At 41.7% G+C, this 52,975-nt stretch overlaps 1 long non-coding RNA gene across 1 annotated transcript; it reads right to left on the bottom strand.

Annotated features, from left to right (window-relative positions):
* Positions 1 to 9,209: 9,209 nt before the first annotated feature.
* LOC143964214 (uncharacterized) lies at positions 9,210 to 38,402 on the bottom strand. Its single transcript, XR_013271097.1, has 4 exons — positions 38,269 to 38,402; positions 27,590 to 27,713; positions 10,091 to 10,226; positions 9,210 to 10,010 (listed from the first exon to the last, which is right to left on the bottom strand). It is a non-coding gene; the product is annotated as an uncharacterized LOC143964214 (long non-coding RNA).
* Between the last annotated feature and the right edge of the window lie 14,573 nt (positions 38,403 to 52,975).

Genomic DNA, 52,975 nt, shown 5'->3' with positions numbered 1-52,975 from the left:
TGTAGTACCAACGCATTAATACTTTATAATTTAGTTCCTGTATCTTAACACATCTAGATGATTTCAAAGTCAAGTGTATTATTTTCTGACGTTGAGTCGGGGTGAAGGTTTGTCCGAGATCTCTTTCCCATTTATCCAAACTCACTATATCATTATCCTCCAAAGGAGAAATTAACAATGCATATATTTTGGAGATGATATGGGAGAGGGACTCCTTCTTCTCGCAGTACTTTTCAAACTTAGTAAGTGGCCGGTCAAAATCCTTAGTCGGTCCTAAAGTGTCCAAAAAATGTTTAACCTGTAACGCCTGCCAGAGGGGTAGTTCATATTCTCCTCCTGATTGCATTAACGTTTCTATTGATGGCCATTTTTTAGATCTCAAAAAATGTAGTGCCTGGAAACAACCCTACTCTCTTAAATTTCTAAATATACCTGGTTCCATGCCAGGCAGGAATTGTGTATTCCCTAGAATGGGAAATAGAGGAGATTTTACTGTTGAGATTCTGGGATTCTGCACCGCTCTAGTTCCCACCTGGAGCGTAGGTCCTATTAAGGGATGAGTTCTTAATATGGGAGGTATAGCTGTGCCGCACAGGGGATAATTTATAACGGTAAAGGAGGCACGAGATAGGCAACACGTAATGAAATTACACAAAGAAGGGTGGATTGGAATATTGAAAAACATATTGAGTAAAAACACTAAAAATAATAGAACACGGTAAGTGCATAGTAAGAAACAAATTTAAATCTGCAGCAAAGCTTCTTACCTGGAGATCCTGCCAGTAACGACACTTGTTGTTGAAGGTTGATATCGCTACGCTACTGCCTAACAATTAGCAGCGCCATTGTCAGAAAGTTGTCCATGCTCCTTCCGTTGACTTTAGGCTGCCTGTCAGTTCTGCAGGAGGTATGTGCGACCTAATAGACAGCTCAATTCAATTTTCATATGAACTACAAATGACCTGCTTCCATAACTGTATCACTATATTAGCTACCATAGAAAACTATATGAGACCAATTAAAATGTCCTAATGTCATTTAAAGTGAATTTATCATGACAGAATTATAACAGCTGCCATTGTTATTCCTCTTTTAAAATAATAGCTTTCTAGCTGTGCTTGGCAATAATAGTTTGCTAACTCAGAACAAACATTGAGCTTACAAAATCAGAGAAAGCTCAGATCTTTTTGTCTGTATACTTGTTGCAAGCCAGTGACTCGGTAAGTATAAAGCCAAAGTGTTGGCATGACAGCTAGGCAACAATCATTTAAAAAAAAGGACAGATCAGGCAGCCTACAAATGTTTCTCGTGTTTTCGCGTTAAAGTAGAAATTATTATTATTATTATTATTATACAGGATTTATATAGTGCCAACAGTTTGTGCAGCACTTTAATAAAAAATAAACCCTAAATAGAAATAAACCCTAGCTAAATGGCATCCAGTTTGCTAGAGCACTGTGTATCATAAATAACTCATTTTATTTTTATAAATAATTTTTACTTTTTTTTTCCATCTTAGTGCTGCAGTGCTGATCTCCTGCTGTCCTGACAGCCACATGCCATTTCTCAGGTTGGGTTTTACTGATACCACAAAAAAAGAGAAAGAGGGTGCACCGACCTTGTACATTATCCTAAAACCATACCTTTATTATTGTATTAAGTGGTTAGTATACAGTACATAATATATATGGGTTTTATTGATGGTAAGAGTAGACCAAACCACGAAACAGCTGGTTGTAGTTTCTATAGAAAAAGTGACAGGGTGACAACATAGGGGCACAATTGGGAGACAGTGACAGAACATTTATTTTTATTTATTTCAGGTACTTGTATAGCGCCATCAATTTACACAGCACTTTACATGTACATACACATCAGGCCCTGCCCTCAAGGAGCTTACAACCAAAGGTCCCTAACACACATTCATACATACATATACTAGGGCCAATTTAGACAGGATCTGATTAACCTACCAGAATGTCTTTAGAGTGTGGGAGGAAAACAAAGTACCTGGAGAAAATCCACGCAGGTACAGGGAGAACATGCAAACTCCAGGCAGATGGTGTCATGGTTGGGATTTGAACCAAAGACCCTTTTTGCTGCTAGGCGAAAGTGCTATCCACTACACCACTGTGCTGCCCCAGTTTTGTCACTCTATAACAAGAAGTGCCTAAAAAAGGACCTTCATAGCAGAACCACCAGGTACTATTTTAATGAGAGCTGCAGATTTAAAACGATTGAAACTGACTTTTAAGATCACATTAACATGCTAAAGCTTATAAAAGATTTTAATGATTTAAGTCAACTTTAGATCTATTAAAAAAAAAAAAAACAGATTCAAAAGAGTGGTGATATTGACCAGAGAAGGAAACTCTACAAATGAGAATATGCCTGTAACATTGTTTTGAAGGGTAAACATCAGCAGAATTATTGAGAACAATTTAATGGGACAGAAAGGGACAAAAAAAAGCACGCGCTAAATATACTTATGGGGGTGTTACATTATAGGGCTGAATGGAACAGCAGCATCAAATTCAAAGAGTGACTAAGCCTGGCCCTTTTTATTTCAAAGAAAATGTTTCAGCAGGAATACCAATGAATCATTCACTTGTGGAATAATTGCTGCTTGTCAAATGAAAGAGGGGAACAAACTTTTGGCAGCATATTAATAAATATGAAATTATAGTTTCCCAGGATGTAGTACAAAGGAGGTTATGGACAATAATAGGACAAGCTGTAACTATAAGAAGCCATATTGTCCATGTTGTTTGTGCACATTGTTGAATTTATTGTACATGTTGAAGAGTGTATTCACTATAGGCAACCATTCCCAGTGGGCCACATAATAGTTTTGTTTTCTGAAATATGCCTTGTGTTAAAATGTGTGTAAAATGTCTGTGTGCTAAACTGCATGTGTTCCATTATTTTAAACAGCACCCCGATGTTGTCACAGTAGTGGGGTATGCATTTGCACTGCAGTGCACCACAGTACACATACCACACTTTGTTTGCTGCATTAAAAAAAGTAATGTCCAATTTTTAGTGTTTTAAGGTATGCTGTCAAAATGAATGAGTTGTGGGCAGAAGGCACAGGTGTCCCACAGCCTGTCAAACACTATGAAAAGCTGACTATAGCCAAGCGTCTGTGGCTGGATGGTGCACCTATGGGTATGAATGATTAGGGCAGTATGCGCCTAGGAACAAACACCCAAAATGCAGACTTCTTGTGTTCTGGGCATTCGTCTCTGGGAATATACTGCCCTAAATATTCATAACACTAGGTGCACCTTCTAGCCCCAGCAGCTGACAGCTTCTCATAGAGTTTGATATGCTAAAGCAGGGGTAGGCAACCTGGAGCCCTCCAGCTGTTGCATAACTACAAGTCCCATCATGCCTCTGGGAGTAATTGTAACTGCCAGCCTTGCAATGCCTTGTGGGAAATGTAGTTCTACAACAGCTGGAGGGCCCCAGGTTGCTTACCCCTGTGCTAAGGGATACCTGTGCCCTCTGATAACAGCTAAGACCACAGCCCCATGCAGCAGAGCTAAATGCCCCATGTGCATGGGGTCTTAATATATAGTACTGAGACATAGCATGTCACTACTGAAATGAATAAGAATAGCAAACAAGAACCCTCTAGCAGGACTTTAAAGATGTGATAACTCCAAAAATGCGTATGCAAGCAAGAAATATATAAAATGTATAAGTTTAATGGTACAAATGTCTAAAAGAAGAATCAATATATAGAGAGTTTATATCTCAATTTTACAAGTACAATATAGTATAGCCACATAAAATCATAAAGAACCACTTCGTTTATATCACTCTTGTGCAGGTGTACAGAGTGAAACTCTACACGTTTTGAGATTATGCAGGTGGTAAGGAAATTTGTGATATCTACATTTCAAAAAATACCAATAAGTACAGAATATATGCATATATGCATCTACACGCAGACACTTTATTTTATAGATTTAAGAATAAAGATTAAAGATTAAAAACCATATCTACTGACCAGTTATGTAGAAACTGATATCTTGGGTATGAAGTAAAGGATAAAAGACAAAACACAACAAGAAGAAAGCTGCACTGAGCTCCATGGTGTCCTAAAATAGTGTTTCTCAACTCCAGTCCTCAAGGCAACCCAACAGGTCATGTTTTCAGAATTTCCCTCAGATGAAATGGCTGTGGTAATTACTAAGGCAGTGAAACTGATCAAATCACCTGTGCAAATCAATAAAAATCCTGAAAACATGACCTGTTGGGCCGCCTTGAGGACTGGAGTTGAGAAACACTGTCCTAGAAGATAGGAGCATGACCCACCAGATAGCAATGGAGATCAAAATGGAGGAATCAATAGTGAGGGGAAGAGGTCCGACCTAAAGCCAAAACATACGTGGCTAGGCTGTAGATGGTCCAAATCTATTAGTCATATAAATACATAGGGTGAAAGAGCAAAGCTCAATATTTAGGGAAAATATGTCAAAAGGAACATAATATATTCCGAGAAATTGGATTGGATTGATTAATAATATCCAAACCTAGCTTACTTTGACATAAATGTTGTGCAGAGGTGGTATAGTGGCTAATTAAGTGATCTACAAAAAATAAATATTATTTGCAGCTTTTGACACTTGCCCAAACTGGAAAGCATAACCATTTGAGAAATATGTATAATATAGTGGATTAAAAGTATATGCTTACTTGCAAATTGTTATCTCAAAGCAGCGGCATCCAATTGAATAGCTACCAAAGAAGGAGGGATCACCTAAATGGGTAAATGTATCGATCCTAGAGATGAGGGCATAAACCCATGGCAATAAAATGGAGAATCATTTTATCAATCTAAAAAATAGATATCAGTATACAAGCCATAAAATGGCTAGAGGGAAATTCAGGAGTTGGGTGATCCTTACTGCTCTTCCATCAACCTAGAAGTATACATCAGAAACATAGGCTGACCAAGTATCTTGCCAAGGTGAGTGACAACCATCGATACAGAGCCAAGGTCCCAACGTTTTGAAGAAAGCAGCATGAATGAAGCAGCACATGGACTGACTTTTATATACCTACCATGGGGAGGGATGAGTCAGAAAAGTGGGAGGGAGGGGGTGGATGGAAGGGGGGAACGAAAAACTCCCACATCATTGAGCCAGATGGAGGAAGACATCGCAATCCATATATAACGAACAACAAACATATTTTTTATATTCCTTTTTCTATCAAAATACATTTGATACCCTTACCGGTATTTCTTCCTCCTTTTTACTTACAGTGGGTTATATATGGTGAAGTTACAACTTTACAGTGCTATTCGACTTTTTCTTAGCAGCGTATATGTAAGTACTAATTGAGGCTATGTTAGCCCATCATATTGGACTGTGTTATGTCCAGTAATGTACATCACTCTTATTTCTTTCTCCTTAATTTCAATATAGACTTGCCCCTGTGTGGTCGCACAAACGAAACCTCCCTTTGCTGTGATTGTTGAGCTGCCCAGTTCTGTGCCCTATTGAGGGGGGGGTCCCTTTGGTAAGTTGGGTGGGATTTGTGCGGTGGGAGGGTCTATGAGCCATGATACTTGTTTTGTGCTTTTTTTTTTTTTTTCTCATACTATATGCATAATATTATTTCCATTGTTTGATTTTGTGATATTGATTATGTATTTATTATTGTCAGAGCCCTTGTTGAACACTGGTGACTACATAATCTACATAATCCCCTAAAGAAGCCATTGTTTGGCTAAACATGAAGGGACTTGATATGCAACAGTGACCATCCCATGTATATGAATATTTTGGTGAGTACCACTGTTTGTATATTACTCTGCTTATGTTTTATGCACCCTATGCTTGACGTTCGCTGTATATTTATGTAATAAAATTAATTTTTTAAGTAAAAACTGTAGCTTTTATATATTGTAGTGCTAGTGTCAAAATACCATGTGCTTATGGCACAAACTAACAGTGACCATCAACCTAAGTACACTGATCAGTGATTAAATACAAATAAAATGAAAATATAAAATATAAATGAGTCCATAAAGTGTCCGTCCAGATACTTGATGGATCCACCACAAAGCCGACTGCTTTAAAGAGGAAAAAGGCCAGCAGTTGAGTAAACCTCTAAAGATGATGACATCGGTAAAACAATATAGATGGATACTCTTACCAGAGCTGATGGACCTGCGTGTCAGCAACACCAGATCATAAAAGCATGTAAAGCCACGATCATGCAGAGACGATATGCCGGGTCATGAATGATCCTTCATCAATACGAGCCAGTCTGTGATGTCATCAGGAGACCTTTGCACAATGGAATCCAAGAACTGGAAGGAATGCCGGCAAAAAGTATGCCACCCAAAGGTGATCAACAAACTCTTGGAGCAGGTGATATGTAAAACATAAAAAACACACGCTCCCAATAGTGTAGATCAAAAAGCAAAATGGCTGTTTATTTTTATAAAAACCAGCAAAAAAGTATACAAAACAAAATAAAACGGTGCCCACGAAATTAAAAAGCAAAAGGGGAGCAAAGAAACTGGGCCCTACATGTTTCGTCCAAAGCGGACTTCTACTGGGGCATTTTATACATTGGGCACCGCTATAATCCCTATACACCCTCTTTCTTTGTATTTACCAATATAAGGGATGAGGTGCGGGATCTTATGAGGTCACTCAACCCGCAACCTTTCCAGCTTGATTAAAAGTACAGTTGCTCTTGTGGAAGTAGCGCTACATAAGTAAATTACCAGTATTTTGTCATAAAAAAAGCTTTTTCCTAAAAATGTGTATATACACTCTGAACACTGTTCCAAAACATACATATATTTTCCAATACTCCATAGATCATTCAGCCTCTGATACATAGTTCCAGGGCTTTTTTTCTCAGAGAATAGGTACAGGTACTCCATGCTTCCAAGTTACCCCTTGGCTCCACCCCTCATCCACCTCCAAACGTTCCTTGGTCCCACCCCCTACCCACCTTCCAGTGCCGCTCCTTTTAGAGAATTTAGAACCAAGTACCATTTTGTAGTGTAAGTTGTTTGTAATTAATTAATTAATTATAAGCCAGTGAAATAGATCCCATGCAGCCAGCAACAATAGATCTCCTCAGGAACAATTGTTCCCATCAGCAACAATAGACCCCTTACAAAAATATTACCAAGCCAGCAACAATATATATTCAAGCAGCCAGCACCAGTAGACTCCTCCAACAGTAGATCCCTCCCAGGAACAATTGACCCCACTGGAACATAAGGTCCCTCACAGCAACAATAGGTCCCCACTATCAACAATAGCAACCCTTGCATACATTGTGTGCTGGAGGTGCTCAAAACTGGGTTCCCCCATAGTCCGATGCAAAAGTTCTGCATAGTTCTAACCATTTAGCTTTGCTCATAGCAATATCACAATATAATATGTATTATATCAACCCCTATCACTTGGTTAATGGAAGAACTTCTCACAACGCTTTTCTTGGGCAACAAGCTCACTTCTTCAGGAGGAATACAAAGTTTCAGAATACGATTTGTAATATTAAATCATCTTATACATTTATATTGCGTATTCACATATAACTAACTTAGAACTGCAAAATAGCAAGAATCTCTTTAAATCTTTAAAATAGCATTTGAATCTGCAAATGCAACTTTATCCACCAATGGATACCCAAAGAGGGGTTAAAGGAGGAAGACAAGGATGGAAAATTGTAACAGGAACACAGAAAGCATTTCAAACCAGACAAAAGTTTGTACCCTTCCCTGGCTTTCTTCCAAACTAACAAGAAAATGTTACAAGCATTAAACTCTGGATTATAGAGACATACATTTGCTGTGGATCAGCCATAGGTATCTACAGACCATGTCCAAAAAAGTATTTCATATAAGCTGTTTCTGCAGACCAGACCCTTATGCCGTTTACTCCTTTTTTTTAATTTAGAACCCTCCCCCACCCCCTAAAATATGTCCAAATGTAATGTGTGTCCTTAAATTAATTTAGAATCCTCCCCCACCCCCTAAAATCTGTCCAAATGTAATGTGTGTCCTTAAATTCAGGCAGAGTGCCTGAAGCTTTTTTTGGGGGGGCTCTCAAAGTCACCTCAAACCCTCCCCCCCATTCAGTTTTATCAATGGGCCATCAGAGGGGGTGAGGAATCTGATAAGTGAGCCTTATATTGTTGTCTTTTTAAATACTCCTTCAAAAAACGTTATACTGATGTTGTGCAAGAATGTTTTTGTGTAATCTGCTTGCAATCTTATGTGCAAAATTACTTATTTTTTTTCTTGTTTGACTCCACAGTTTCCTTCAACGCCACAGGAATGGCAGACTGTGGCCTCCCATTTTGCTGATCGTTGGGACTTTCCCAACTGTGGAGGGGCGATAGATAGGAAGCATGTCCACATTGTGTCACCACCCCATTCAGGGTCTTACTATTATAACTATAAGGGGTTTAATAGTGTAGTGTTAATGGCAGTGGTGTCGGCACACTGAGTTTCTCTATGTGGCTGGATGTCGGAGTCTTCGCCCAGACTGAGTTTTACCAACATCTCCAGACTGGTGGCCTGGCATTGCCTCCTGATGCGGACAATGTGGAAGGACTCCCCTTTGTCTTCATACCTGATGAAGCATTCGGTCTGGGCAAGCACCTGATGAGGCCATTCCCCCAAAGGACCGTCACCCCAGAGAGGAGGGTTTTTAACTAACGGCTGGCCAGAGCGAGAAGAGTCATTGAGAATACCTGTTTCTGACAGCAATCCATATGGCGGACTACAAAATCAACCACATCATCCTGTGCTGTTGCATCCTACATAATTATTTAAGGAAACATTCTCATGATTATCTAGTCTCAGTTGGGTCTGAGGCCGGACATATTCCAGAAAATTTCCTGACAGACCTGGATACTATCTTGGCAATGCAAAGCCCCCGTCAAGTTCGGGAGAGATATGTGAATTATTTTATGGGTAGGGGGGCCATTGCAATGCCAGACAATGTCTAAAATTTATATTAAACATTTTCTGATAAAATATAGAATTTTCTTTATAGCTTGCTTTTCATTTTGGCCTTCTCCTAGGTTCTCCTAGTGCACTTGTAGTGCCAAGTGGATTTTCCTTTAGTAAATAAGCCCCATTGTTACTGTAAACACAAAATTACTTACAAAACTGATATTGAAAGAAGAAGCCACACATTGTTGTATTTCAAAGGGTTTACTATGTGCACATTCACACATGTGCATTTCTAAAATGTGTTAAAACTTTTTTGGGTTTTTCTCTATATTTGTTTTGGTATTATATTTTTTCAACAACATTTTATTTTTTTGTTTTCACAATCTTTATTTTATTTTTTTGTTTTTTGTTTCATCAATATATATATATATTTTTTTTACAAACAGGAATGTTTTAAAACATTACATACACAACTCTGGAACTTAAAAAGGTCAACGTATAAAACTTGAAGGCAATATCAGACATTATAGTGTCAAAAATGTCTTGATATTGCCTTCATCAGATAAGGTGACGTCACCCCTGTAAAAGCCACATTTTGAAGATGCACACAAATTGGGAGTCCAAATGTCAACATGTGCTATCTCCCATCATGGGGGATCAATGGACGTGTTTTGTGGGTGCAATCCCTACCTCTCACCTACTAGCGTTATGAAGAAGGGGTTGCACCCACAAAATGCGTACATTGAGATCCCCTGATGGCAGATAGCACATGTTGGCACACCGTGTACATCTTCTAAATTGGCTTTTCAAATTTTAAGAACTTAAAATTAGAATGTGGTAATCTAAAAAGGAAATGAAGAACATCGATCAATTTCATTTTAGGCAAAAAGGGATTAGATTCTCCCCAAAACATCAATCATGTTCTTCATTTTCTGCTGCATGATGTCCAGGCGATTGCATATTGTGTCAATCTCCCCATTCCAGGCAATGATCTTGGTAATGAGGGTTTGGGCGCTGGTGCTAGTAAATGGTTCCGCTGCTTCCCCTTCCACAACCAGATCATCACCTAAAATTGATGAAAAAACATGTATTTAGAAATATGTAGGCATACATAGATTACCTGAAGCTGGGGTGTCAGACACTCACCTGGTGGGTTGCCCATGTTGCCCACTTCCTCCACCTCTCCTTCCTCCACATCCTCGGGGGGGGCTGGGGCTAACTTGCCATTAAGGCTGGTGAGGTCGGGGGTCCCTGGGATCCTGTTGTCTACGTATTTTCTCCCCTTTGAGAATGAAACAAAAGGTATACTTAGCACACCGATATTTTAGTGCTTAACATTGCTTAGAAGTGGTGTACAATTGTCTGTTTGGGAAGGGATCCAAGTTGAAGACATGATTCAAATTCCCTTTTAACCAAACTGCAATACTTACCTTTTTTGGCCAAGTTTCACAGATGGAGACACCCCAAGTATCCCCCCTGGAGCCCCTGTGTAGTTTACCCTAAAAAATGTTCTCTGGTGTCCCACACTAGTGCTCCTGAGTCCAGATGTGTAAACAGCTGCCGAAGTGGATGTGCCCATCTGGAGCTAGGTATATTCGTTTTTAAACATATTTATTGTCCTAATATTAATGATGTTAACTAGATGTTATAATTATTACAAATCAATGATTTTAGACCAAAAATTATGTATAGATATCACTAGACAGTAGTGGCCAAAAATGTTGATGACCAGCTTGAAAAATGCTGGGGTCAGAATGATAGTCTTTTCCATTTATTAACACTCAATTTGCAAGTCATGAGCTGAAATTTTTTTGTGATTGATGAAGCAAATACAATTATGTCCCTTTTTTATACACAGGATGACCTCAGCCAGGAGGAGGGTCTGGAACATGTCAGCCAGGAGGAGGCTGTGCCCAGTGGCAGCCAGGAGGTGGCTGGGCCCAGTAGGAGCCTCACCCAATTCCAGGTGCCTCCCCTCTGCCTTACTGCCAAAAAGTGGACATGTCACCGCTGACATCCGACGCACAATAGAGCTCTATGGAGCATCCGTTCAGGTCCACCTGAAAAACTGACAGGTGGACCTGAACGGATCGTCCATGAGAAAAGGGCCTTAAGGTTAAGAAAAAATACAGGATAATAATGTTGTTGTGGTAACTTGAAACTCAAAAAAATGTAATTATATGGAGATCACTAGCTGCCCTGGGCCCTGTCATTGTTGTGGGGCCCAAAGTAGCTGCCTCATACTTGCCAACTATCCTGGTTTAAATCCCCTCGTCCCTTGAGGTTTTAGTCCTGTGCTGTGTCCCGATAGTGTGAAGTGCTGCTACTAATGCTGCTCAGCTCTGCCCTATTGTTGTGTACAGATGACTCACCTGCAGACCCGGTGTTTACATGTAAATTACTGGCATTCATATGTAAATAGCGGTGTCATTCATATGTAAATAGAGGAGTACGGCGGCATTGATATGTATATCATGCCCCCGAGGTCATATTCACAGTAATCTCTAACAACCAATCAACAAGCAGGAATCATGTGCTGTAACCTCTAGCAAATAATCAGTGAGCAGTAATGTGTGCTGTAACCTCTTGTAACCAGTCAGTGAGCAGTAATGATACACTGTAACCTCTATGTTGTGCATTTGTTTTAAAAATTGCCATTCAAGTCTAACTGGTGTGTTTGTATGTTTTTCCAAGAAGTCATTTAGATTACCAGCAATATGAGTCACAGGACTCCAATTTCCTCTTGTTACTGCTTCATGACTTTGCTTCATATTCTGCACTTGACTTTTCTCTGTGAACTGTCATTTTAAAAGGCTGACCCATACAGGCTCTATGGACAAAACCATTACTTACATTTCTGTTACCATGTATATTGGAAAAAAACAAGGATAGGAATAATGTATTGTGGACTGATCCTCTTCACAATGGGCTGCTTGGCTTAGGTATTTGAGCTATCATTGGATATTCAGTCACATATATGTAGTGTGGTACTAAACTGGCACGAGAGGAGCAGCTGCAGTCTCATGGTGCTGTTGCTACTCTCTGTGTAAATCCATACTAGACTTCTACACAGACACAGGTGGTGTTATTTCTATAGGGTGCCCAGAAGAACATGGAATACAAGACAGCTGCTGAGAAAAATTGTGAAGGATTGTTGGAAATGTAGTTTACAAGAGAGACTGATCTATTACCAAAGGTTTGCTGGAAAACTACAGTTCCCAGAGAGAGATATTAAAAAGGGAGAGACAGCAGTCTTTTTCCCAGGTGGAAAGAGGAAGAAGGGTCTCTTCCTGGGGAAGACCATTGCTGGTACAGACCATAACCCACCTGAGTACAGTGAGAGCAGTAAGTGGGACATCTTTATCTGAAAACCAATGTACTCTGATGGGGATACAAATACTTCAAATGACAAACCCAACAAAAATATATAATAAAAAAATCAATGCTAGTAGCTGCTTCCCACTAGTGATGAATTACCTAATAGACCATGAACCATATATCTCCTAGATACTGTACAAGGGATGATGGTGCTTTCAAAATTAATAAACAGTGAACCAAATGTGGTAAAATATGGAATGCACAAACCAAAGTTCGTAATATAAAATAATCCACATGTGTATGTTTTCAATGTCCATAACATTAAAGTCTCCTTCCTGTGGAAAAAATAGTGTGAAAAACTCCCAAGCTGGATGGATCCAAGCAGAGCAAACATCCTAAAGATAGAAGTAAAATGCTGCACTCACCAGATCATATTGATCCCTCGTTTCCCCAAGCGAGTCAACAGCAGCTCTTTATACTTCTCTGTAACTCTCCTCCTGTTTAAATAGTTTCCCTAATTTCCACACTGGTAGTATGTGACCCGACCATATTCTCAACAAGTGGCATGAATTAGGGAAGAAAAGAGGGCTCCATATAGTGAAAGCACCATTTATTAAACCATAAAAATGTATAAAAGTTTCACTTTCACAATAAACAATATCAATGGCCTAGGTCAGAGTCAGCTCCTGAGGACATCACATTTTTATGACAAAATATGTTGGGCTGTAACTTTGGGTTGACCTAACCAGTTTCTGTTGGCCATCTTGGTGGAGGCATGACAAGTGTACAAGGCTTTGGATACTGTATATTGTGTAAGTACAACTTTTATATGGGATCAGCTGTGATCGGCTCTCCACTATGGTAACCCAGAAGTGATGACCTGTTGCCATTTGCAGTTCACCTGGATGTCAACGGCTCAATTTTTGAAGAAAACAAAAGCATTCAAAAACACCAATCTTGGAATGCTTTTAAAAGGCAGAGGAGGGATTATAGATAGATAGATCTCTCCAAAAAGAGTACCTGTCACATGCCTATTGCTGTCACATGTTTACATTCGTTGTGACAACAATAAAAGTGGTCAAAAAAATTAAAGCAAAATTGTAAAAATAAAATAAAAACAAATTAATTAAAAAAAAAAGTAAGGTGCCCCCCCCCCCCCGAGCGCTCGCACGCAAAGGCAAACATGTGCATCAGTCAAGCGCGCAGCTAAACAACAATCGTCCCACACGTGAGGTATCGCCATGAATGTCAGATCATGGGCAGTGATTCTAGAACTAGAGCTCTTCTCTAAATCTAAAGTGGCAACCTGTAAAGGCTTTTAAATCGTCGCCTATGGATAGTAAAATTTACGTTGTTTGTGGCCTTTGCACGGATGTGTGCAATTTTAAAGTGTGACATGTTTGGTATCCTTTTATTCAGTGTTACAAAAAAATGGGTTATAGATTTTGTTTATTTTAAATTAAATTTAAAAAATGTTCCCCCCCCCAAAAAAATGTGTTTTAAAAAAAACTCTGCGCAAATACCAAGTGGCATAAAAAATTGCAGCGCCCACCAATTTATTCTCTAGGGCCTCTGCTTTAAAAAACAGAATGTTTGGGGGTTCTAATTAATTTTCTAGCAGAAAATACAGATTTTTACATGTAAATAAAAGTGCCAGAAAAGGCCTGGAGCTGAAGTGGTGTCCAGGTAATTGAATTGTATTTTTATTGCACTGTTTTCTAATATGTTGATACTGAACTACTGATCAGCTGTGTGGCATTTTCTTTGGTCTGCCAATACAATCTGCCTATTTTCTAATGGTCAGTGTGTGCCATCTTTGTGTGACTGCTGGGAGTTCCCAGCCAAGGTATTTTGGTGGTGTTACCGTTCTGCCTAGGGCCAGAGAAAGAGCAGAGGACCTAATATTAACAGTGGCTCCTGCGGGGGTAATGCTACAGGTATCTAGTTTTAGCAGGTACCTGCTCCCATGTCTGCTCTGACCGCCTAGGTGACCAGAGTGGAAGTCCTGCCTGTGGTCCCTGCTAGTCATGTTAGCTAGGCAGGCAGGACCCATGGCACATTACCCATCAAGACAGCCTTTGCCCTCCTGGTGGGTATACCCCTAGGGAGTCTTCAGTGGCAGGCTCCCACCAATGGGTGCAGCACAGCCCTGGACCTGTAAGGCACTTTGTAGCTGACTCAGCAAGTTGCGCCTAGGTACCCTAGGTAAACACCTAATGTAATATCAATATCAAAAGACACATTACAGGCTGGACCCACTTTTTCTTTTCAGCAGACTTTGTGCATGGTTTCTGTAGCAGTACCAATGATCAGTCAATCTAAAAAAGCTGCAAAATGAGCCCCTTCAGGCTCTTCAGCAACTGAAAAACTTTCTAGATGAAAAACATATCTTAATAAAAACGAAGAAAAGGGTTTTCTTCTTTTAGAGGAAAGATGTCCTTTCTTTTGGGACACTAGCAAAAAGCTGTGCTTACATGGCAATGGCATAACCAGATATACCTGAATTACTTCATCCTGTGCCCCTGCAAATCAAGAAGTTATATTTCTGAGGTAGTTCAGTACATGCCACTATTGTATTGTTGTTTGTATCACAGCAATACAAAGATACATTATGATGTCAGTACATTACAAAATATCTTTTATGACCATAAGGTATGTTACATCTTTTTTTTAACACGTTTATAGGTTATTTGGTTCAGCTTTGCAGTAACTGAAAAATGTAGCTTTTTGGAAAATAAAGGTGAGACTCTATGCAGATAATAATTATGTATTTAGAGTCAGGGGATAGAATAAGGTAGACTGAAGGGCTCTCATTTTTATCCTAGCATTCATATTTTGCAGCTGGCTGCCCTGCCAGCGCAACCCATATCATTTTCATTGTCCTCTCTTGAACAACTCCATGTCTACATTTCCAAAATTCAGGCCCAACTGATATATGGTTCCAACAATTACATTTTCTGTCTACCTTCAATACACTAGAATAATAAAGGGAGTATTCACAGCATAAAATCCTGATAGATTAGGTGAAATTAATTAACTTTAAAGAGGAAGTAAACCCTGATGGGTTTACTTCCTCTTTCATTCCCTGCAAAGGCAAAGTATAATGGACTACTATGCATCGCATAGTAGTCCATTATGTGTCACTTACCTGACACAGGAGCCAGCGAAGTCGCTGCTGTCCCCTGTAGTCCACCGCATCCATCTTCTTGGTGGGGTCTCGCAGCTCCGCCGCTGTCATTCGGCGAAGCCGCGATGACGTCACTCCCGCGCATGTGCACGGGAGCCGACACGCGCGGCAGCTCCATCGTTGAGAATGCCGCGCTCAGTGCGCCTGCGCGCCGCTGTCTACGGCGCATGCGCCGTAGACAGCGGTGCCTGTTTTCGGGCAAATATCTCCTAAACCATATAGGTTTAGGAGATATTTCTTGGACCTACAGGTAAGCCTTAATCTAGGCTTACCTGTAGGTCAAAGTGGTTTGTAAGGGTTTACAACCACTTTAAGCCATTATGAGGGACTATCCTTCTATCTGTTGAACTTTTTTCAGTGCAAAAGAATGTATAAGGACATGCAAAGGTAGGGAAGAATACCCTAAATTCCCAGCAGTGGAACAGAATTGGGCATTATTACAGAGGGAGCTCTCTCTTGGAATATCTAAGACATACAGTTCTTTGAAAAAGTATTCATACCCCTTGAAATTTGCCACATTTTGTCACATTACACCCAAAAACTTAAATGCATTTTATTGGGATTTTATGTGATAGACCAACAGAAAGTGGTACATACTGTAATTGTGAAGTTGAAGGGAAATGATAAATGGTTTTCAAATTTTTTTGCAAGTAAATATGTGAAAAGTGTTGTGTGCATTTGTATTCAGCCCCCCTGAGTCAATACTTTGTAGAACCACCTTTCGCTGCAATTATAGTTGCAAGTCTTTTTGGGGATGTCTCTACCAGCTTTGCAAGTCTAGAGAGTGATATTTTTGCCCATTATTCCATACAAAATAGCTCACGCTCTGTCAGATTGGATGGAGACTGTCTGAACAGCAATTTTCAAGTCTTGCCACAGATTCTCAATTGGATTTAGGTCTGGATTTTGACTGGGCCAACAAATGAATAGTTTTTGATCTAAACCATTCCATTGTAGCTCTGGCTGTCTGTTTAGAGTTGTTCTGCTGGAAGGCGAACCCCTGCCCCAATCTCAAGCCTTTCACGGACTCTAGCAGGTTTTCTGCTAAGATTGCCCCGTATTTGGCTCCATCCATCTTCCCATCAACTGACAAGCTTCCCTGTCCCTGCTGAAGAAAAGTATCCCCACAACATGATGCTGCCACCACCATGTTTCACGGTGGGGATGGTGTGTTCAGGGTGATGTACAGTGTTAGTTTTCTGCCACACATAGCATTTTGGTCTCATCTGACCAGAGCACCTTCTTCCACATTTGCTGTGTCCCCCACATGGCTTCTTGCAAACTGCAAATGTGACTTCTTATGGCTTTCTTTCAACAATGGATTTCTTCTTGCTACGCTTCCATAAAGGCCGTATTTGTGGAGTGCAAAACTAATAGTTGTCCTGTGGACAGATTCTCCCACCTGAGCTGTGGATCTATGCAACTCCTCCAGAGTTACCACGGGCCTCCTGGCTTCTTCTCTGTTTAATGCTCTCTTTGCCCGACCTGTCAGTTTAGGTGGGCGGCCATGTCTTGGTAGGTTTGCAGTTGTGCCATATTCTTTCCATTTTCAGATAATGGATTGAACAGTGCTTCATGAGATGTTCAAAGCTTGTAATCTTTTTTATAACTTAACTTAATCCATGACCTGTCTGGTGTGTTTCTTGGCCTTCATGATGCTGTTTGCTCACCCAGATTCTCTAAAAAAACATCTGAGAGCTTCACAGAACAGCTGTATTTAAACAGATATTTAATTACACACAAGTAGAATCTATTTACTAATTATGTGACATCTAATGGCAATTGGTTCCATTAGATTTTAGTTAGGGGTATTAGAGTAAAGGGGTCTGAATACAAATGCACGCCACACTTTTCACATATTTATTTGTAAAAGATTTTGAAAACCATTTATCATTTTCCTTCCACTTCACAATTATGTGCCACTTTGTATTGGTCTACCACGGTGATGGTGACCCTTGGCACCCTAGATGTTTTAGAACTACATTTCCCATGATGCTCAATTGCACTGCAGAGTGCATGAGCATAATGGGAAATGTAGCTTCAAAACACCTGGGGTGCCAAGGGTCACCATCACTGGTCTAGCACATAAAATCCCGATAAAATACATTTAAGTTTTTGGTTGCAACATGACAAAATGTGGAAAATTTCAAGGGGTATGAATACTTTTTCAAGGCACTGTATAAAAAGACACCGACTCAGCTTACTGGGTTATCTAACAACTAAGACATCACCCTTGGGGGAAGCTACTCTTAAAAAAAAAAAAAACTGTAGCTGCAACTGTGAAAGTACAACATATTTTAACCCCTGTTATTGATACTTTCCATTTAGCTTGGTTTGAAAGTAAATGTGGAGAAAAATATACCGGTTTGTGAACAAAAGCAATGGCTCTACTAAATAAGATCAATATATGTATTAACCCCAAAAATTGATCAGAACACAATATTTTAGGTGAGCGTGCATCCACAGAAGTTAGTCTTTACTCCAAAGAAGTTACCACTACATGTGAGGTATCGCCACAATACTAGCATATCAGGCTGTCCTTCAACCATAATTCTTCTGCACAAGGTCCTTTTCACTGTTAAATGAACCCAGAAACGATGAACATTCCTTTGATGCAACAGATACTTAGTGAATTGTTTAGAGAAGTCAGCTTGTTAGTACAGTATGCAGAGTGGCAGGATGAAAATCAGAAATGTTTTACAAAGAGAAATCAATACATCTTACAAGGTATGATGTGCTAGTAAAAACTCAAAAATAACCCATAACAGGAAGTACACCTAAACTAACTATATATAGTGTAGTTGATAGTTGGTACTGCCCTGTGCAGAGAAGAAATTGGTAGTCATGAAATTAAATACAGTAGTTTCCTCTTTTACACAGTTTTCTTCATCTACATTATAGAGAACTAATAGATGCAGTTAATGATTAGTGGTTGGAGTTTGCACTCGGGGTTCAATAAACTTACAATTCCTGTCACTCAGCAAGAATCTAGGGATTTTGGTGTGTCTATTGTGGAGGCTATTAAAACCATGATAGCATAAACCACACAAGGTGGTTCAAATAATTGTAATCACTATAAAATTCCACAGATCCTTTCTCCCTTTTTTTCCAAAAGCGCATGTAACTGATCGTATGATCCTCTAACACAGTGATTCTCAACCAGGGTTCCTCCAGAGGTTGCTAGGGGTTCCTTCAGCATTGGGCATTTTCTGCCTCTCAGATAAGTTCCCACAGTTCCCAAGATCCCATTGATCTTTGAGCTATCTGTAAGGAGGTAATTCTTCCCAATGACCACAAGCGTAAGGACCATTCTTCCCACTGACCATCACACTAATGTATCATGAACTGTAGATTTCTAATTTTTTGCAGGGGTCCCCCAAGACCGGAGAACTATTTCAAGGGTTCCTCTGTGTTGAAAAGGTTGAGAAAGGCTGCTCTAACATATTAAACATTGTGCAGCTCTTGGAAAGAGAAATTTCTTGCGTAATTGAGCATTGACATTTTAGTTTCGATGCCACTGATAGAACAGAGTATTTGGATAGATCAATCCAACATGCAATGGAATATAAGGTAGATACTGTGTTGGGCTAGAACAATTATAGTACTCACACATGCACAATTGAGTAATGTCCACTTATCATTGTCATTGGCATGTATCAGTGCACTACAGGCTTGGTACTGTAATCTCCTGTCCATTAATCTCCCCCCACTCCAGGCAGAAGTGCCAGTTCTCAACTCCCACTCTAGTGGACATTATTCCAATGCAATCCCCATGAATCCAGACATTCATGCGTTACAATGCTTCTTTCACCTACCCAGTCAAAGCGATCTTCCTCCTATCAATAGCCTTTTTTACCCATTTAGCACAAGGACACAATCCCTCAGTTCTCACACTCTACTATGCTATTCCTATTTTTATAATATGACCCCATACTACCTAATGACCACTAATGGGTTTGTCTAATTAATTTGTGTTTTATCTCTTATATCCAATTTGAATCTACCAGGTCATTCTCCATCCCATACAGTTTTTCCTACAGTGACCCCCAAACCACCCTACACCAATCTGGAATGATAGAGCATGCTGTAGATATCCCTAGAATTACTGCCATATAACAAAATAAATGTGAGCTTTTAAAACAAATCACACCTACAAGTGTTCTTCAGTGCTTCCAAAATTCAAGTTAATTTTGCATTGCCAATACATTGTATTCACAATTTATTTTTCAGTTTAAGAAGGATATAACACAGTAAAGCAATTCCTAAAATCTGACATGACTGTGGTGTTGTTTTGCTAAGTTGACAATATGTAAATAAAATTACCATATGCCCTTGCATGGCATTCTTCACTAAAAAACATGATTTCAAATTGTTTAAATTAAAACTTTGCTTTGGTATTAAACCGACACATGGATCCCATAGTCCTATTATCGTCCCAGAAAAAGTAGGTTTGCCAATTAAACACAGATGGCCTTGTGGTTATTGTTCTGTTATAGCATCTGTTCTTGCTATACTCACGAGTATAATTCCCCTTCCAGATATCCCAATTATATTTGGTAAAAAAGTATGAAAAGTCACGTGATCCCACACAGTAGATATTTGTGTTTTAAACGTGATTTCCTGTTCTTCACTTACCCACTGATTCATTAAATCCTTTCCCCTCATCAGTTTTGCATATAATAATTTTATTTATATGGGTTTTATCACAAACCTGGAGGATAATTTCTCTCTCTCTCTTATTAAAAATGCTGGCATGTCCTCAAAAGGGTAAGTCTGGGTTTTTTTAAGGGAAGAAAGATCCACCATGGAAAGGGACCTTTTCTTGAAAAAAGCCTCCTTAATATGGTATTGTAGGGCAATATGTTTGGGAGGGGAAAATAACTTGTCAATAGACCACCGGTCACCATATAAAACCAGTTGTAGTAATGCCTGTACTGGGAAGGTTTTGACATTAGGCACTTCAAAGGGAGCCCAGAGAAGTAACCTTAAGCCGTGTACACACGTAGCCGTCTGTCCGACGAACTTAGTCTGGCGGACTTCCCGCCAGACTGTCCGTCGGACTTTCCGAACGGGCTACTTGCCCACACACGGCACTTTTTCAGTGGACTAATACGGCGTACTAAGTCCGCCGTACTATCCGCCCTGCTTTTGAAATGAACGGACTCTACCCACACGCAGAGGAAAGTCCGCTCTGCTCGGACAAGGGTCTGATGTGGACCTGGGGGGACCCCCACGCCGGTTTTTTTCGGCGTTGGGGTTCCCCTTTAAGTCCATACCAGGCAGCGGGGCCAGCGACGTCTCCTTCGCGGGCCCCGCCTACCTGGAGACCCGCTCAAAATGAGCGGATTTTTCTCCGGGCGGGAAAAGTCCGCTCATTTCAAAAGTACGGCGGACTGGCATACACACGGCCGGATTGTCCGCCGAAATGCGAGTCCAGCGGGAAGATTGAAGTGTAAAACTACTTTCTAAGTCCACCGTACCTACACACAGGGGGATTGTCTGGCGGACTTCAGTTTGCCAGGCTTTTCCACCCGCTTGTTTGATCGTGTGTACGCGGCATTAGAGTATGCAGACGCAAATCACTCCAATTCTAAACATGTACACACCGCATCAATACGGACTGAGATGGTAACTTTAACCCTAAGAGTTCTGTCAGCAGGCTGTAACTCCTTAGGCACTAGATCATACAAAAGGAATAGATAAGACTCCTTGTCATCCTGTGCAGTGTGTGCAAAAGCAGCTGCAGGCATGTTAGAGAAAGGCTCTGGAAAAGGTGGTTTAGAAATACGCTAGCAGCCCCTGCATCCTGAATCAGCAATCATGGCACTGATCTTTTTGCATTAATTCTGACAAAGTAATGGAAAATCCTCCCTGGATAACGCAGAGGAGGGAGCCCCTACACTTACCACAATGGCAGTTCTAAAAGCGACAGTCATGGTCCAGACAGTCTTTGTGCTTACAGTGGACACACTCCAAAAGGTTCTTTCATCGACAGACTTACACCGGTTGGTGTATCATGTCCCTGAACCTGTAAAGCACCCTGTGGCTAATAAAGATCTCCAGCTATGTTACATTGGGAGCTGTGTCCCATCAGCCACTGCACCCCATATGATAGCAATGGGATTGACTGTCACCCCATATGACAGCAATGGGATTGACTGCATATGGGTGCACAGAACACCTATATACAGTATTTCAGAAAAGTGAGTACACCCCTCACATTTTTCTAAATATTTTAATATCTCTTTTCACGTGACAACACTGAAGAAATGACACTGCTACAATGTAAAGTAGTGAGCATACAGCTTGTATAACAGTGTAAATTTGCTGTCCCCTCAAAATAACTCAACACACAGCCATTATTGTTTAAACCACCAATCTCCATGCAGGGTGCCAGACGCATAGAGTTCTACTGTTTTTTTTTGTGAAGCACATGATTAGAGCCGGAGGCTCTAATTTGCTTAAAAAGGGTTGGCACTGCACCCTGAGCCCACCCACTTGTGACAATACCGAATCAGCTTTTCCTCTCAGGCAATCAGGACAGGAAGCACGTCCTGAGACCGGATTGGCCAGGAGGAGAAGCAACCAGATTGACCAGGAGGAGAAACCGGGGAAGCTGCTTGTGACCTGGATGGTGTAAGTGCAAGGCTGGTGCGCTTGCGAGCGAGTGGGGTGCGGCGCTTGTTTGCCACCCCCTAAAAAAGGGAGAATCGGCCGTCACTGTGTCCTCCACTTCTTGTCATCACCCAGCCGAGAGAGGTGCTGTTTGGTGTCTCAGCCATCTTGCTATTTCTGGAAGCTGATGATACTTATTTTCCTGCCCTTCCATCGAGAACTTTGCTTGCTTCAACCACATGTCTGCTGAGCTCTGCAGCCCCACTGTGATCCTATGGAGGTCTACATGAATCTATGACAAACCTTGATCTACCTTTATCTAGTGAGTGCATTTTTATTGTCTTTTATGCTTTTTTAATAAATTGCTACATAAAGATGGAGACGCCCTCTTGTGTTTGTTTTTTATATGTGCATTAGGATCTCAAGACCTGTATCCATTTTATCTGGTGTATCCTATCACTCTCCTGGCCCTCTTATGTGCCTCATTTAATGACAGTTGGGTTCCAGTCAGCACAATAGCTTATTCTTTTCATACAAAATCTCAAAGCTGCTGTGTTAAACACAATCTTGTATTACTCTATTATTATTATTATACATGGTGGGTACATAGCACCAAAAGCTTACGCAGCACTTTACAATATAAAAGGGAGACAATACAGTTATAATAAAATAAAATACAAGAGGATTAAGAGGGCCCTGCTCAGAAGAGCTTACAATCTAATAGGGTGGGGCAGGTGGCATAAAAGTTTGTAACTGTGGGGAATGAGCTGATGGAAGTGGTAAAAATATTAGTTGGAGACGTGATAGGCTTTCCTGAAGAGATGAGCTTTCAGGGATTGCTTGAAGGTAGCGCGTGTAGGGGATAGCTGGACAGGTTGAGGTAGTGAGTTCCAGAGGATGGGAGAGGCTCTGGAGAAATCCCGGAGATGAGCATGGGAGGAGGAGATGAGAGAGCTTGAGAGCAGAAGGTCTTGAGAAGAGCGGAGAGGATGATTAGGGTGATATTTGGAGACAAGATTGGTGAATAGCTTTGTATGCTGTGGTTAGTATTTTGATTCGTTGGGTGATTGGGAGCCAGTGTAGGGATTGGAGGAGAGGGTTGGCAGACACTGAGTGGTTGGTAAGGTGGGAGAACAGAAACCTCAGGTGGAGCAGAAGAGCAAAAGCTCGCTTGATCTTGATTTTCAGTATGAATACAGATCGTGATAACAGGGCCTCGCGATCCTTCTGACTTTTTGGATTTTAAGCAGGAGGTGTCAGAAAAGTTACCACATGGATAACTGGCTTGTGGCAGCCAAGCGTTCATAGCGACGTCGCTTTTTGATCCTTCCATGTCGGTTCTTCCTATCATTGTGAAGCAGAATTCACCAAGCGCTGGATTGTTCACCCACTAATAGCGAACGTGAGCTGGGATTAGACTGTCGTGAGACAGGTCAGTTTTACCCTACTGATGATGTGTTGTTGCAATAGTAATTCTGCAGCAGCATTCATGATAAACTGAAGAGGTGAGGCAGGCCAATGAGAAGGAAGTTGCAATAATCATGGCGAGAGATAACAAGGGAGTGAATGAGGAGCTTGGCAGTCTCATTTGTTAAAAGGGGCGAATTTTAGAGATGTTACGGTGGTGAATTCTACAAACTTTTGACAATTGGTCTTGAGGCTGAAATGAAATGTCAGAGTCTAGGATTACACCTATTACCCTGGCGTGAGGGTACTAGGTACTGCATTGTTGATTTTTATGGAAAAGTCAGGGAGTAGGGCACGGGTGAGGGGGATATTAATATCTCAGTTTTAGAGAGATTTAGTTTAAGGAAGTGGTGCGACATCCATGCTAACATGTGAATTAGTAAATTAGTGATGTGAGAGGAGATTGAAGGAGTGATGTGTGGAGTAGACAGATAGATTTGGGTGTCATCGGCTTATAAGTGGTATTGGAAGCCATGGGCAGTTATCAAGTGACCAAGGGAGGAGGTATAGCTAGAGAAGAGAAGGGGTCCAAGAACAGAGCCTTGGGGGACCCCCACAGAAAGGGGCAATGGAGAGGAGGAGACAGAGTTGTAGGTAACACTGAAGGAGTGCTGTCATATATGGGAAGAGAACCAAAATAGAGCAGAATTTCAAAGGCCAAGGGAATGTAGTTTATTGAGAAGGAGCTGGTGGTTAACAGTATTAAAGGCCACAAAGAGGTCAAGTAGTAGGAGTATGGCATATTAGCAGTTAGTAGATCGTTAGTGAGTTTTAGTAAGGTAGTTTCCGTGGAGTGCTGTGAGCAAAAGCCAGACTGTAAGGGGTCAAGAAGGTTATTTTCACTGAGGTAGGAGCTGTAGACTAAGGCCGCGTACACACGGGCGGACTGTTCGCCCAACTTTGTCCGCTGAACAGTGTTTGGGCGGACAGTCCGCTCGTGTGTGGGCTTTCAGCGGACAGTTTCAGCGGACAGTTTGACGGACAAGGTTTTTCGGAATTTCCGAAAAACTGTCCGCTGAAACCTTGTTTCAGCGAACAGTCCGCTCGTGTGTAGGCTTGTTCGTCAAACAAAGTTGCGCGCATGCTCAGAAAGGATTTTCACGCCGAAAGCTATAATGCAGTGTATAGGACGTCGTATTTTTCGTCCCGTCGTAAGTGCCGTTCACGTCATCGCGCACGGTTTCAGCAAACTGTTCGTCCGTCGTGTGTGGCCATGTCCGTCCATGCTAAGTTTGAGCGGACTGTTTGCCGAAACTGTTTGACGGACAAAGTTGGGCGAACAGTCCGCGCGTGTGTACGCGGCCTAAGCGTTCTAGAACTTTAGAGGTGAATAGGTGCAATGAGATGGGTCTTAAGTTGTTCAGGTTGGTGGGATCCAGTGAGGGTTTTTTAAGTATGGGAGTGATCTGCGCAAGTTTTAGAGGGGAGGTGAAGGTGCCACTAGAGAGGGAGAGATTGAACATGTGAGTGAGGGAGCATAGGATAGAAGAGGGTGACCATAGTAGTTGTGAGGGAACAGGATCCAAGGGACAATTGGTTAGGTGGGTATCTGAGAAAAGTTTTGTAACCTCTTCAGTAGTAGCCAATTCAAAAGAGGAGAGTGTTGAATGTGCTGTTAGACCAGGTATGTTGGGTGGGGAAGATGTACTCACAGTGGAGGTGTCCTCATGAATTGCATCAATCTTGTCTTTGAAGTGATTGGCAATCTATTGGGCAGTGAGTGAGTTAGTGGGTAGAGGGGGTGGAGGTGGGGGTACTCTATGTGTATACTATATCACAGAGTGGAGTTACAGGAAAATATGTAATTTTGCTATGTACACCCTGGGACGAGGTCAATCTGGAAGTCCCGGGAGAAAGAAGGAGGAAGAACTCGCATTGCAGATGGTGGAGCCGATGCCTTACATACATTACATGTGTCATTCCTGGTGCAAGGTTATGCACATTTAAATGTAAGTGGATGTACACTGTTTTTATTGATGGCATTTTAAATGTAAATGTTGTTTTACACTATATAATCTTTTCTTTATTATGACATTTCAACCTATACAAGGAACATATTGCATACCTCCCAACTTTTTGAGATTGGAATGATGGACAACTATCAGCAAAAGTATGTATGCATAGGACACTCCCCTGACCATGCCCCCTTAAAGGAGAATTGTAAAAAAAAAAAACAAGATTGGTTAAACCCACAAGTGCTTTTTTTACCACTAATTTTCCTTTATATTGGCTTTTGGAATTTACAAATTCCAGTGCTGGAAAACACTTTTTCTCGTGGATCTGCAGTGAATGAAGAAACAAAAAAAGTCTTGGAAAAAAAAAAAGCAGTGTTTCCTTTGATATAGGACACTAACAAAAAACTCAAGAATGTTGGGAGTGGGAGGGTTTATACTGCCTGTTTTTTTTTCTAATTCTCCTGAAGGAAGCAGAATAACCCATTGACCCTATGTCCCTTAATGAATGGTTAAGAAAAGACACAAGTCCATCAAGTTCACTTTACAGAACCCCCTAATTTACAACATGTACCAGTAATTATTCTGCCAAACTTACTCTATAAAAAGTCATATATATACCCTGCAGTTTAGAGTAAATGGAAATAGAATTATTAATACCCTATTTCCGAATCCATATTTCTCCTAAATAAAAGGCTAATAAAAGTATAACAGACCCAAACATTTCCTTTTACTGCAATCTCGCGTTTGTTTTGAATTGCAGGGCTGTGATCCTTAAACACTAGCAGCGAACACTCATGGTAAATGACGTCCTACGATTTATCCTATATACACACAAAATACCAGAAATTCTTCATTATCATGAAAAAAAAAAGCACTGGTCTTTGTACTAGAGCCGTCTCTACCATATTAAGTAACAACCATGAGTTTAACAGTACAAAGCAAAGCAAAACATTTGTCAAGTATAATGTGCCCTTTCCTGAATTTGTCAAATAAGAAAAAAAAAAATTAAAAAAAAAACTACTTCTCAAGCAAACCTAAAATCATTTTACTACTTGGCAAGCTTTTTGGGGTATAATAAACAAATACTGAAAAAGGCAAGTTATGCAACAATAGTTTAAGGAAATTTGGAAAGAAAAAGTATATACATGAACATAACATTAAATATCTTCCAAATTATGGCAATTTTATTCACAAGGCATCTATTATGTTCTTAGTGCCATAGATACTGATATAACATCATTGATGGCCTGGCATACTACTGTGCTTGATTATGATTATTTGCTACAACACTTGCATTCTCAATACTCACAGTGAGACTTCTGCCTACTGACTAGAGCTGAATGGTCTGCACTTTTTAAAATATTGTACACATGGCGGTTATTTACCCATCTGCCGACCGTTCACAGTAATTATACATGTACTTGATTGGCCTTCTTCTGGGTTTGGGGCGTGCATGCATGCATGCCTTTATTGGACACAGCACGAGTTTGGCAGATGATTTCACTCCAATCACACACAGAGTTGTGTTTACAAAAACAGAACTCGGTGTGGAGAGAACAGTGATCTAGCTGTTTCTTCTCCCTGCAAAGCAGAGAGAAAAAAGCAGCCATATAGTAAAGTAAAAGCAGCACACGTTACACATTGTTAGGCACACAGTTAACCCTGTTATTTGCCCTAGATGTTAACCCCTTCCCAGCCAGTGTTAGTACAGTGTTAGTAGAGGTTAGTATGGGTATTTTGTCATCTAAGTAAAGCACCACATCCTTTCAATACTTGTAGAAATAGAGAAAAGGGGTTCCTTGGGACTTTTAAGGTGCAACATAGCAACTATAGAAAATTCATTAAAATTGAAAAATGTATTGAAAGATTAAGTTAAGACAATATATACATGTAAAATCAGGTGCATTCATGACCCATTTCCTATAGTCCATAGCAGTAGTACAGTGGTGAATCCCAACAAGTTTTGCCCGCTGTGCTATTTCAGGGTATGTACCGTCTGCTAAAAGGTCATGTTGCTGAATCAGACAGAGACAAATAGGACTATGCATAGATCTCACAATAGTTGTGTACATATATTCAGTAATGCTGATTATACATGCTTACCCCAAAGTTACTTCTAGATAAAATAGAGTATCTATCCAAGGTTAACAGATGGTATTCCCAATGGAGCCAGCCAAATTAGGACCATAAGTGACCACAGGAGGCATAAAAAGGGATATAATTAAATCTATAAAAAAAAACAGAAAAGTGTTAGTGTACAGTATTATCACGGATCATTGTATTAGTGTCACTAGCAGCATCAGTGTCAGTTAGTGACCCTCCTAGATAATCTCTGTTAGTGCCAGATTGTCCGCCACCCTATCACAGTCCCAGTATAAGTCACCAATCACTGCCATTACCAGTATGGCACCGTAACGGTGTAAATACCATTGTATATATGCCATAGTTTGTAAACATTTTAACGTTTGCACAAACCAAGTAGCCACTTCAGTTCCAGAAGGTTTACCCTCTTCATGACCGGGACCAGGCCATTATTTTTGCGATATGGCACTGCGTTCCTTTAACCAATGACCCTGTACACAAATAAAATTGATGTCCTTTTTTCTCCAAAATAGAGCTTTTTTGGTGGTATTTGATCAACTCTGTGGTCATTGGGATTTTTTTTTTTTTACCAAAGACATATGGCAGAAAACATTTTGGCCTAAATTTATTAAGAAATTTAAATTTTTGATTTTTTTTATGATATGTTTTAGAACAGGAAGCGTTTTTTTTTTCTTTTAGACAATAAAAAAGAAAAAAAATTGTGGTGATCAAATACCACCAAAATAATGCTCTATTTGTGTGAAAAAAATTATATAAATGTAATTTGCGTACAGTGTTGCATGACCGCACAATTGCCAGTTAAATTAGCACAATGCTGAATAGCAAAAAATGTCCTGGCCATGAAGGTGGTAAAATCTTCTGGAGACCAACTGGTTAATTTGCCATGATTATTTATTTATTTTTTTTGTTTCACAAATTTTATTGAGTGAACCAGAGCATGAAATACAACATAGTAGACAAACATATACTGTCGCATATTGTACATGTGATAATAGTAGAGTACAGTTATAAAAAAATATTCATGTAGATAGTACAATATATATATATGAACAAATCAGCATAATATTCCATCATAATACTGAAGGACAAATGGTAATTTGGCTAACTGTACCCAATGTAGGGGGGGAGGTATAGGGGGTGGGGGGGGAAGGGTGAGGGGTGTAGGGTGAGAATGGGGGAAAAAAAAAAAAAAGAGAATGGGGGGGGGGGGGGGGGGAAACAGTACAGTGAGAAAAGTACTTATAATTACAAAATGTATTTCAGTTCTGTCTGAGTTTATCTCTTATAGAAGTAATTTTCTAATGGTTTACAATTGATTTATATTCCTGAGTGCTTTTATATTCTATCCATGCATGCCAGGTTGCAAAGAATTTAGTAATTTTTTCCTGAGATATACTTATAAGTTCTTCAATCTGCTCTATGTTGTTGATTCTCCGAAACCATTCCTTTTTCGTTGGAATGGCCTCGGAGCGCCAGTGGACGGGGATACAATGACGTGCCGCGTTGACCATAAACATTGGCAGTGATTTCAGATAAATTTTCTTGGGGATGTCATTCAAGTGAAGGAGGTATTGTGCCGCGTTAAAGATCAAGTGTTCTGGGGAGATTTTGTTGATTGTTTCGTGAACCTCCATCCAGAAGGTCTGGATTAAGGGGCAGGACCACCACACATGGAGCATCGAGCCCTCTTCTTGTTTGCATCTCCAGCATTTTTCTGAGGATGTGGGGGAGAACTTGTGTATAATAGAGGGGGTCCTATACCATCTGGACAAGATTTTATAGCTACATTCCTGGGTAGCTACATTTAGAGACCCTTTGTGTGCGTAAATATATAGTTTTTCGGATATTAAGATATCAAGGTCTCTTTCCCAATGTTCACATGTTTTGATGGGCAAATCGGGTGCCCCTTCAAATAGTGAGTTATAAATGATTGATATAATATGTCTATGTGGGTCTTTCTTCATACAAAGGTCTTCAACAGTCGTTGGGGGTTTCGTCCAAAGATGTGTTGTCTGTCTGTTGGTCAAGAAGTGTCTAATTTGAATATAGTTCCAATGGGGTATTTGGAAGGGTGTTATAATGTCATGGAGGACTTCTCTAGAGAGTATTTTCCCATTTTTGAAGAAATGTTTGGCGAGGATTTCTTTATGTGGCCAATTGAGTGAAAGAAAGTTTCTGTCTAGTCCTGGTGGGAAGTCAGGGTTATTTCTCAGAGGTGTGAGAGGGCTATACCAAGGGGTGGGAATTTTGGATTTGAATGTGTTGTGAAAAATTTCTAACGTGGGTCCAACTAGGGGGTGCGTTTTGATGTGATTAGGGTGGTGTTTAGGGTGGATCCACGGGAGCGACTTAATTGGGGAGGTGAACTGAGATTGCTCTAGCGTCACCCAGTCCTTAACAGCTTGATGAATATTCCAGTCTACTATACAGGATAAGAGTGTTGCTTGGTGGTATTTCCTAAGATCAGGGAGAGCTATACCACCCTTGTGTTTAGGGAGGTTTAGTCTGGCAAACTTTATTCTGGGGTTTTTGCCCCTCCATATAAACATGGAGCACGCTTTACGAAAGGCTGTAAAAAAGGATGGTGGCACTCTGATGGGGATAGTTTGCATGACGTATAGGTATCTGGGTAAGATTGTCATTTTTATTAGCGAGGCCCTACCAAACCACAAGATGTTTAGGGCGTTCCATCTTCTCAGATCGTCTCGTGTTTCTTTTAGAATGGGTATATAGTTTAATTGGTATAGTTTTTTTAAATCTGAGGGGATTTCGATGCCCAAATATGTGATGCTCTTTTCAGCCCAGATAAATGGGTGATTTTTCTTACAGAGTTCTACAGAGCTTGGCTGCAAGGTGATATTAAGAGCGTTAGATTTGGAGTGGTTGATTTTTAGATTGGAAAGAAGATGGAAATGTTCCAGGTCTTTGAGGAGGTTAGGCAAGGATGTGTGAGGTTCCGATAGGAAGAGTAGCATATCATCTGCGAATGCTGCAACTTTGTAGGTGTTATTTTGGATTTCTATTCCCTTAATGTCATTATTTGCTCTGATTCTATTTAATAGTGGTTCTAGAGTGAGGACAAATAGGAGTGGGGAGAGTGGGCATCCTTGTCGGGTGCCATTTCGTAGATTGAAGGCGTTCGATAGGTGGTTGTTTACACGAACTCGTGCAGTCGGATTGGAATATAATACATTAATGTAAGATCTCATTTGGGGTAGTATTCCTATATTGTTCAATACTGCGTCTATGAAATCCCATGCCACCCTATCGAACGCCTTCTCTGCGTCGAGGGAGAGAAAGAATCCTTGTTTTTGTTTTGAAGTTAACCAGTGACTAATGTTTAAGGCTTTGGTCGTGTTGTCTCTTCCCTCTCTGCCAGGAATAAAGCCCACTTGGCCTAGGGTAATTAGGGATGTTAGTAAAGGTAGTATTCTGTTTGCTAAAATTTTCGCATAAAGTTTTACATCGACGTTAATTAAGGAAATCGGCCTATAGTTTGTGACCTGGGTGATGTCCTTGCCTTCCTTGGGTATTACAGTTATATGGGCTTCTAGTAGTTGTTTGGGGGGGTGTTTCTCGGAGTGTAGAGATTGAAAAGATTTCAGAAATTTAGGTTTTAGTATTTCGATGAAGGTCTTGTAATATTGTAGGGGTAATCCATCAGGGCCTGGGGCTTTCCCTATTTTCATTTCTTTTATAGCTTTGTCTAACTCCGTGCCAGAGATCGGTTCTTCAAGTTTCTGGGCAGTAGCGTCTGAGATTCGGGGTGGGCTATATTTACTTAGAAATTCTTGGATAAGGTTGGCTCTTAGGTCTGAATTTAGCGGACTCTTGGGATTGGAAGGGATATTATAAAGAGATTGATAATATAATTCAAATTGTTTTGCAATCTCCACATTCGAGGATTGTAATTTACCTTGTTTGTCCATTATTTGGTGGATTGTTGCTGAGATTTTTTTGTTTTGTACTGCTTTAGCGAGCAGTCTCCCACTCTTGTTTCCTTGCTCATAGTATATCTTGTGTCTTAAGATATATTGTCTTTTGGTTTTGATATTTAACTCATCTGCGAGTAGTTTCCTCGCGTTTGTAAGCTCCTCAAATGTTGAGATTGCAATAGTTCTCTTATGTGTTGTTTCAAAATTGTGGATAAGCGCTATCAATGAATTTATTTTGGATTGTTTTTCTTTCTTTATTTTGGCTAGTTTTTTTATAAATTCTCCTCTAATAACACATTTGTGTGCCTCCCACTGTGTGATTGATGAGGTTTCTCCGTTATCATTACGTGCGAAGTAATCTTTTAGTGTTTCATTAAACTCTGAAATATCTTTGGGATCTTTCAATATGGAAGTGTTCAGTCTCCATGTTTTTGTGCTAGTGTTTTTTTCTGGGAAGGTTAGAGTCATGGTGATTGGGTGATGATCTGAAATGGTCATTGGTTCGATAGTACTGTTAGTCAGGAGGGATAGGTCTGATTGTGTCATAAAGAAGTAATCTATTCTTGAATATTTTTGATGAACGCTGGAAAAGAATGTGAAGTCCTTGGCTTGGGGATTGAGAGTTCTCCAGGAGTCGTGTAGCATAAGGTTTTGTAGCTGAATTTTAATTTGTTTTAATGCTCTATATGGAAGGCTCGATGCTCCACTCGAGGTGTCTATTGCGGGGTTTAGCGGGATGTTAAAGTCTCCCCCTAGGATGAGAATACCCAACGCGAATGTCGTTAATAGGTCTTTGATTTTACGGAAAAAGGCTACCTGTTTAGAGTTTGGAGCATATATATTTGCAATAGTGATGGGGTGATGGCCAAGTTTACCTTTTAGAAATATAAATCTGCCTCCAGGATCAGTCATAGAGTCTTGGAGTTGGAATGATGTCTGTTTGGAGATCAAAATTGAGACCCCTTTTGTTTTCCCTTCGGGGTTTATGGCATGGTAGGCAAATGGGAATCTTTTGTCTTGTAATTTCGGGAATTTTTCGGTTTTGAAATGCGTTTCTTGGATACATATGATATTTGCTTTGTGTTTGTGGAATTCGTTGAGTAGTTTGGTCCTTTTTTCAGGTATGTTAAGTCCTTTGGCATTAATTGAGAGAAGTTTGATCATTAGTGGAGTGGTATTCTGTTTACAGTTAGTCATCTTAGAGTTTGGGTGTATACTTCTAGGTGAATGGGTATGTTTCAAAAAAAAAAAAAAAAAACGGGGGGGGGGGGGGGGGTAAAGGGTGATAGGGGTGGGGGGGAGGGATGAGTGAAGGGGGTTAGACCGGGGGTAGAGATAGACCTGCTAGTCTACCCTATTAGGGATCCGGTTTGTTCAAAGAGCAAAGGTGGTTGCCCTTTGTGTGAGAACGGGGACTACTCAGGGCTCAATGGATGCTTGTGATTGCTAAATGATTAGCGGTATACTAAAAAGAAAGACGTTTTTCCTCTTCTCTCTTGTTAGTTTCTTTCTTTCTTTTTTCTTTGTAAGATTTCTCTTCTTGCTATGGAATAACTTCCTGCACTCGGGAGAAGTCAATTGAGATAATGCTTAATTAGATTAGGGCGTTTTCTTGATAAATTGGGCCAGGGTAGTGGTTGGTATTAGGCCTATTATCCATTAGAAAGTTTCATGGGTGGGTTACTGTATTTTAGCCCTTAATGTATAAATGAAGAGCCACGACAGGGCAGAAACAGTGAGGGTGTACCAAGACATATAGCTTGAAAGAGACAATAAAGTATTTCAAGTGTCTACAAAAATCTAGTGGAACGGTTGATTAGCCTTTGGTAAAAGGCATTTTGTCTAACCTATGAGAGGTTTGTGTCAGGTGTACCTTGTATTAAGAACAGTATACCAACAATGTGTCTCTCCTAACGGAATATAGGAGGGTGAAAGATTGGTTGCAATCTGACGTCTAAAATATATACCGTCGACCTTCCGAGGGGGAGGAGATCTCCCTCAATCTTATCGCCATAAATAACAACTCTATAAGAATTCTGAACTTTAAACAATTTTAACCCGCATCAACAATGCATGTATCTTGATCATCTTATACTCATTTCTATTACCGAGATAAACATATCTACGGTATTGAGAACACACACATACGAACATTCTATATTATGTAAAGACCTAGCTAGTAGGCTGTGTTCTGAACAATAAGTATGTTAACTTTAGAATGCCAGAAAAATGGCGTTTTGCGACCTTGACCCCAAATTGTAATTACGGTCAAAGCGACAACAAGACTATCTGTTAAAACATTGAATTAACTTGAAGAATTTTAAATTCTAACTTTTTACTCTTCCCCACTCTATTCTCCCCTTCCCCCCCTCCTCCCTTGGTATTGCACCATATCTTTAAAGAATGATTAAGTGATCTACAACTTGGTTGATCAGGGATGTTTAGAAACTATGTTACAGTAAAGAAGATGCTCATTACTGTAGTGCCTCAAAATGTCAGCACTGGGGGGGGTGAGGGGTACTAATAGGCTAACTTTGTGAGATTATCTATTCATATATCAGGTCTGTATGGATCAAAGCAGGTAGGCATAGAGGAAATGTATCCCTCTTACTCTTTCGTGACCCCTCTCCTGCCCTTCAATCCTCTCACAAAGTCTCTTACCTAGTTTTCTTTGAAATGTCCTTCTTTGCAGGAGGGAGGGAGTTATAAGACAGAATACAAAGGGGAAAAAGGTGATCAGAAAAAAAGGTGAGAACAGAGCGGAGGAAGAAAGAAAACAGAAAAGGGTATTAGAAGCGCAGAGTAGGCAAAGTCACATTTTATGAGAACTTCTAGAGGTTTGACTTATCATGGAGGGTATGAGATCAAGTGTCCATTTGTTCTCGGTGATCTCGGTGATCTATGCGGTCTCTGCGTCTGGGTGGGGAGATTCCAGGACTTCTTTGGAAAGCATTTCTTCTGTTGTAGTGCGGAGACGGTGATCTGCGGCGACGGTCTCTATTTCTTTGGGTTCTTGGAGTGAGGTTGTTGGAAATCGCTATCCACGATTCGCTCGGTGTGAAGGAGCTATACCAGTCCGGTACTTCAATTCTGGGGAGATCCAGAGCTTCGGCAAATGACTGTAGGTCTTCTGGTGTGCGCAACAGCGCTGTGTGGCCTCTCCACGTGGCAGATAGGCAAAAGGGGAATTTCCACCTGTATGGAATGCCTCTGGTGCGCAGCTGTTCTGTGATCGGGCGTAAGGCTTTGCGTTGCTGTAGCGTGATATTTGATAGGTCTTGGTACAGTTTGATTTCATTTCCATTAAAGATGAGTCTGCCTTTTTCTCTCGCTTTTTTAAGAATCGCTTCCTTCAGAGGGAAATTGACCAGGCAGCAAATTATGTCTCTAGGTGGATCATCATCTCTACCTCTGGGCCGCAGAGCTCTGTGGATCCTTTCAAATTCAATAGGGGAGTCAGGGGGTCTGTCCAGGATGTCATTAAATAGTGCAGCAGCAGTCTGCTCTACTGGGTTTTGATCAGTCATTTCTGGGACACCTCTGATTCTAATATTGTGTCTCCTCCCCCTATTGTCCAAATCTTCAATGCGGCGGTGCATATCTATAATGTGATTTAGATGTATGTCAGCGTTTTTTTGTACTTGCCTTATTGCTTCTGCCTGATGGGTTGAGGCTTGCTCCATTGCTCCAGTTCTTGCTGCTATGCCTTGTATGTCAGCTCTTATTTCATTGATGGCAGCAGAAAAGGAGGCTTTTATGTCCATAGACATAGCTTGAAGGTTGGCCTGAAGGTCTGCCAGGCTGAACGATTGGGGCTGGAGAGATTCTTGTCTCTGTGGTCCGTTCGCTCCGTTCGCGGTGTCCGCGATGGTCGTGGAGCCGCCGGGCGGCATGGACGTCTTAGGCGAGGCCGCGGCTTTGGGGCCTTCTCCGTGCGACGTGCGGAACATCGCCGGGATGCTAACTGGCGGCTGCTGCTGATGCTCCATCAGTGCCTGAGGCGATGGGGAGCTCCGATCCGCTGATCCCTGGCGTGGATGACTTTGGATTAGCCCTGATTGAGGTAGATTGTTCTCCCGAGTGCTGGAGCTCAGGGATTAGGCATCCATCTTCGTCCGGAGTTAGGCCACGCCCCCCCCATGATTATAAACAATTCAGGCACACAAAACATTTTGATTCCATAATCAATTTCCTTGTGACCAGACAACACTATATTCGTAGAAAATGTTTTCCCTGTAAACTATTTAAGAGAGAATTTACAGAGAAAAAAATATATATAACCAGCAGACTGCTTGTTACATAACATTCCAATATTCCCATAAATTAGACACTTACTAGATATGATAATTTGAATTTCTCACTCCACAGTCTCCACAGAATCTTAAATAAGTATGTTGCAAAATCATCTGCTTACTCAATGAAAGGTGGACAACAGTCTCTGGAAATACCTAGGAGCCTTGCTAGAAAAATCTGCCAATAACCCCGAGACCCCACTTTGACATGTGACTGTGGAAAAACTCAAATGACCACTAATGTATCATCTGGGAAATTTGACATCAGTAAAAAAACACTTGAAGGATAAATACATGTCAAGAGCATCATTTTACAGTAAGTGGCACATCCTGTACTTGGAAAAAAAAAAGAAAAAGATTTGGTGCCACATCTTTTGATAATGTCCTGTGAGATTCTACTCCACTATATTTTAAATCTTGTTTAACATTACAGTGCTGTTAAACTGCTATATATATATATATATATATATATATATATATATATATACACTTTCTAAGGATTTCTAATTTTGTTCAGCTAGCTTTGTATTTCACGTGCTTTATTAGACACAATGCCAATTCATTGTACAAGGAGAAGGCTTGAGACGAAACGGGTTGAGCAATGTTGAGCCACATATAGGTATTGCGACAATGCATGTTACTTAAAGGAGAAGTATAGCCAAAGTTTGTTTGACTTTATTTATCCTATGGATCATAGGAATGCAATTCATTTTGCACTCCTGTGACACTACCAGCGATCAGTGGTGTTCGATCGCACGGTTCCCAGTGTAGAGATGCCGGGGAACAGATACAGCATCGGACCCATGCTGCATCCACCTAGACAAGTATGAATGTGAAAAAAAATCCTTTACTTTTCTTTTAAAGTGGAGTTCCCGTCCCCCAAAAAACTTTTTTTTTTTTTTAAAACACCTCTGTACCTGTCTAAACATATACAGCAACATTTAGAACATGCAATATTTGTAGTAGTTGTAGTTTTTGTTAAAATATATGATTACTAACCAGATCTTGGAAGCAGGCAGGTTCCATGTTAACTGTGGGCATCTGAAGCCCTCTTCTGTTCAATTCTGGGATTTAGGTACAGCTGGTTACCCAGCAGGGACCTCCCAATCTCACACCTGTGCACTAACGCCACTGCGCAGCTCTCCCTCTTGCTGACACGTGAGATTTTCTCACTAGGTGATTCGCTGTACTCCTGGGATACATGACACCGCTATTCCAGGAGGCGTTTTTAATTTTTTTGCTAAACAATCAAAAAAAGACCAAAAGCTGGTTAATGGATTTCTTATTTTTCTCCTCATGCTGTGATTGGCCCTTTACATCGATCTGTGATCAGCCGAGTCTGGAGAGCTCATCGTTCACAGACTGCACAGGCAGCGTGAGCACAGGACGTCATCTATTGACGCTCTCCTGGCATTTTAAGCCTGCACTGTAGCCGTCTTTTAGCTATATCATGGGCGGGAAAGTGCCTGTAAACCCTTACATATCCCCAGTAAGTGACTGGCCCTAAGTGATACACAGAGATGAAACAAATCCTCCTACGTAAGTTGTACCTGTCTATTTGCAGCCCCCTCTTCCCTACATCCAAAGTGCTGAATAATAAAGCTTGGCTGAGAGTTCAGAAAATAAGGGGACAGAGAGCTGAAGTTACACTCTACAGAACTTAATGAGGAGAGCTCTGACAGCTGATTGGAGGGAAGGGACATACCCCACTCCACACTGGAACAGAACTGAGACTGTCAATCAGCTGAAAGACCCTCCCCGTCACCATTTTTCTCTTGGTGTCAGGATAACTTGTCAGAAGTGACTCATGCTGATAGCAGAAGAAGGAAACAGCAGACAGAAATGACAGTTAGTGCACTTAATTACACACTAAATATTGTTCATATTTCATATCTGAGGTTTACAACCACTTTTATAAGAATGCTTGTTTATGAGATTAGACCAGATAAAAAATAAAATAAACTGACCTCAAATCCAGGCTGATGCATCTGTATGATAGTGCGAATACCTGTAGAAATCTGATAAAGCTAAGGTATGCCATAGATGCTACTGCTGTCATCAGTGAGTTCACCAATCTTCTGGTATTTACATAGCAGCTATGTTTAGTATTTTCATTGATGTGCACTGCATATACCCCCCAAAGGTGCAGCTATATTATACAGTACATGGAATCTTTTGCAATAATTACAGATGACACTCCTACTAATTCCATTTTAAGGGGAAAAGGGAAAATGTGTTGAATTAGTAGTTTTTTTTTTTTTTTTTTTTACAACTAAGGGATCCTGTATCATACTAAATGGACAAAATTGCCAAATCCAGTTACTATGTGATGCCTAGCTTCATATAAGTAAAGTGTAATTACAGTCACGTTCTAACTAAGCCCAAACCTACTTCCACCCCCATTCTGTGACTATGCTGTCTACCCTGTAAAAGAATAGTTGTCTATACTTACCTATTCTGAAGCCGCTCTGTCTCTCAGTGGCAGGAGACACTATTCACTGGCCGCGTTTTGCATCATCCGGAAGGTTCCTGATGACGCCCCAAACCGAGGCTTGCCACAGACCCGCAGCAAACTGAGGCTTGCACCGCACGCCAGTTCCTAGAGAAGGGACAGCGAGCAAAAGACTTTACTCAGATCACTGGATAGATTTGGCACAATAACATGCATTCTATACATTTTTTAAGATACAAAATAAAGCTTAGAATGTTACGCAATGATGGCTATTTGTTTTCCATGAGATTTTTGAAGCATGGGTGGAACACTGTGATAATTGCTGGCAAACGTGTTATACCCTTTGGAAGGAAAACAAATCCTGGCATAATATTGAGGTAGTTTTATTATTGCTTTCTGGTGAGTGCAAACTTTGGAAGGGGGTGAATCACGAACTGGTGGTGCATAAAAGCATGACGTTTTTGAGCACAAGGGATATCGCATATACTTAAAGTGGTTGTAAACCCTTACAAACCACTTTGACCTACAAGTAAGCCTAGATTAAGGCTTACCTGTAGGTCCAAGAAATATCTCCTAAACATATACAGTTTAGGAGATATTTACAAAAAGACAGCCACCGTTGTCTACGGCGCTTGCAACGTAGACAGCGGCACATAGGCGCACTGGGCAGGCCGCAGATCACGGCAATATTCCGCTCGTGTTGGCTGCTGTGCGCATGTGCGGGAGTGACGTCATTGCGGCTCTGGCGAATCACAGCGCCGGTACAGCAAGACCCGGAAGTCACTCCGGGATACATGCCAGCGGCGAACATGAAGACGGAGGACCGCTTCGGGGGCTTCGTTCTCAGGTAAGTTATTCATAATGAGCTAGTATGCTATGTATACTAGCTCATTATGCCTTTGCCTTGCATTTTATTTTATTTTTTAAATAGCCTTTACTTCCTCTTTAAAGGAGCAGCACTGGGACTTTGTATATATATTTTTTTTAATAGTTTTTTCACTGATATTTTTTCACTGATTTTTTTTACAAGTATTTTTTATAATATATATTTTTTATGTATTTACCCTATTTTGTATATTCACATGAATTGAAGGATAGGTTTAGGGTTGGTGCAGTTATCCTTCATTTTTACAATGTTGAACCGAAGCACAGTAACCAAACTGAGAGAGTACAATTTATGGACTTGCGGTCAGTGGCACGTGTCATGACCATCCGAAATACATTTGGTATACATCATTAATGAGCTCTGCTTTCTTGTATTTTTTCTTTGAATAAAGGATTTCAAATTCATGTTAGTTCTTTTTATGTCCATCTTTCTTCGATTGTTCAACGAGTCCTTTTCACTCTGCGTGAAGTAAGTGGTTGCTAGCCCTTTTTTAGGCTTAGCATACATTTTCCCCAGGCAGAGTGCAAAGGAGTGCTGTTGTGCATCATAAAACCCAACAAAATAAAAAAAAAATTTCTGGAAAAAAAAAAGATATTTATTTTTCATAAACAGGGTTCATTACAACTGGTGATAGGTGGGGGGAATGCTTGATCACCATGGGGATGTGGGGTGTGGGGAGCGGGGAATGATGATTGGGGCTGGCGTTCAGGCACAAACTCACTCTGGTAGCGGAGTACAGGATATGAGGGAGGTGTTCGATCCTGGTGAAAATGGGAGGTGGAAGATGCAAATTCACTGTAGGAGTGTGGGGCGTAAAATGAGGTCTGTGGCAGGATAGGTGGTGGCTGGCTTTGAGGAGGGGGCTTTTATTGAGAGGGGGTGCTAGCGCTGCTGATGCCCCGAAGCAATTGGTGGATCATGAGCAGTATATGGATCACATAGTGGTGGCCCACCACTTAATTTGGCATGCCTGTAATGCATAGCAATAGCATACATGCAATCCATACAATGCTTCTCTTGGTCTCCCCCAATGTCCTCCAGGATGTGATATAAGCTGCCGTGGAAGCAGGCACACAGGTTGCTGGTATCCAAGAATGCATCCACACTGCGCCTCTCCTGCCACGCTTCCTGCAGCAGTGCTAGCACACTGTCCTCTATCTCAATATTGCAGCCGTCCTTCCAACGCCCACAAACACCGCCCGACCACGCACCTCCCCAAGTTCTTGCCTGCCAGCCAACAACTCCAAGGCCCTGGATTCCTGTAAAAGAACAAAATATAATAAAGAATATTATTACAGAATAAATTACTGTACAGAATAAAATTTAAAAAGTTAAACAATGTCCCTGGAAAATTTAAACAGCCTGCAAAGCAATGCACATAGGGAAATATATGATGAAAAAATAAAAATCACTTACTCTCTGCTGCTAATAATCATGTTTTTGTGCAAGAAAGCCAAATGGTTGTGTTATACGTGGGTTTTTTTGACAGGAGCTGGTGCTCCACTCAGTGATGCCTTCTCCTCCTCTGTTAGGTCCCTCCTGACTCAATCCCGGAGGGATTTCCACCGATGCTGCAAAACTATGCCTAAAGAAATGTGGAAAAATAGGATTTTTTTGAACTCACCATAAAATCCTTTTCTCTGTAATTCACCGACCGACACAGCTCCTCTCTGTAACAAAATGGGTTATTAGCCCTATCACTAGAGATTACTAGTCAAAGTTGTAATACAACACTTCAGAACTTTAGTTCCGCCCAGGGGGCGGTCCCTTAGGCTACAATCCCCACACTCTGCCCTAGCAGCCTCAGTACGTCAACAAGCAGTATAACGTAGAGAGAAAAAAAGGAGGGGCGGGTGCTGTGTCGGTCAGTGAATTACAGAGAAAAGGATTTTACGGTGAGTACAAAAAATCCTATTTTGTCTTGTATTCACTGACTGACACAGCTCCTCTCTGTAACAAAATGGGACGTCCCCAAGCAGTGCCAAACGAGGGGTGGGGAAAACAGCATAAAAACTTCATCCACCATGGCAGGTGGGAATTAGTGAAACTAAACCCACAAAAAAGCAGCAGTGCGTGGAAAACCACCACAAAACAACAGGGTATCCTCAACAGGAGTGATCCCCAAGACCGCAGCCAACTGTAATGCAACAGTGTATTAATATATAACAGTACTGCGTTTTTTTCGAAAAACCAGGAAAAAATATTGGTTGCATATTCAATTGCAACTACACCGCCGGCAAAACTTTGCGGCCAAAAGAGGCATCAGCCAATGCACTGACATCTACCTTGTAAAACTTGGTAAACGTATGGACAGACGACCAAGTGGCCGCCACACACACTTGAGCGACCCACGCTTGGTGTCGGAAGGCCCAAGACGTTCCGATTGCCCTTGTAGAGTGGGCCATGACCGGAAAGGGGGTCACCTGCCCCTTCAAGGCGTAGGCTTGTACTACAATCTGTCTGATCCATCTGGAAATGGTGGCCAACGAGACCACCATGCCTTTTTTGGGACCAGTTACGTAACAAACACTGAGTTTGACTTCCGAAATGGAGCTGTGGCAGACAAATACACCTTCAGAGCCCTAACCACGTCCAAAGCGTGAAGGGCCACATCTTTAGAGTGCTTTGGCTTAGGACACAGCAATGGTAATACAATGTCCTCATTGATATGAAAAGCCGAGACCACCTTCAGTAGAAAAGACGGTTGCAGACGCAACAACACCTTATCCCTGTGGATAACCAGATAGGGCGACTTGCAGGACAAGGCCGCCAATTCCAAAACCCTCCTGGCCGAGGTAATGGCCACTAGAAAGACCACTTTCTGGGAAAGAGTCAAAAGGGGAATCTCCCTGATATTCTCAAATGGCGGTTTTTGAAGCGCCGACAACACCAGGTTCAAATCCCATAGCGGTAACGGTGGACGCACCAGAGGGACTACGCGTCGTACCCCCTGAACGAAGGTACTCACTAAGGATCGTTGAAAAAGACAGCTAAGGCTGAGATTTAGCCTTTGATGGTGCTTAATGCCAGTCTCTGGTCAACTCCTTACTGGAGAAACAGCAGGATCCTGGATATGGAAAAGGAGCGCGGATGCCATCCTTTCTCCTCACACATGGATATGTAGGCCTTCCAGGTACGATGGTATATCTTCCGAGAAGAATATTTCCGTGCCCGCAACATAGTTGGAATCACTGAGTCCGACAGACCCCAATTCCTCAACACCTGGCTCTCAATAGCCATGCCGTTAAAGCCAGCGATGGTAAAGCAGGATAGAGAATTGGACCTTGAGATAGGAGGTCCTCTAGCAACGGCAGTCACCAGGGAGCATCTGCCACCAGATGCACCAGGTCTGCGTACCAAGGATGCTGAGGCTAGTCCGGGGCAACCAGTAATACTGGGATCCCCTCGGCTTCCACTCTGTGAAGCAGACTAGACATGTGCAAAAGGAAAAAATTTGTTTAGTTTCGTTTCGTTTTAATTCGTTAATTCATTAATTTCGTTTAGTTATATTCGTTAACTTCCTTAAATTCGTTTTTGGATTTCGTTTAGTTTTCTACCGAATTCGAAAAATCGGCCACATTCGAAAATATTTCAACGAAATTCGAAAATATTTCTATCAGATTCTAAATGATTTCAACGTGATTCGACATTATTTCAACCACATTCGAAAATATTTTGTGACCCGAATTTAGGGCCATGTATCTCGGGGTCACTTGGTGCTAGAAACTCCAAATTTGGATATGTTGTAGTGCTAGTACTATTGTGTTTGCATACCAAATTTGGGGTTTCTAGCTATAAGTGACCCCGAGATATGTGGCCCCAAAATCGGGTCGCAAAATGTTATTAGTTAATAGAGCAGAGAATGACATTTTGCGACCCGATTTCGGGGCCACATATCTTGGGGTCACTTATAGCTAGAAACCCCAAATTTGGTATGCAAACACAATAATACCAGCTCTACAACATATCCAAATTTGAAGTGTCTAGCACCAAGTGACCCCGAGATACATGGCCCTAAAGTCGAATCACAAAATATTTTCGAATGCGGTTGAAATAATGTTGAATCATGTTGAAATAATTTCGAATGCATTCGAAATTATTTCAACATGATTCGACATTATTTCAACTGCATTCGAAATGATTTCAACATGATTCAACATTATTTCAACCGCATTCGAAAATATTTTGTGACCCGACTTTAGGGCCATGTATCTCGGGGTCACTTGGCCACTTCAAATTTGGATATGTTGTAGTGCTAGTACCATTGTGTTTGCATACCAAATTCGGGGTTTCTAGCTATAAGTGACCTCGAGATATGTGGCCCCAAAATCGGGTCGCAAAATGTCATTCTCTGCTCTAATAACTAATAACATTTTGCGACCCGGTTTTGGGGCCACATATCTCGGGGTCACTTATAGCTAGAAACCCCAATTTCGGTATGCAAACACAATAATACTAGCAATACAACATATCCAAATTTGAAGTGTCTAGCATCAAGTGACCCCGAGATACATGGCCCTAAAGTCAGCGATTCAGCAGGTCCCTTACTGCCCCCAAGGGGGCCTCCCAGTGAGCCGGGGATACGTGTATGCTGGAGGGGAAGAATCTGTTTGGCAGCCAAGAGAGAAACTCTATCTTGTAGCCTGTGGAAATCAGATTGCAGACCCATTGGTTGGATAACCGGGAGAACCACCGGGCTGCAAACTCCCGAAGGTGACCCCCCACCCTTGTCAAGGGTGGGGGCAAACTTTCATGCAGTAGCACTTTTATTTGCAGGCTTGTTAGGCTTGGGATTCCAGGGACGTTTCTGACCGTCCGTGGATGTCCTGTCGGGCTTAGTCGAAGCTCCGGGCGGACGAAAAAGCCGTTTGTGAGCGGAAAAAGAGGGCCCTTGCCTACGGCGTGGCTCCTTAGCTTTCCTGGCCTGTGGGAGTAGTGTACTCTTACCACCAGTGGCATTTTTAATAATGTCATCTAACGAGGCTCCAAAGAGCCGGACGCCAAGGAAAGGAAGATCCATCAGGGCTTTTTTGGATTCCTGGTCAGCAGACCAGCATTTTAGCCAAATTAGGCGCCTCAGCACCACAGCTGACACTGAAGCCCTGGATAACAGAGGGAGAGTATCCAGGGCCGCGTCACAGACGTACTTAAGGCCTTGCACTAGTTGGTCTGCTAGTTCCACGCAGACAGTGGAAGCCTGTTGCTCTCCCAATACGCGGTGCAAAAGTTTTGCCCACTCAGTGTCTGCGACACCAGTGCGGATGCCAGTACAGGTCGCACGGCTGACCCCACGACCGTAAACAAGGAGCGAGCCAGTGCCTCGTCCTTCCTGTCCATGGGATCCTTGAATGCAGGACTCCCCTCAACCGGGATCGTGGATACTTTATTTAACCTGGATACTGGGGGTCCACGACCGGAGGAGCCGGCTACTTTTTGAGAAGGCTTTCCTCAAAGGGGTAACGCACCGCCATGTATTTGGGGACCGAAAAAGGTCCATTGCGGGCGACCCCATTCCTTGTAAATGAACTTGTCAAAATAAGTCAGATACGGGAACACCTTAGGTGAACGTGCTGGCTTGCGGGACCCAAAAGGGAGCGGTACATCAGCAGAGGAATACGCTGGCTCCTGAATCTTCAGGGTATCACGCACAGCTGTGATAAGTGCTCCAACAAGCACTTTGTCGCGCACGGACCCGGACGGGGAACTCATCCTCACTGTCCAAACGGTCCTGGTCAGCGTCATCTGACAAGACAGAGCAGGGGTCACCAGCCTCAGCAGGACCCAAGTCTGCGTCAGATCTCTCCCCAGAGGACGGGGGGCAGGGGCCACTTTTTAGCACCTTTCTTCCCACGTACCGCCTCTATCTTGGCAACGAACGAATTGAGGACCGCCTTGTGAACCGCGCAGTCTGCAGGTGACCCGGTTGCAATTGCCTGGATTTCAGGGGAAGAAACACCAGTTTCTGACGCCATGCTGACCCTACCCTGTCTGCCACCCGAAGGGGACTTAGGACAGTGACAGTCCCACCCTCCTTGCTGCCGCTGATTGAGAGGTTCTAACCCACCGGACTCACCGCCCTGAGGAGTTCTGCGCTGTATACAGCAGTGCCTGTAGCCCCCTAGCGCTCCCAAATGCAGAGGGACCAAAGCTGTGTCGGTGGCAGCCCGTCAGAACAATCGGTGAACGATCGCTGAGCGATCTGAAAAACATGTCCAGATTACATAGAAAGCCTGCCAGTGCTCTGTGATGACAAAACAGGAAGCTGAGAGCACAGGAAGCTGCTGCTAGAGCACAAAAAACGTGGTCCAGCTTCAAGAAAATGGCCGCCAGTGTTCTGAATAGGGAATCACCGGGAAAATGGCTGCTTGAAGCCCAGAAGCATGCTGTCCCTTGCCCACACTGAAAATGGCCGCTAGCCAGCACCATGAGAGGCAGAAAAAAATGTGGCAGACACAGCGCTGCACCAACACAGGGGCAAACCTCACAGACACCTCCCGGGATTAGGCACTCAAGACCCAAGCACCCCAGCACTGCCAGAACCCAGGTGAGGGCCCAGGGGCACACACACACCGCTCAGCATCCATGCATAGCCCCCCCCTTGAGGGGGGGAAGGAGGGGAGTTAGGAACAGGGGAGAGAAGAGAGGGGGGGTGAGGGGACCTCCCAGGGAATGCCCAGCTGCTCAACCCTGCCGAGACAGGGAGAGCCGTAATTACCAGTCCTGAAGAGCTGGGAGACATTCCATTGTAGCCAACTCCTGATTAGTACAGGGAAGGATACTGGCCTGGCATACTGTGATGCAGACATCAATAGCCAGTTCATATGTATGCATAAAAGCTCACGACCACCTCTGGAGCTGAGGTATGTTGTGGCCTGCCAAGCCGTAGCTGCGACCTGCCCACACTCGATGGCCGGACTGGGGAGACTACAAGGATAAGTGAACCAGCCTGTCACCGAGCCAGCTGTTGATAGAAGATCACAGGATAATTCATCTTGCGCAAAAAGCAAAGCTTCTGCATCAAAAAAACATGGACCTATGGGCCCGCAGGGTTCCTAGGTCTATCTCCTCACTAGGCAAAATAAAAACTGAGGCTGCTAGGGCAGAGTGTGGGGATTGTAGCCTAAGGGACCGCCCCCCTGGGCGGAACTAAAGTTCTGAAGGGTTGTATTACAACTTTGCCTAGTAATCTCCAGTGATAGGGCTAACAACCCATTTTGTTACAGAGAGGAGCTGTGTCGGTCGGTGAATATAAGAGAGAGAAGGGTTAATCATTTATACATTCTTCATTTACATTACATAACAGATCATGTATTCAATGAAAATAGACTTACTTGTCTCCTTTCTGGCTCTATTGGTCATCTGTTCCCAGCCCGGCATTATTGCCGCACTGATATGATCCTTCCATGATTTTACATTTTTGATATGGTCTCCATACAGTGGATGTGCCAGATCCCAAACTTCAGGATGGGCCTTGACTGCACTGATGAGGTCTACCTGAGACACAGCACTGGCCATCGTTTCTCTCCTCTGTCCTACCCAAAAGCACACGGTGTGCAAAGTACTCTTGGGTAATGTAAACACAGGATTTTCAGTTTTTTCTGACATTACAGTGACCTATCAAATTTGTAAAGCTTAAAAACGCTGACGCGCCAAGCGCATATACATTGTTAAGCTGCATTTAGACGTGTTCTTGCACATCAGGCGTTTTTACAGCTCTAGCTCCGTGCCTTAGAACGCGCTGGATGTGGGGTCTTTTTGGAGCTTAAAAACGCCTATGCCATTTACAGCTCCTAAACGCCTTGGTGGGCATGAGGCCATAGGCCAGTGATGGCAAACCTTGGCACCCCAGAAGTTTTGGAACTACATTTCTCATGATGCTCAACTACAGTGCAGAGTGGATGAGCATCATGGGAAATATAGTTCCAAAGCATCTGGAGTGCCAAGATTTGCCATCATTGGGCTAACATGAAGAGGCGTTTTTAAGCTGCAAAAAACGATCCTAAAAGCGGCTGAAAAAACACCCGTGGGCATAAGGTCTTAGGGTTAGAACCTACAGGTTTATATTTTTGTTATGTGCTTCCACTAGAATTTTTCTCTTGCTTCCTGTTTGGTCATGGGGATAAAACGGGAGCAAAATCTAAATTTTTTCATGTTATATGCATTCATGCTAAATAATGTACAACACTTGCAGGTATTTATTACCCCTCATAGACAGCATAGTACGCCTCTTGACAATACATTCTTCTGACTCCTTTGTTCAGTCACCATCCTTTGCGAGCATCTATTTCCTAAGTTGTGACATTGGCTCACAGATGACTCAATCAAATAAATCACCACAAATGGGACGCATATCAGACATCTGCTTCTCAACTTGCTATGAGTTATAACATGGCAGGCTGATCATTGGAGAAGAGGAAATCTTTCCTTCTGCCTGCAGTTGACTAATGGCATTATCTCAGCCTAGGCAAGGGTCATAGCGTCTACAAACTATGGGAAAGATTTATGGTATTTAAATTTTTTTAGTAGTAATGGCAGTGAGCTGCAATTTTTTGTAGTACTGCAACATTTCGGTAGACAGATTGAACACTTTTGACAAATTTTTTGGGCCATTGACATTTATACAGCGATCAGTGCTATAAAAATGCACTGATTACTGTGTAAATATCACTCTTAGGGAAGGAGTTAACACTAGAGGGCCATCAAGGAGTTAAATGTGTGTTCCTTGGATGTGTTCTAACTTTATGGGGATAGCACTGACTGGGGGACAGATCGTTGTTGGTACTTAGTATCCGTCTCCTCTCCCCTGACAGAAACAGGGACAAATCCCTGTGCTGTCTCTTGTGCCCAAGATCGCAGGTGGCCGGCCAAGCGCATCGGGTCCCCTGCAGTGCGGTGGGCGTGCCCCCTATACGTTGTTTTGTCCAGCCGTGCCATTCTGCCGATGTATATCGGCATTAGCCGGTCAGCAAGCAGTTAAAGTTACTAAAAAGTCAGTTTAAAAAAAAAACAATAACAAACTTGTAAGCAAAATTACCTAGTTACTACATCAGCAAATCATACCTTTGCAAATTATACAAATCAATATTACAATGCATAAAATGTAGAGAGCAGAAATGGGTTCCTCAAATATTTCACACTCTTTTGTCTAACATTGAAGCCCTGAATACTCAACTACAATTGTTCTCCTATTCATATATAAAACTACTGGCTAGCCCTATTGTCTTAGGCCCTTTTACATGGATTGCATTCCCTTATCTTACAAAGAAGGTGCCTTTTGAAAAACTGCACCAAGGATGCAGCAAGCAATTACTTTTCAAAGTGCAGCATACTTGCAGTGTGGACAGTTACATAGGATTTAATGGAGAATAGTTTTTTATGAGCTTGTTTCCCTGGTAAAGCACACCAGTGTGAAAGGGGCTTTGGGTATGGGCCCCTTTCAGGGGATATTTAGCATTACTAATGTTATCTCTTGAACGGAGGTGAGCTACACTGGAGGAGGGGGGCTGTATTGGTGGGGGGCTGTGTACTGCAAGGGGAGAGATCTGTACTGGGGGAGCTGCACAAAATAAATGCTCCTTATTTTTAATGCTAATATCGAATCCTATATTTTCATGCCAACAATCTCTCACCAAAAATCTATTTAACAAAAACCCAAAAAAGGATAGAGGTTGCCATTTGAAGAATGTAGAAATATCTAATACTCTGTCATTCTTGTATCTCAGGGGCATTTCTGGATGAATAGCAAAGTCTTTGTGTAAATATGTCATTGTCCTCTCTCCTAGAGGGTGTGTAAAGGAGAAGTGTGTCTGTCTTTATCCAAGGCCGCATCTCCACCTTACTTTTAGGAATTTGTTTCATATTAGAAATTGTAGAATCCTTAGTTCGTTCAATACTTCAAGAAGAGTTGTTTCATTGTTCAGAAAGATAAGCAAAGACAAGACTTAACATAGTGACATCTGGTAACATATGGTATGGTGATGGCTTCAGAAGGAGGAAGAGATATCAGATGTTACATTCTCCAAAGTGTAGAGTTCCTTCCCTCTCTTCCCACCTCTCTTCCTAACTACCATTTAACCCTACTCCATTCTTATAATGTTTCATAATATGTTAACATATCCTAGAGTAACACCCATTTTTGCATCTATGTTTAATATGGCTTTTAGTCTATAGATAAGTTACATAACTCAACCCATTGCCCTGACATAGTAACTCAGAATAGAAGTACCTACACAGCAAAACGACTTCTCACTGTCCTGTAACCTTCAGAGACTAACGCTAATTACATTATAAAATTCATGTGTTTTATATATTTTCCAGACACTTTTATCACTTAAAATAATAATTAACTCAAAATCTTCTAATACCATTATGGATCTTTTCCGAAAATGCTAGTTCCCTGGTCTGTTATGGAAATTAATTGGCTTTAGTACCATACATCCATCCTCCTATAATGAAGCACGAGGTGCTGGAGTGGCCAAGCAGCAAACACTATTAGGGCCGGTTCACACAGCGAGGCGCGGCGAGGCGTCTCCGACTTGCCTCGCCGCGACCTGCGGGGACCTCAGCGGCGACTTGCAGAGGACTTCTGTATAGAAGTCAATGCAAGTCGCCCCGAAGTAGTACAGGAACCTTTTTTCTGAGTCGGAGCGACTCGAGTCGCTCCTCTCAGAACGGTTCCATTGTACAGAACGGGGGCGACTTGCGGGAGCGAGGCGAGGCGAGCCGTGTCGCCTCGCATCGCCTCGCTGTGTGAACCGGCCCTTACTGTTATGTGTGGGCAGAGAGCTTGCTCAGCCAAAAACTCCACCCAATCAACTTGGAGCTTAGTAATTTTAAGCACTAGGTAGGCAACCCCCCCCCCTGTATGGGAAAAGCCCTGGTACAGTATACATTAAAAATTGTAGGATGTGATTAGCTGAAAAGAGTAAATGACATTCTTTGCATTATTTTAATAAATACATTCTTTCATCCATGTTTTCTTTTGCTTTCAGACACAAGAAGCCCCTCTCTAAGCCCTTGTACACACAGTCGGACATACTGCCAACCAAATCCGTTGGATTTTGTCCGACGGATTGTGTCTGAAACTGTTGCATACACACGGTCGGACCAAGTTGTCGGAAAATCTGATCGTTCAGAACGTGATGACGTTATTTCGTTACGACGGGACTACGTTCAGGCTAGTAGCCAATAGCTTTGGTGTAGGAATTTGATCTGAGCATGTGTGGCACTTTGTCCGATCGGAATTCTCTACACATGATCGGAGTATGTCCGATCGGACCAGTTTGTCGTAAAATATTTCCAACAAGTTGGAAAATTGGGTCCGACGGATATTCCGACTGAATCAGTCCGATGCATACCACACACAGTCGGATTATCCGACAACGCGGTCCGATAGGATTCTCCGACCGTGTGTACAAGGGCTAAGAGAGGCATCTATGCTGGAAATATGGCAGAAGCACTAGAGCAGCAGTGAGACCTTTTCTTATTTCAATACAGAGGAAAGAAAATCTCAGAGAAGCTACAGGAGCCCGAGCTGGACCTAAGGATACCTCACCAGACAGCAGTGTAAGGTTACTGTGCTGCATTGCAGCTGTGAACAAAATTAGTTAGAAAAAATATATTTTTTATGAAATAAGCTGATTAATGGCTATGATCACATTCTCCTATTTATTATTAGCAAAGGCAGGAAAGGGCTGTGCTAGAACAGAGCTTCTGCTTTCACAGAACCACATTGGGAAACCACTGCAGTTACAATGATTTCACAATTAGCATCTTGCAGGTGTGCTGAAAGTGAAACTTGTGTAGCTTGTACAACCTTACCTTATAGGACTTATAGCTCAGCCCAAACACTGCATGCAACCCTTGTGTTCATTGGCCCATTGTGGTGAATTAGGCTCCACGTGGAACTTACATTTCCATTTTTGGTGGGGCTTGATGTTGGAGCTGGCTTCCAGGGTACCGTTACATCTAAAGCATACACCAAATTTTAGATCAGCCTCTCATCTCTCAACCAGAGCTTCTCCAGAAGTTGCTAGGGGTTCCTAAGCAATGAGCAATTTCTGCCTCTTAAATAAGTTTTTTTTTTTTGATATTTGTGGGGTTGTGCATTCTTCCCACTGACCGGCAATGTAAAGAACATTCTTCCCGCTGACTCCAAGTGTAATGGGGCCCCTCCTCCTTTGAAACAAATGTAATTTGGTCTTTCCTACACAGACCACCCTACTAAGGGGGTTCTTCTCTACTCACCACCAATGTAATGGAGCACTTCACTGACAAATAGTGTAAGGGGGAACTAAACAGATCACGTTTTAATAGGCACTTCACTATTAATGTAAGGGGGCCATTTTCCACTGACAACATATGTAAGGGAGCACTACAACTTGAGCGGTAGACACAGTACTGTGCAAAAGTTTTAGGCAGGTGTGAAAATTTTTGGGAAATTAAGAATGCTTTGAGAAATAGAAGTGTTAATTGTTTATTATTTTCAATTAACAAAATGAAAAGTAAATAAAAAACTTGGTTAGGTTAGGTCAAACCATCCCAGCAAAGCCAGACATTTTTTTAGCTAAACTGGAAAACAGTGTTAGTATGTATATTAAAATCCCCAAGAATAAAGATTCTCTTAAAACTAAGACATAAAAATGAAAGCAAATTCACCAAGTAAGCTCTTCAAGACTTGGGTAGTCGACAAACAGTAGCAATAACAGATGAGCAGGGAACACAGACCTTGAGAACAAGGCATTCAAAAGAAGAGAAAAAGGGTAACAAAGAATAAACTGTAGAGCAAGCTGTAAATAACAATTAAACCTTCATCTTTGCCCAAGAGACATCAAACAATCAGTACCCTGGAAGGGTGAGTTGGTTGAAAAGGACTTCATCATTTTCCTTGCACCAGGCTTCAGTCAACCACTTCTGGGCCGCCCACTGCACATATACTGCTGCAGGACAGCCTGACTTTGCGAAACCAATGTACCTGTATGTTGGTCCGTGCATTAAATACAGTGGGAACGCGCCTGCTGCAGGGTCGTGCTCACGGGTCCAGTGGACTCCACCGGCCATCCGCAATCACGGTACAGAGAGGCAGAATGGGGATCTGCATATGTAAACAAGGCAGATCCTCGTTCTGACAGGGGACAATACTGAAATCTGCTGTGCCTAGTGATCAGAAACAGCGATCTCTGTTATCCCAGTAAGCCCACCCCCCCACACAGAACACACCCAGGGAACACAGTTAACCCCTTGATCGTCCCCTAGTGTTAACCCCCTTCCCTGCAGTGTCATTTATACATTGATCAGTGCATTTTTATAGCACTGATCACTAATAATGTCACTGATCCCCAAAAAGTGTCACTTGGGGTCAGATTTGTCCGCCCCAATGTCGCAGTCCTGCTAAAATTTGCAGATTGCTGTCATTACTAATAAAAACAATAAAAAAATAAAAGTCTATAAATCTATCCCATAGTTTGTAGACACTATACCTTTGCGCAAACCAATCAATATACGCTTATTGCAAATTTTTTAAATCCAAAATATGTAGTATACATATTGGCCTAAACTGATGAATAATTTTTTTTTTCAATATGTTTTTTGGCTATGTATTATAGCAGAAAGTAAAAAATATTGTTGTTTTTTTTTCAAAATTGTCAGTCTTTTTTTGTTTATAGCGCAAAAAATAAAAACTGCAGAGGTGATCAAATGCTCTATTTGTGGGGAAAAAAAAACTATTTTGTTTGGGTATATCATCGCACCACCACGCAATTGTTAAAGCGACACAGTGCTGTATCTCAAAAAATGGCCTGGTCATTAAGGGGATAAATCTTT

The sequence above is a fragment of the Lithobates pipiens genome, unplaced genomic scaffold (genome assembly GCF_037356315.1).
Source record: "Lithobates pipiens isolate NorthernLeopardFrog02 unplaced genomic scaffold, aLitPip1_a1.2 Scaffold_8, whole genome shotgun sequence".
NCBI classification, from domain to species: domain Eukaryota; kingdom Metazoa; phylum Chordata; class Amphibia; order Anura; family Ranidae; genus Lithobates; species Lithobates pipiens.
Note: the sequence above shows the minus strand (reverse complement) of the source record. Positions and strands in the feature narration are given on the sequence as shown.